Here is a 72,089-nt window from a genome sequence, read left to right on the forward strand (position 1 = left end):
TGGGAATCCTAGTCCATTTCCTTCTTTTGGAAATGTCAGTGCTCCGTATATGGCAACATTGTCTTTGCCTCGGTTAACCATCGGTTTGCTCGTATGGTTGTTTTCAACCTCAGTGGTCCCGAGCATCATGACTCCTGTTCCACTGTCTCCTTCATTTGAACCACGACATGTTGATTCTAAGGTTGAGCCTACGCCTTCTTCCCCTGTTTCTTCACCTTCATCTCCTCCTTTTCCTGGTGAAAGTTTCACATCTAGTAACCATGAGACTAAGAAGAAGAAGAAGAAGATTAAGAAGAAGAAGAAGTCCAATAAACATGAGGCCACCTATGTGGCTACTACTCCAAGTACATCTCAGGTTGGACCACCTTCTGCTCCTTCGCGGAAGGTTAAGTTTCCTTGTAAATTATGCAAGGGTGACCATCTTCTTTGTGATTTGCCTGGTATTCCTAGGATCTTAGACGTATGGTCTCATGATCTAGCTCATCCCTCATTGTCCTTTGAAGCTCATTATGATGCTACCCTATCAACTGGCAGTGGTAAGAAGAAAGGGAAGATTCGATTCCCCTATAGGATATGTGAAGGCGACCATCCCCTTCACCTTTGTCCACTCATGGATAAAGCTTCCACCGTTTTGGAAAGTTTTACAACTTCTTCACCCCAACTTCCCATTGGTTATCAGAGGCTCTCTTCAGACCCTCTCCCTATTGACAAAGAGATTGACTTAGATTCTTCTCTTGTCTGGCCTCCTCTTTCTGAACCTGGCTATGCTAAGTCTGTTCCAGACCAACCATTGTTCGGAGAGAGTGTCGACTTGGGTTCACCACCTGTTGATCACTTTGTTTCAGAAGAATGTCATGCTCATGTTCTTCTTGTCTCGTCAGATTCTCCTGAGTCTGAGAACGACCCTCCTATCCTCGCTGATCAAGGGGGTCCTCCTTCGGTTCTTGTAGAGCAAGGGGGCAATCATATGATTCCTCCACTAAGTAGTTCAGTCGTTTCCTTCGACTGGAGTCATTTGACTGCATTCTGCCTTCCATCCTATGTGCCTTTGCAGATTACAGTACATGCCTATGATAAGGCAGTACCTGGCACTATCTTGGATGAGGGTGCATCTGTCAGTATTATGCTTTCCACTACTTGGAAAGCTTTAGGCTCCCCACAGCTTGTGCCACTCACACAGAATCTGTTGGCGTTTGACGGAGGAACCAGTCAACCTTTAGGGATCCTCATGAAGCTTCCTATTACTTTGGGGGCCAAAACCATCTATATAGAAGTTATGGTTGTCCAAGGTGCTTTAGATTTCAATCTTCTCCTTGGTCGTGACTATTTTTATGCCATGGGGGCCCTTGTCTCTTCACTTTTCTGTGTAGTTTATTTTCCACATGACGGAAGAATGGTGACCATCGATCAGTTATTGTTATTTAGTCCCCCAGTGTCTCCTGTGTAGCCATCGTCCCCTATCGGTTCTTGCTCTCAAGCAGTGCATTCCTTGCAATAGGTCAATTATGTGGCTACTTGTTTTGTCTCCGCCTCTGCTGATGATCATGTAGATGGTATCGTACATCATGTACTAGGGGCATTGGAACCTGATCTGTCATTGGTGCATCATGACATGTATTCCTCCCAGAGTGTGTTTCTTCCATCCCACGAAGACCTCTTGGGAGCCATGTTCTCATATGGCCCATGAACAGGAGTCCGAGGATAGTTTTGATCTTGTGTCAACCTCATTTAAAAATGAAACAAGGAGTCTTGAGGAAATTTCTTGATCTTATGTCAACCTCGTTAAAAAATGAAACAAGGGTTATGAGGATAGTTCTTTTACCATGTCAACCTCATTAAAAAATGAAACAACTCCCTTTCCAAATCGAGTCTTTGATTAAGATCTCGTAATATCCAAGTCAATTCTTTCCAAGATCTTGAAAGTGAACCTTCATTCCATCAACCTCGTTGAATGCAATGAAGCTTGGGGGACATGCGAACTCATAACAAGCATAGTTTTTTGTTTCAAGCTTGTGTAAACATGAAACCGAATCCAAGCAGAGTTCTCCATGGTTCAAGATTGTGTAAAAATGAACCCATACCTGACTTACACCTCGTGATTGATGTTGTTATCTGCTAAATTCTGCTAGATGAGCCTTGGTTGTTTCATTCCATTGCCACCATCTCTTTGGTCAATCATGTGCTTTCACTTGGTTGTTTTTCCTTTCCTGAGGGACCGCAATGATGAGTGGTTTTATTAGCTAGCCTCTTGACCATTACATGTTTTGAGTAGTTCCACCATTGTTGGAACCAGTTGCTACCATTTATACCACTCATTCCTCTAGGACAAGTCGTCTTTAATGCTCTTTTCTGACTTAAAAAATGAAAAGATAGCTGAGTTGTTCCTTTTGAATCATTAAAAGAAATAAGAGGCAGTCAAATTTAAGCTCTTTTCTGACCGTGTAAAAATGAAAATATTGTCGAGATGCTATTGTTAATTGAATTGCTTGTGTGAGATTTGATTATGGTTTCAACATAGGTTTGAGTCCTGAATCTTAGATGTCATATTTCCTTTAATGATTGCAATTGAGTTTATTAGATGCATCATTTACTCTTGTATCCAAGGTCTATACTTCATTTTAAGAAACATTATTCTCTAGATTCATAGCATGCACATATTTTGTACACTCTTGGAATAAAAAGAATTTCCCAGATTGATGATTAATGTGGGGTAATTGGGAGTTTTATAAGACACCTTTTATCACCCAACAACTGCAAGGTAAGTATATTAAATCTTTAAACACTTGGATTAAGATGCTATTGTGTGAAAAGTGGGTTATGTGAATAAATTAATGTTTGGGACTACGTGAAGTGGAATGACCTACAGAAGCAGAAGTAGTGAGGAGTTGGAAAATAGTCCCTTAATTTCACCCTCGTGGGAAAGTGAGGAGGAGCTCACACAAGTTTCTCCGAGAAGCATAGTCAGTTTGATAAGACAGAGAATTCCACGTTTACTGCCCCCACCCACACCACCAACCATTTTGCCCCCCTCACCTCCATATCCACCCACTCCACCTCCACCACCACTGCAGTTCAGTATGGCGAGTGCGATCAAATTGGCAGTGTTCTGAGGAATAGGAAATGAAGATCCAGACCAATTCTGGTTTGTGGTAAGAGCAGTATGGGAATCACAGGGTGTCATGGATGATAATATCAAAAAGGCTACGTTAGTGAGTGCGCTACAGGATTGCACATTAACATGGTATATCAAGAATTATAATGACCACACGAACAGAGGAATTACAAAGATTCAGAATGTGTTGAACCTGGAATTTAGCAGGCCAAAATCAGAGACGCAATCAATCATTGGGTTTAAAGAGATCACGATGCTCCTGGGTGAGACCCCCTGGGATCTAGACCAACGACTGAAGAGTACGATATGCAAAGCCAATATGACGTTAATGGATGCACAACGTTGCACATGGTTTGTGGCCTCACTTATGCGACACTTAAGGACGACACTATCACAACAAAAAATTTCTACCCAAGTCAAAGAATTGGAGATGGCAATGAGATTGCATGAGACCCCTATACAAGACCCTGGGTTGGGAGTCTAACAAATCCATGTGCAACTCCAGAATCTGTGTTTGGAGATGCAAAGTTTAAAACAGGACATGATAGCTTAGATGGAGGTACGCGAGGAAGTATGGTGCATAAAATGCAAAGGCTAAGGGCACGACAAGGATCACTGCCCAGTGTTAGCGAACTACTTGGCAGGACGACGGCCAATGCTGTTAAGACTGGAGGCACAGGTAGGGCCGAGGGTGGTGTCTGCATTATGGTGCGTGATCTACCAGATAGGAGGAAAACACACCATGGATAATTGTCATCTGTTGCAGAAGTATACGCAGATGTCCCAACAATTGTTTTGTAATTTCTGCAGGTCGGTAGGCCATGACAAACGCACCCGCCAAAGCTATGAACTAATGATGGATCGAACTCCTACCTATAGGTTGTTGGCCAAATCACGAGCCCTCGACCCAAATGCAGGGATGGTGTGCACTAGGTTCTAGGGGCGCGGTCAGGGTTGAAGTGGAATGGGACTAGGAAGGGGTTGTGACTAGATAATTTGTTACAATTGTGGAGGGCCAGGGCATTATGCTTGTGATTGTATGAACCCGACTAGGATATCATGTTGGTACTATAATCAGTTTGATCATGAGGCAGAAGATTTCCCTTCACTGATAGCAAAGATGCATGAAAAGGGGGTACTCTAGCCCCCCCCTGACCCAGAATTTACAAATGATGAGGTCTGAACCATGCGAAGGAGACCCAAATGTAAACATGATGTTCAGGAGCGGTATGGCCATGGGAGATGATAAAGGGAAAGAACCAGAAGACAGCACGTGGGTTCACAAGGATCCTACAAAGGAACCCAAGTTTGATTTAGAATGCGTGAAGGAGACATTCATGGAAGCTAAGAAGAGCTTCACAGAGGCCTCCACTTCAGGTAGTAACGATCAACTAGAACTAGGGATGGATCCTTCAATGCTCACTACCTTTTTGGAGACATGCATGAAATTATTGCACAACAACAAGGCAGTCAAAGGGCTACAGGAACTTATAACTAGGTGCGCAGGGTCAGGAGAACCGCACGTGGTCTGGAAACTGGGAAAGCATGCATTGTGCACTGGAAGGGAGATGAGGTTGACTGTGAAAATAGGCGAGTATGAAATGGATTAGGTAATCCTGGATTTGGGTTCGGACATGAATGTACTACCAAAGAAAACAAGGGAACGCATGGGTAGACCCACATTACAATGGTCCCCTATTCAGTTACAAATGGCGAACCAACATAAGATTTTTTCCATGGGAATATTGCAATGGGTGACATTTGATATTGAAGGCGCGAGCGCATAGGCGGATTTTGAAGAGATAGAGATTGTCGATGATAGCAATCCCTATCCCACGCTACTAGGAATAGACTAGGCTACTGATATGAATTGAGTCATAAATCTGAAGAAGCACAAAATGACCTTTGAGAAAAAGTCACTACGCGTGGTAGTACCACTGGACCCAGCCGAGGGAACGTGATACACTGAACTGGTGCGCGACGATGATAGTGATGATGATCTCGACTGTATCTATAAGATAACTGCACAAGGAGAGGATTGGGTGAATTTGAGTGCAGATGGAAGGATTTTGTGGGAGCGTGAAAGCTCCTACACTTCGGATTCAGACGAAGAGATAGAGCGATGGCAAGATCGGCTGCACGAAGTAACAACACTGAACTGCAACATGATGATCAGATCATTGCGTTGCATAACAATAGAGGCAAACGAGTTGCCGACATATGATGGATTGCTAGCGGTGGATGAATTTCCAAGAAAATTCAAAAGTGTAGTACCAGAGCAACAACGGTTTGATGCGCTGAAGTGGGCACTATGTGTAACACCTGCATGATGGTGGGGTATGCATCAAGGAAATTTTGAAGACTGGCACGGATGCAGAAGGATGATGCGCCTGCGGTTTGGAAAACCCCAAGTACGACTAGTAGACAAATATGACGAATGAGATGATCCACACATGCACCTCGCGAAATGGACCAAGGTCTATGGGGAAGAGCCACAGCCTGAATGGGTGCACCTATTCTACCATACCCTGGACATCATACCCATGAATTGGTATACGGAAACGGAGCTACGTACAGGCGAATGGGATGTCTTGTGCGAGGGATTCTTGTTAACATTCACATTTGAAGATCGTTGGTCAGATACTGTGGACGATGTGCTACAAGAAGTGAAAGTCACGATCTTTAAAATACCACAGGAGCCAATGGAAGTACTTCAGCTAGAATGGGCGATACAGTTAAGTAGCGCACTGGAGTGTTATAACTTACATGGAGAGAAGGGTGATGAGGACCCACAGAACATTAACATTCCAGAAATAGAAGGCTCTCACGAGATTCGTGGACCATCACTTGAAGACCCCGACATCACCACGCTGCTAAAGACGAAGCAGGTCAACATTGGAATGAAGGCATAACCAAAATATGCAATGCTTGGGGACTATTGGGATGATGCCATAGTCAATAAGGTCACTGAGTTACTCCATGAATACCAAGACTTGTTCCCGACCAAAATTACGGACTTAAAAGGGATCGTGGGCGATTTAGGGACGATGAAGATCACCCTGAAACTTGATGCAAAGCCAGTTAAGAAGTGGCCCTACCGCTTGAACCCAAAGTATAAAGAAAAGGTCCACGATGAATTAGACAAAATGCTAGCAACCAGAATTATTGAACCAGTGGAAGAATCCGACTAGGTGAGTCTTATGGTGGTACAGGAGAAAAAACAGAAGGGTGAAATAAGAATATGAGTAGACCTCAGGAAGTTGAACGATGCATGTGTACACGATCTATTCCCAACACCATTCATAGATGAAGTACTAGAGAATGTTGGCAGTCAAGAAGCATACTCATTCAAAGATGGGTTCTCAGGGTACCATCAGATCAAGATCGCGTCAGAAGATATGAGTAAGATGACCTTCACAACAGAATGGGGATACTTTCAATATACCATAATGCTGTTTGGAATGAAGAATGTGCCAGCTATATTTTCGCGCATCGTGGTAGCCACGTTCAAAGAATACATCCACAAGTTTTTGGAGGTCTATCTAGATTATTGGACTATTTTTGGATTAGTTAAGCACCATGTAGCGAGCTTACATTTGATGCTGGATACTTACCACTGACACCAGATTGCACTGAACTTGAAGAAGTGAAAATTCCTCATTCCCTTTGGAAACTTGCTGGGACATGTGGTCTACAAACAAGGACTGTTGGTGGACCTTGTGAAGATTGTTGTTATCCTCAATTTGGAAGCATCGCGAAGTGTTAAACAACTATGCACTACCTTGGGACACACTGGATACTATATGAAGTTCATCAAAACTTGTGCCTAGATAACCATGCCAATGGAAAAGCTATTGAAAAAAGATGTTACATATTTTTGGAATGATGATTGCATGAAGAGTTTGGATGTCCTGAAGGGGAAACTGGCCTTCGCACCAATCCTGGTATTCCCGAAATGGGACATGGAATTTCATGTACATATTGATGCATCATGTATTGCATTAGGAGTCGTAATCAGACAGGAAGGTGTAGAGGGTATAGATCACATGATTGCATTTGCAAGTCGAGGATTGTCCAAAGCCAAAAAGAACTACTCTACCACCGAACGAGAGGGGTTGGCAATGGTGTACACACTCCAAAAATACTGACACTATTTACTGGGAGGAAATTTCAAGATGTATACCAACCATTCCGCATTGAAATACTTGGTGAACAAGCCTGTGTTGGGGGGGCGCATATGTAGATGGATTTTATTGTTTCAAGGATATGATTTTGAGGTTATAGTCAAGACGGGATGCTTAAACGTAGTACTAGACCACTTGTCACAAATTGAGATGGGTGAGGAACCAAAAAATTTGGAGGAGGGACTACCTAATGCACAGCTCTTTGCACTACACGTCACGGATGGACACTTCGAAGATATAATCCATTTTCTAACAACGGTAATTGTGCTGAAGGAGTACTCAATCCAATAGAAGAAGGAATTGGTGGTGCGCATGGAGGACCTTTTTGTCATCGCGGGGCACCTCTGTAAGATGGGCAACGATGAGATATTGCGAAGATACGTACCTGAATTTGAACGAGGGTAGATCCTTGTGGAAGCACATGGTGGTGCTGCACGAGGACACTATGCATGACGCGCGACCATACAAAAGATTCTTTGTACAAGGTTGTGGTGGCCGACCCTACACCAGGATTCGAAAACGCACTGTAAGGCCTGCAATATATGTCAAAGGACAGGAAAACCATCACGGAGGAACGAAATGCCACTAAATCCCAAAATGACATATAGCCATTTGAGCAATGGGCGATCGACTTCGTGGGCCCAATCAAACCACAGAGAAAGATGGTTGTGCGATACATCATCACCACGATGGAATACCTGACACGATGTGCTGAAGCACAACCCATTAGGGACTGCATGGCCGCTACGGCTGCAAAGTTTTTGTTTGAAAACGTGTTGACATGATTTGGCTATCCGAAAATCTTAAAGAGCGAACGTGGAACACATTCCTTGAATGAAACCATCAGCACACCCACAAAAGAGTTCCAAGTGTATCATCAAAAAAGTATACCATACCACCCACAGGCCAATGGAATAGTAGAAGCATTTAATAAAATACTGGAGACTACGCTAACTAAAGTATGCAACGCGCAGCGGAACGACTGGGACCTATGCGTACCCACTGTTTTATGGGCATACGGACAACGTGCAAGAAATTGACAGGACAAACACCATTCCGATTGGTCTATGGTATGGAAGCAGTCATGCTGATGGAATACATCGTCCCTAGTCTATGAATAGTAGCACTGATAGGCATGATAGATCGCGAAGCTTTGGAAGAAAGGCTCACGCAATTAGAAGAACTCAAGGAAGAACGATTTTTGGCTAGATTTCACCAGTAGGTACAAAAGCAACATGAAAAATCCTGGCACGACCGCCATATCAAGTTGCGCGCCTTCAAGGTAAACAACTTGTGCTACTGTATGATAGCAAGTTTGAAAAATTTCCAAGAAATTTCAGAATGCACTGGCTACGACCATATCTGGTAAAAGAGGTCACCGACAGAGGTGTGGTCCAGCTAGTCAAACTCAATGGAGAACCCTTTCCAGGAAAAGTCAATGGCAGTCACTTGAAACCCTACATGGGTGGGCCAACTCTTTGACTAACCAGCCGAAGCACAGTCTTCGCAGCCTGAGGAGCAGAACAAGGGCGCGGGACTATAAAAACAAGCACCAGAAGCGGGTAGCGAAGAATGGACATGAGTCACACGCAGATGATTCAGAAGTAGGAATGCAGCAGGTCCATCAAACAATAGAACAGTGCACCATGGACCTCCACGAAGCGCAGGATTGATTGGAAGGGCTCTGTGCCAAGATCACTGCACCAGTAGAGTGACTTAGATGAGTCATGATGATTGTGTTGGGGGCCTGTTGGGCATGCAATCTCCCCACTGTAGGTTTTGGGGCTCAAAGCCCAAGTTTTGGTCAAAGATGTTGTAAAACTCCGTGAATTGTAGGCGCAGAGCATGAAGTGTACAATTGAGTCATAGGGTTGTCCGCCCTAAACATTGTATTGTAAACTAGTGTAAAGTCGGCCTACCCATGGTCCGCGGACCATGGGATTGTATAAATAGAGTGAAGCTCTAAGTTGTAAAGATAGTTAAGAAGAGAGAGTGGCGAAGGAATGGTTCAAGCTTATAGTAGAATTCCAAGTGTCTTGGGTTGTAGTAGTAGGAAGAGGCTCTGCAGCTGAGTGCACAGAGGCCCAGTAGAGTCCACAACTAAGGGGGTAGACCCCTACAACTGAGTGTGCAGGGTGGATTTGAGTTTGTAATCAGGATAGAAAGATAATAAATAGAATTTTACCCTAAATCTGTGCATCTAGTCTTGAATCGTTATTCTATTGTTATGTATTACTTTTATTCTTTTTATTTACTACACGCAATTGAGTAAATTCTTGTATGGTTTAGACTACTTATATATGAAAATAATCTAAGTAATCAGCTAACAATGCATAATTAGGAAATACTTGGGTAAATAACAAGGATCATGCTACAAATAGGACTGCACAAAGATAGCATCACAAGCCCCGAGGTGCCCACTAGTGCACGTAGCACAGTGAGTGCGAAGGTTGGACCGCGTACCAATCCCAACATATCAGACATCCCTAGGGTGCAAAAACCTAGTTTTAGAACCCTCCCATACTACTTCGGGTGAGACCTTAGTCCGCGCTCCAAGGAATATTGCTGAAAGGGCCAGTAGTACTGGGATTTGCTTGGCTAAATCACCTATGAACCTAGGTCAGACCCCACTAAGCCAACATGATCACTCATTAAGATTTTCAAATAGCCAAATTGGATCAACACATTTTCAAACAAAAAAATTGCAACTGTAGCGGCCATGCAATATTTTATTGGTTGCGCCTCCGCCCATCGTGTCAGGTACTCCGTTATGGTGATAATGTAGCATGTGCCCATCTTTCCTTGAGGTTTGATTGGTCCCACAAAGTCAAGTGCCCATTTCTCGAACGATTGCAGTGTCATTTGCGGATTCAACGGCATCTCGTCCCTTCATGAGGGTTTTCCGGTCCTTTGACATACATCACAGGCCTTACATTATGTTTTTGAATCCTGGTGAAGTGTTGGCCACCATAACCCTATGTTGGGCATGGAATCCCCCCATAGTAGGTTTTGGCACTAAAAGCCTAGGTTTTGGTCAAAGATGGTGTAGAACTCCGCGAATTGCAGGCATAGAGCACGAAGTGTACAATTGAGTCATAGGGTTGTCCGCCCTAAGCATTGTATTGTAAATTAGTGTAAAGTCGGCTTACCCATGGTCTGTGGACCATGGGATTGTATAAATAGAGTGAGGCTCTAAGATGTAAAGTCAGTCAGGAATAGAGAGAGTAGTGAAGGAATGGTTGAATCTTAGAGCAGAAGTCTAAGTGTCTTGGGTGGTAATAGTAGGAAGAGGCTCTGCAGCTGAGTGCGCAGAGGCCTAATAGAGTCTGCAGCTAAGTGCGCGGATCCTTGTAGCTGAGTGTGCAAGGTGGAGTCGAGTCTGTAATTAGGAACATGAAGCTAATAAAGAGAAGTTTATCTTAATTCTGTGTAATTGTTGTGCTTATCTTCTTTATGTTTATATTCGTTTATGTATCATGTGCACTGATATAAATGATGATTACGCTGTAATAGCCATAAATCTCACACACACGAGTTAAGTAATTGGTTAATAATCAAGGAAATCGGGTATTATACGGGTTGCGCCCTGAGTAGGGCTACACAGAAGCTGCACCATAGGTCGTGAAGGGATCATAAGTGCACACAGCGACAGGTCAGACCGCGGACCTCCAGAAGCCCATCAGACATCCCAAGGGTGCGGAAACCTAGTTCTAGAACCCTCCCATACTACTTCGGGTGAGACCTCAATCCACACTCCATGAACTATTGTCGAAAGGGCCAGTAGTACTGAGATTTTCTTTGCTAAATCACCTCTGAAATTGGGTCAGGCCCCACTAAGCCAACAAATGGTTTCGTTGTCGGGAAAAGGATATGCATAAAGGATGTCTGATTTCGTGCCACTGGAACCCTACAAAGAAAGAAATTGAAGAGTGGTTGGACAAGAAGATTCACGAGTTCGCGGCATAGGAAAAAATAAATCTGCGAGTATCTAAGGAGCAGTGGTTGGATTGCTACTTGTACACTAAAATCCACAAAATATTCTTTGCATCTTTTCCATCTAAGCTGTATGAGTGGATCACAAAATTGGTAGACAGCCAGGGAAGGTGTAGGCTCAACAAACCAATAGCGTGGACTCTGAAACTAGTGTGCACACTAGAAGCCTCGGAAGAGAAGATAGCATGAGTTGTGGACCACTGGCTCGACCAAATAATAGGAGGATTTATCACTGAGTTTGCGGTAGACATGACTGTCAGCTACAGTGAGGCAGAGTGACATTTTCTCAAGGGACCACAAGGTAAGTATATTAAGTCTTTGAATACTTGGATTAAGATTCTATTGTGTGAAAAGCGGGTTATGCGAATAAATTAATGTTTGGGATTACGTGGAGCAGAAAGATCTACAGAAGCGGAAGTGGCGAAGAGTTAGAAAACAGTCCCCTAATTTCACCCTCGCAGGAGAGCAAGGACAAGCTGACAAAGGTTTCCCCAAGAAGCGCGATCAATTTGATAAGGCAGTGAATTCCACGTTTACCACCTCCACCCACACCGCCACCTGCTTCACCCCCCTCACCTCCATCTCCACCCACTCCACCTCCACCACCTCCACAATTTAGTATGGCGAGTGCGATCAAACTACCAGTATTCAGAGGAGTAGGGAATGAAGATCCAGACCAATTCTAGTTTGTAGTAAGAGTAGTATGGGAAGAACAGGGCATCATGGATGATAATATGAAAAAGGATACTCTGGCGAGTGTGTTGTAGGATTGCACATTAACGTGGTATATCAAGGATTCTAATGACCACCCAAACGTAGTAATTACAGAGATCCAGAATGTGTTGAATAGGGAATTTAGCAGGCCAAAATCAGAGATGCAGTCAATCATCGGGTTTAAAGAGATTGCAATGCTCCTAGGCGAGACCCTTGGGATCTGGACCAAAGGCTGAAGAGTACTATCCATGAAGCAAATATGACGTTAATGAATACACAGCATCGTGCATGGTTTGTGGCCTCGCTTATGCCACACTTAAGGATGACGTTGTCACAACAAAAACTTTCCACCCAGGCTGAAGCGTTGGAGATGGCAATGAGGTTGCATGAGACCCCTATACAAGACCCTGGATTGGGAGTCCAACAGATCCACGTGCAGCTACAGAATCTATGTCTGGAAATGCAGAGTTTGAAATAGGATAGGGCACCTCAGCCAGAGGCATGCGAGGAAGTATGGTGCATAAAATGCAAAGGCCAGGGCCATGACAAAGATCATTGTCCAGTGTTCATGAACTACTTGGGAGGACGAGGGAAAATGCCATTAAGACTGGAGGCACAGTCGGGGCTGAGCATGACGTCTGCATTATGGTGCACGATCTGCTAGATAAGATGGAAACATACCATGGATAATTGTCATCTGTTGTAGAAGTATACATAGACGTCCAAATAGTTGTTTTGTAATTTCTGCAGGTCGGTAGGCCATGATGAACGCACCTGTTGAGGCTATGAACTGATGATGGACTAGACTCCTGCCTACAGGGTGTAGGCTGAAACACGAGCCCTCGACCCAAATGCAGGGTTGGCACGTGCTGGGTTTCAGGGGCACAGTTGGAGTTGAGGTGGAATGAGACTAGGAAGGGGTCGCGGCCAGATAATTTGCTACAATTACGAAGGGCTAGGGCATTATGCCCACGATTGTACAAACCTGACTAGGATATCATGTTGGTATTATAGTTAGTTTGATCATGATGCAGAAGATTTCCCTTTGCTGATATCAAAGATGCATGAAAAGGGGGCACTTCAGCCCCCTCCGATCCAGAATTTACAGATGATGAGGTCTGAACCACGTGAAGAAGACCCAAATGTGAACATGATGCTCAGGAGTGGTACGACGATAGGAGATGATAAAGGGAAGCAGCTAGAAGAAAGCATGTCAGTTCGCAAGGCTCCTATAAAGGAACTTGAATTTGATTTAGAACACGCGCAGGAGACATTCCTAGAAGCCAAGAAGAGCTTCACGGAGGCCTACGCTTCAGGTAGCAAGGATCAACTAGAACCAGGGATGGATCCTTCCATGCTCACTCCCTTTCTGGAGACATGCATGAAATTGCTATATGACAGCAAGGCAATCAAAGAGCTATAGGAACTAATCACTAGGTGCGCAGGGTCAGGAGAACCGCACGTGATTCGAAAAATTGGAAAGCATGCCTTGCACACAGGAAGGGAGATGAGGTTGACTGCACAAATAGTCGAGTATGAAATGGATCAAGTAATCCTGGATCTGGGTTCGGACATGAATGTAATACCAAAGAAAACATGGGAACGCATGGGTAGACCCGTGTTGCAATGGTCCCCTATTCAGCTACGAATGGTGAGCCAACAGAAGATTTTTCCCATGGGACGATTGCAAGGAGTGACAGTCGATATGGAAGGCGCGAGCGCGCAGGCGGATTTTGAAGTGATAGAGATTGTCGATGATAGCAATCCCTATCCCGCGCTACCAGGAATAGACTAGGCTACCGATATGAAAGGAGTTATAAATCTGAAGAAGTGCAAAATGACCTTTGAGAAAAAGTCACTACGCGTAGTAGTACCATTGGACCCAGCTGAGGGAACGTGGTACATTGAATCGATGCACGACGATGATAGTGATGATGATATCAACTGTATTTATAAGATAACTACACAAGGAGAGGATTGGGTGAATCTGATTGCAGATGGAAGGATTTCGTGGGAGTGTGAAAGCTCTTGCACTTCGGATTTAGACAAAGAGATAGAGCGATGGTAGAATTCACTGCACGAAGTAACAACGCTAAACTGCAACATGATGATCAGATCATTGCATTGTGTAAAAACAAAGGCAAGTGAGCTGCTGACATATGATGGATTGTCAGTGGTCGATGAATTTCTGAGAAAATTTGAAAATGCAGTACCAGAGTAGCAGTGGTTCGATGCACTGAAGTGGGCACTGTGTGCAACACCTGCACGATGGTGGCATACACATCAAGGAACTTTTGGAGACTGGCGCGGATGCAGAAGGATGATGCACCTATGTTTTGGAAAACCCCAACTTCAAATGAAAACCAATCGGCTGGGGTGGAACAACTTATTCTCCCACCTTTCCCGATGGGTACATGCATATGATGTACACTCCACACAAGCAGACAGCCTAGAAAATTGAAACAAACCACAGCAGCAGGAAGGGCAACGCATGTTACCAATTCTCCATGATGAGGCATTCAATAGCGTGCGCGGAGTACTGAAGAAGGTTTACTAGACGAAACAAACTGATTGGGACCTGTGCATACCAGTGGTTCGATGGACTTGTAGGCCCATGTGCAAAAACCTGAGCGCAGAGATGATTCCAAAGGTGCGAACCAGAGTAGAACCCAAGATTTCTGAAGGGAATACCAAGAAGAATCCACACATACTAGGTCCCGTAGTTACGACAACGCGCGAAGACCAGAATGAAGGAATTACACAACCGCGAGGATGACCATATAAGGATTCAAGAAGCCATTCAACGGGGGAACCTTAGACTTCACGAACTCGAAGAAGATCGAGTACGATTAAGGAAGAAAAGAATGTTGATGGACGCTGAGATCAAAAGACTAGAAAATAGGGTCACACAAGCATGTCTCGTCGATAAACCAAGGATGACAAGGCAACATATGGATGGGTATACCACTACATTGGAAGAGTGTCACTGAGAATTTATGATTCTATTACCATGGCTGAGACCACACCTTACCAAACCCAGTAACAAGGGAAGCACACCATATAAGATAAAGCACGTGGCGCCAGCTGTCGTGAGGGCAAGTGAAGAGTGTCCACGTGCTATGCTGGAAGGCGAGTTGTAGTCTCACATAGGTGGGGCGACTACCTGACTAATCGTAGGGAGCACAGTCTCAGCGCTCCAGATAGTTGAAAGAGAGCGCGAGACTCTAAATGAGTCTATTTGGGAACTGCGTAGTGAGGGAGGTGCACGCAAAATCATCATGGTACAAGGTTCGCGTCTACGCACGAGGGGCTGTGCTGCCACGCGGGTAGGCTAGGAAGTAACCGTTGACATCACTATTCATGAAGAGATGTCCAATTTAAGGCAAAAGGGAGTAGGCGGCGAACAATTAAGACCCGAATTAAGAGCTAGATTTGGGATGATCTGCCGCCAAGGGTGCATCAATGACTCAGAAATGGGGGGAATGACTGAATTCAAATTCAAAAGACACTATAAAACTCTAAGAACTAACCATGAGACAACACTTGGTTGTTTGATATTTGAGAAGATGTAGTGTTTTGAGCACCGAGCAACCTTACCGTCTTTGAGTACACAATAGAACATATCACGTGCAGACACGATGACTACTACCATGCTAGGTGTGAAATTTGCCGAAGCTACTACTGAGGAGCTCGGAGATGCGACAGTTGCACCAAAAGTTCCAAAATCACCATGGACACCGCGGCCAAAGAAAGATAAATAGACTATGGGACCAGTCCGCATGTCCCCAAGAAACCTATAGTTCGACAAGATATCAATGAAAGAGAAAGGCAAAGCTGTCACTGTTGAATCAGATGAATAGGAGGAGGAATTACAGGCAAGGAAAATTTTAAGGATGGAAAATTTTCTTGAAGTTTAAAACATTGGCGAATCTCACTAATCCCTAATATGCAAATTATAAATGTTTATTGATATATTTGTAAAATTAATCAAATTTATAATTATTTTATATATAGTCTCTATATAATGTTGGCGATTTTTAAGGTAAAATAATTTTATATTCTAAAATTTGGGCGAATTGTCTTTTATAAAATTGGAAATTGGCGAATCTTTTTTGTGGAAAAATCATGGAAAATTAGCCCACTGGGCGAACATTAGCCCTTAAAATTTTCCATGATTACAGGCTATAATTGATCAAATAGAGGCACAAGACGACGTGGAGGAGGAATTCCCACCAATTCCTTCTGTTGCAAAGTTACCCACGTATGTCCCTACATGGAAGGGAAAAGTTAGGGCAGCCAAAGACCTAGAGACCATGAAGAGTGTGCTCTAGACCTCGCTCCTCCTTGAAGGAATTACTTTTGAAGGCCCACCCCTAGGCCAGGTGCCTACCCTGAAATTCGAAGATTGGGACCTCGTGGACAGTGAGAAGGTCCTGCACCTACCGATAGAAAGCTTGATGAAACAGAAGTTGGAAGGGCCAGTAATAATGTTGGAGCCGTGAAAATGGCTGCGCGAGGTGGAGAAGGCCAAGTTACTTTATATACGATGGATACCCCACTTTCACTGCGCGTCGATCACCATTTTCATCATCATGAAGCTACTGTGCCTGGTGCATGATGGGTATTTATTGCTGGAGGAGCCTATTCCCATCACGGCAGAGCGTATTCACAAGATTTCTTAGCTTCCCTTTAAGGGAAGGAACCCCATGGAGATAGCTGGTAAAAGAAGTGATTTGGCTCTCGCAGAAGCCATGAAAACTAAATACAAGCTGGAAAACAAGAAGCGTGGCTATGCAATTGCGAGTATCAAGGAAAAAGGCTTGCATGTAGCCACCCAACTCTTGGCCAACAAATTAATGAAAAAGTTCCGTGCCGATGAAGTACTAGCGCCTGTGGTTGCGCTGGCCGAACAGTGCGTGGAGGGGGTCCAGTTCAATTGGGCTGAGTTCCTATGTGAGGAATTTTTTATGAACTGCAAGGAGGCCCAAGAGTAGGGTAAGAACTTCCACTATGTGTGGTTGCTCTTATCCATCTTGTTGGTGGTAGGAAAACTACTGGAAGATAGCCAGTTCCCGCGTATCAACTAGGACCTACCTGAGGCAACGAAGTACACTTCACTCTAGGCCACTAAGGACACGAAGCGGATTCACACAATCAAGGTTTTTTGGGTGCTAATGGAGGCGAGCATTTGGATGTGGATCAATAAAAGACATGGTTGTATTCGACAGTGTACACCACTCTATAGAGATTTGTAGAGTTTAAAGTGGATATGCACAACATTCATGTTCGGGCGTGGAAGGTTCTAGCAAAGGAATGGACAAAGCTCCCATTTATTACTACTAACGATGCCATCTTCACAGCGTTGGAAACATGGCCTCTAGAGTGGCGCACCCTGGACTTGGCAGGAATGGAAAGGGCCACAACTCAAAAAAGGAAGAAGGACACCAAGATGCGCATCATGTAACTGGATGAAAAGAGGCAATAGGAAAAAGTAGCAGAAGAGGCAGCCGCACATCAGAAGCTAGCTGATCCAGTAGCAACAGTAGCAGATACAACAACAGTGCCCACAGAAGAGGCTAAGGAGGGCCATGACATGTCCACAGGATAGAGGTCTGAGGACATAGACCTGTCTGAAGAGCGCATGAACCCAGAAACCACTTTGCAATAGTTGAAACGGTCGTGCATCCCTGAGAAACCGGTCCCCAAAAAGAAGGTTAAGGAATCAAAGACATCTGTCGATCTGATCATGCTTACAGAAGGTGATCTTTTTGACATTAGAAAAATAGTTCACGATGTCACTAAGGATGTGCTACAAGAGGTGATGATGGAGCAGAACACTATGTTGGGGGCATTAAGAGTGAAAGTACAGGAACTACAGGTGCAACCCCCTTAGACAGGAATGATGGCCCCATATGTCACCACAAGTACATCAGAGGCGGAACAGATATTGTGTGCTAAATGACCAACACCTTTGTACTCCCTAAGGGCACGTTAACCATAACGAATGAAGTTGACCGAGCTATGGTAGGCAGGATTAAGGGACTAAGCTTAAATTTGGCTTCTCTTTTGCGAGAAACCTAGTATCAATTGCAGGATGGGATCACAACCAAGCTCCGTGCAAGCGAAGGCTGTGCGCTATAGGTATTGAGCAAACAAAAGATCAATATGGAATAGCTCAACTGACAGCATGATGAACTGGTTGCACAAACTTGAAGACTGGAGCAGGTAGTAGACAATGTGCGTAGAAATGTCCCGGAATTGGCCGTCCCGACAGATCTACCAGTAGTAGAGCAGATCCACTGATTGACGACCTGATTCTGCGAGGCAAAGGAGGAAGCAACGAGGGTACAGCTGGACCTCAATCTTCAGATTGCTGAACTTTGATTAAAGGCGCAACCCTCTACACCCTTGAAAGTTAGGGAATAGTGCACTGGTGCTATTTAGAAAGGGCTAGAGGAAATAGGACAGGCAGTACAGAACTGCACTACTATGTTGGAAGAATCCTTCGTGGTCCTTACTTCATTAGAGGAGGACACCAACATACAACGCTTGGAAGCAGAGGCATGGGAGCTTCAAGTATAGTATGATAGTGTGCATGGAACAACACAGATAGTTGTCATGACCCAACGGCTTTCAAAGCTACATCGGGAAAAGGTGTTGAAGGAACAGGTGGATGCCGCGCGGAAGAAAGAGGCAGTCCTTAAAGCGCGTATCCAGCCTTGGATTGATGAGTCCTTCCTCATCACGATAGACATCAAAGGAAAGCTCGCACAGATGAAGGTGATGCATGCCTTAAGACAGGGAGTTTCCCCTGACAGTGAAACTTCGGCCAAGAGAGTGGAGCAGATCCAGCAGATGGTAGATCAGTGCGTCGCAGACCTTAGGGAAGTGAAGGAATGGTTGAAGGGCTCCATGCCAAGATCACCACACCAGTAGAGTGACTTGGGACAAGTCACAATGATTGTCTTGGGGGCCTGTTGGGCATGGAATCCCCCTACAGCAGGTTTTGGGGATCAAAGCCCAGGTTTTGGTCAAAGATGGTGTAGAACTCCACGAATTGTAAAACTGAGTCATAGGGTTGTCCGCCCTAAGAATTGTATTGTAAATTAGTGTAAAGTCAGCCTACCCATGGTCTACTAACCATGGGATTGTATAAATAGAGTGAGGCTCTAAGATGTAAAGTTAGTCAGGAATAGAGAGAGTAGTGAAGGAATAGTTGAAGCTTAGAGTAGAAGTCTAAGTGTCTTGGGTGGTAATAATAGGAAGAGGCTTTGCAATTGAGTATGAAGAGGCCTAGTAGAGTCCGTAGGTGTGCTAACCCTTGTAGCTGAGTGCATAGGGTGGAGTCCAGTCTGTAATCGAGAATAGGAAGCTAATAAAGAGAAGTTTATCTTAATTGTTGTGTAATTGTTGTGCTTATCTTCTTTATGTTTATATTCATTTATGTATCGCGTGCACTGATATAAATGATGATTATGTTGTAATAACCTTTAATCTCACACACATGAGTTAAGTAATTGGTTAATAAGCAAGGAACTTGGGTATTATACGGGTCGCACCCTGAGTAGGGCTGCGTGGAAGCCGCACCTGCAGACCTCCAGAATCCCATCAGACATCCCAAGGGTGCAGAAACCTAGTTCTAACACCCTCCCATACTAATTTGGGTGAGACCTCAGTCTGCGCTCCGCGGACTGTTGCCGAAAGGGCCAACAGTACCGAGATTTTCTTGGCTAAATAACCTCTGAACTTGGGTCAGGCCCAACTAAGCCAACACCCTACGTGAAGAATCTTTTGTGCAGTCATGTGTCCTATATAGTGTCCTCCTACAGCGCCCCCATGTGCTTCCGCAAGGATCTGACTTCATTCAAATTCAGGTACATATCTTCGCAATATCTCATCATTTCCAATTTTATATAGGTGCCCCTTGATGACAGAAAAATTCGACACACACACCACCGATTTATTCTTCTATTGGACAGAGTATTCCTTTGGTGTGGTCCATGTGGTCAAAAAGGGGATTATATCTTTGAAGTGTCTGTCCATGATGCGCACAACAAAATGTTGAGCGTCAGGTAGTCCCTCCTCCAAATTAGTGGGTTCCTCGCCCGTCTCAATGCGCGACAAGTGATCTGGTCCTGTGTTTAGTCATCTTGGCTTTACTACGACCTCAAAATCATATTCCTGGAAAAATAAGAGCCACCTTCATATGTTCCCCTCCAACACAAGCTTATTGACCAGATATTTCAATGCGGAATGGTCGGTATACATCTTGAAATGTCCTACGAGCAAATAGTGCCAATATTTTTGGAGTGCCTACACCATCGCCAACCGTTCATGCTCGATGGTGGAATAGTTCTTATCCACTTTGAACATCGTCCAGCTTGCAAACATGATAAGGTGATCCAAGCCTTCCCCACCATCTTGTGTGAGAACTGCTCCTAGCGCGGTACACGAGGCATCATCATGGACATCAAACTCCACATCCCATTTTGGGAAGACTAGGATTGGGCGGAGGTCAATTTCCTCTTCAGGACATCCAAACTTTTCATGCAATCATCATTCCAGAAAAATGTAACATCCTTTTATAATAGTTTTTCCATTGTCACGGTGGCTTGGGCATAGCTTTTGATGAACTTTTTGTAGTACCCAGTGTGTCCCAAGGTAGAGCACAACTTTTAAACACTTCAAGGTGCTTCTAAATTTAGAATAATGACAATCTTCGTAGAGTCCACCATTAGTCCCTATTTGCAGACCACATGTCCCAACAGGTTTCCAAAGGGAACGAGGAATGTGCACTTCTTAATGTTTAGCACAATATGGTGTCATCGACAAATATCCGACATCAAGCATAAACTTGCTACATGGTGATTAACTTAACCGAAGATAGTCTAATCATATAGATAGACCTCCAAACATGGCTGGCACGTTCTTCAATCCAAATGGCATAACAGTGTATTGAAAGCATCCCCATTCTGTTGCAAAGGTCAATTTTCTCTTGTCTTCAGGTGCGATCTTGATCTGATGGTACCATGAGAACCCATTCGTGAATGAGTATGCTTCGTAGCCACCAACATTTTCCAATACTTCTTTTGTGAATGATGTCTGGAATGGGTCATGTACACAGGTGTCATTTAGCTTCCTAAGGTCCACGCATCTTCTTATTTCACCCTTCTGCTTTTTCTCCTGCACTACCATAGGACTCACCCAGTTGGATTCTTCCACTGGCTCAATAATTCCAGCTGCGAGCATTTTGTCTAATTCTACGTGAAATTTTTCCTTATATTTCGGATTCCAGCAGTAAGGCCTCTACTTAACCGACTTCACGTCAGGTTTTAGGGTGATCTTCATCATCCCTAAGTCGTCAACGATCCCTTTTAAATCCGTAATTTTGGTCAGGAATAAGTCTTGGTATTCACGGAGTAACTCAATGACCTTATCCACCATGGTATCATCCCAATAGTTTCCAAGTGTTGCATACTTTGGTTCCGCCTCCATTCTAATGTTTACCTGATTCATTTTTAGTGGCGTGGTGATGTCAGGATCCTCAATCAGTGGTCCTCGAACCTCGCGACAGCCTTCCATTTCTGGAATGTTAATATTTCATGGGTCCTCATCATCCTCCTCAACATTTACATTGTAACACTCTAGCGTGTAGCTCAGCTATGTCGCCCATTCCGGTTGAAACACTTCTACTGGCTCCTGGGATATTTTGAAGATAGCTGCTTTTACCGCTTGTAGCCCATCATCAACTGTATCCCAGCAATGATCTTCCAATGTGAAAGTTAATAGAAATCCCTCGTGCAAGATATCCCATTCGCTTGTACCATGTCGGAGCTCCGTCTAGGTATACCAATTCATGGGTATGACATCCATGGTATGATAGAACAAATGCACCCATTCAGGCTGTGGCTCTTCCTCGTAGACCTTGGTCCATTTCACGAGGTGTGTACGTGGATCATCCCATCCGTCATACTTGTCTGCTAGCCGCATCTGCAGTTTCCAAAATCATAGGTGCATCATCCTTTTGCATCCGCACTAGTCCTAAAAGCTTCTCTAATGCATACCCCACCACCTTGCGGGCACAGCCCCGAGTGCCCATTTCAGAGCATCGAACCACTGCTGTTCTGGCACTACGCTTGCAAATTTGTTCAAGAATTCATCCACCGCTGTCAACCTATCATACATAGGTAGATCCCTTAGCTCTGTTGTTACGTAGCACAGTGATCTTACCATCATGTTGCAATTGAGCATGGTTACCTCGTGCAACTGATTCTTCCATCGTTTTGTTCCCTCATCTGAATCTGATGTGCAGGAGCTTTTACGCTCCCACGAAATCCTGCCATCTGTTGTAGGATTAACCTAATCCTGTTCCCGAGTGGCTATCTTGTAGATACAGTCTAGCTCATTGTCGCTCTCATCGTCACGCACTGGCTCTTTGTAGCGCGATCCTTCCATAGGGTCTAAAGGTACCAATAAAGGTAGTGACTTCTTCTCAAAAATCATTTTGCGCTTCTTTAGATTTATCACTCTATTCATATCAGTGGCCCAATCTATTCCCAGTAGCGTGGGATAGGGATTGCTATCATCGACAATCTCTATCACCTCAAAATCTGCAAGTGCACTCGCACCTTCGATGTCTACTATTATCCCCTGCAATCTTCCCATTGGTAGGATCTTCTGCTGGTTCACCATTCGTAATTGAATAGGGGACCATTGCAACGCAGGCCTAGCCATGCGCTCCCATGTCTGCTTTGGCAACACATTCGTGTCCGATCCTAGATCCAGAATTACTTGATCCATTTCATACTCCCCAATTTGCACAGTCAATCTCATTTCCCTTCCTGTTCGCAATGTGTGCTTTCCGAGCTTCCGGACTACGCGCAGTTCTCTCGGCCCAGCGCACCTAGTGATAAGCTCCCGCAGTCCCTTCACAACCTTGTTGTCACGCAACAGCTTCATACATGTCTCTAGAAAGGTAGTGATCATTGAAGGATCCATCGTTGGCTCTAGTTGATCCTTACTACCTGAAGTGGAGGCCTCCATGAAGCTCTTCTTATCTTCCATGAATGTCTCCTTCGTGCACTCCAAATCAAATTCAGGTTCCTTTATAGGAGCCTTGCAAACCCACGCACTTTCTTCAGGCTTCTTACATTTGTCATCTCTTATTGTGATATCGGTTTGGAGCATGTTTTACATTCAGGTCCTCTTCGCATGGCTTAGACCTCATCATTTGCAAATTCTGAGTCGGGCGAGGCTAGATTATCCATTTATCGTGTAGCCTCGTTATCAGTGTAGGGCAGTCCTCCATCTCATGATCAAACTGAGTAGAATATAAACATGATGCTCTCGTTGGATTTGTACAATCATAGGAATAATTCCCTGGCCCTCTACAATTGTAACAAATCAGTTGTCCGCAACTCGTTCTTGGTCCCCTTCCACCTCGACCTCATTTGCACCCCTGAAATCTAATGCGCGCTATCCCTGCACTTGCATCGAGGGCTCTCATTTTGGTCTACACTCTGTAGGCAAGAGTCTAATCCATCATCAACTCGTAACTTCTGTAGGTGCACTCATCATGGCCTATCGACCTGCAGAAATTATAGAACAATTATTGGGACATCTGCATATACTTCTGCAAGAGATGACAATTATCTGTAGCATGTTTTCCTCCTATCCGACAAATCGCACACCATAATGCAGGCACCACGCTCTGTCCTGCTTGTGCCTCTGGTCTTAATGGCATCAGCCCTCCTCTCGCCAAGTAGTTTGTGAAGACTAGACAATGGTCCTTGTCATGCCCCTGGCCTTTGCATTTTATGCACCATACCCCCTCGCGCACCTTTGGCCGAGTTGTCCTATCTTGTTTCAAACACTGCATTTCCAGACACAAATTTTGGAGTTGTGCATGGATTTGTTGGACTCCCAAGCTAGGATCTTGTATTGGGGTCTCATGCAGTATCATTGCAATCTCCAAAGCTTTGGCTTGGGTGGATAACTTCTGCTGTGATAGCGTCGTCCTTAAATGCGGCGTTAGTGACGCTAAAAACCATATGTGGTGTTTCCCATTTGTCAAGGTCATGTTGGCTTAGCGAATCATACTCTTCAATCTCTGATCTAGATCCCATTCGGTTTCACCTGGAAGCATTGGGATTTCCTTAAACCCGATGATCGATTGTGTCTCTGATTTTGGCCTGCTAAATTCTCGGTTTAGCGCGACCTAGATATCTACGATCCCCGCATTTGGATGGTCATTAGAATGCATAATGTACCATGTCAGTGCGCGATCTTGCAATGCACTTACCAGCATTGCCTTCTTTGTATTGTCATCCACGACTCCTTGTGCTTCCCATACAAATTTAACCACGAACCAAAATTGTTCTAGATCTTCATTCCCTATTCCTCTGAACACCAGCAATTTTATTGCGCTCACCATAATGAACTGTGGTGATGGAGGAGGTGGTATGGGCAGAGATGGAGGTGACGTTGGTGAAACCGGTGGTGGTGTAGGTGAAGGTAGTATGCGCAGAATTCACTGCCTTATCAGACTAATCGCCCTTCTCGGAGAAACTTTCGTGAGCTCTTCCTCACTTTCCTGCCAAGGTGAAATCAAGGGGCTATTTTCTATCTCTGTGCTACCTTCATTTCTATAGATCCTCCCACTTCGTCTAGCTGCAAACATAAATTTATTTTTATAATCCGCTTTTCACACTATACCATTTTAATCCAAGTGTTCAAAGATTTAATGTACTTACCTCGTGGTCCTTTAAGGAAGTGTCGTTCCGCCTCCCTATAGCTGACTGTCGTGTCTACCTTGAACTCAGTGATAAATCCTCCTATAATTCGATCAAGCCAATGGTCCACAAAGCACGTGATCATGTCTTTTGATGCTTCTAGTCTGTGCACCAATTCTGGAGTCCACACAATTGGTTTGTCGAGCCTACACATTCCCTGACTGTCTGCTAACTTCGCAATCCACTCATACAACTCAGAGGGGAAGGATGCAAAGAAAAATTTCATGGATTTCCATATATAAGTAGCACTCTAACCACTATTCTTTTGATACTCGCAGATTCTTGTTTTCCTGTGCTACGAACTCGTGAATCTATCTATCCAACTAACCTTCAATTTCTTTCTTCATTGGATTCCAGTGACACGACATCAGACATCCCTTATGCAGATCCTGGTCCCGGCAACGGAACCCTTTGTTGGCTTGTTGGGGCTTGACCCAGTTCAGAGGTGATTTAGCCAAACAAATCCCAATACTACTGGCCCTCTCGACAACAGTCCATGGAGCATGGATTGAGGTCTCACCCGAAGTAGTATGGGAGGGTGCTAGAACTAGGTTTTTGCACCTTGGAGATGTTTGATGGGTTCAAGTGGTCCGCGGTTTGACTCCGCGTGCATGTCGCTACGCGCACTTACTCGTCTCTCGCAACCTGAGGTGCTACCTTCACACAACCCTACTCGGGGGCCGAACAGTGTTATTACCCAAGTCCTTAATAGTAATCCAATATTAAGTGATTAATTTAACTTATTTGTATGCTTTCAATTATACTTAACAATATAAATCATTCATACTAGTGCGCGCAGTAAATAAACAGTATAACTGCAAATGATATCAAACATGTAATAACTCAGAATAGATGCACAGAATTGGTAACAAAACCTTTCTTTATTAATCTCTTCTCTAGTTACAGACTCAACTCTACTCTATGCACTCAGCTGCAGGGGTCTACACACTCAACTGCGGACTCTACTAGGCCTCCGTGCACTGAGCTGCAGAGCCTTTTCCTACTACTATGAATCAAGATACACTTAGATTCTTCTTCTATGCTTCTCTATCTCCTTCTATCCATTAGATTTTATTCTATGATCCATTTACAACTCAGAGCCTCACTCTATCTATACAATCCCATGGTCCGCGGACCATGGGTAGGCCGACATTACATTCAAACTTAGGATGGACAACCCTATGACTCTAACATACATTTCACACCCGAAATTCATGGAGCTTACAATAATATCACTCAAAACTTGGGCTTTGAGTCCCAAAACATGCTGTGGGGGGATTCCATGCCCAACACACACTTACTGCATTATTTTTAATTTCTTCTAGAGTTGGTGGATCTCTTTCCCTTAGTTGATAAGCCATCTCCAGATCAAAATCATTCGAGTAATGTTGAAGTGCCAAATCAAGTGGAGGTTTCATGTTATCTGGAATAGAATTGTAGATCTGATTAAACCTTATAGTGAACTCCTGAACTGTCTCGTTAGGATTCCTTTTCAATGTATTGTATTCCACCAAGATCTGCAATGGATTCTTATTTTCCCACCACCTAGCTAAGAACAACTCAGTTAAAATTTGAGGAGTATCAATAGAGCGTGCTACTAAACCAGGGAACCATTTTTTCACATCTCCAGAAAAACTATGGGCCATTAGTCTCATTTTAGCATCATCTTCATCAACCTCCTCTAAGCCAATGAAATTAGCCATCTTATCAATATGCTGTTGTGCAGTCACTCCCAGGTTGCCATCAAAAAGATGAAGTCTCTTGCCATAGGTCTAAGGTAAAGGTGCCAACTGACCAGGTAACACTAAGGGTGCAAACCTCACCATAACTCTCGAGGAATGATGAATGGGAACTGCAATGGATTGTGTTAGTTGAGATGAAGAGGGAGGAGGTGATATGGATGTTTTCGGAGGTGCTGTAGAGGGTATGGTAGAAGATAAGATTTCAAGTTGATACTGGATATATAACTTTTCAACATTGATTTGTAATTGATCAGCTAGGCTTTGAAGTTTCTCAAAATTAGACCAAACCTTGTGTTCAAGTTTTGAAGACTGAGAAGTAGTAGAAGGTTGGTTAAACAAAGACTTTGAGGAGGGAAGGTATGAATCGAACTTTATGGGATCAAAAACTTCTTCTGTAAGACAAGACTCAGATTTTGAATGAAATAGGGATAACTCAAATTTAATGTCAAAAGGAATATCCTCAATACTAAGTATTTGATTTGGCAAGGAAGTGGTCCTTTCCAATTTTGTGCTTTCAGTCTCGGGGAAAGGGACTTTAGATTTTCTTAAAAATATTTCAGGATTATCAACTAGAGAAGGAGGATTTGGGTCAGGGTTTGACCTGGTATATCTTTTCGGAACTAGTATCTTAACAAGATCACAGACTATATGAGGTAAGAGACCTAATAATTGGAGTTGAACAAAGATATCTTCAAAGGAAAGTATTCAATAGAGAAGTTTTAAATTGGTAATGATTTAGAGCTTACCAATGGAATAAAGTCTAATCGAACTTGTGCTCTAATTGTCTTCAACTAAATCGGCTGGATCAGGATGCATAATTTTGTCTTGTTTGTCTCCTTGAGGCCAGCTCTACAATCTCAACAGTGTAGTTATGAAATCAACCTTTATGAAGCTTAGTGCCATCATCCAAAGGACTAAACTCCAATGAGAACTAGTCGTACACCTGCAAAAGATAAACCTTTCGTTCCCCAGCAATGGCGCCAGTATGTTATCACTCCTTCGGATCACCAAGGCTGAGAAGGAGTCCACTGGAGATAACCACAGACCAACCTTTTGACTTGGTAGCTAGCCCTACCAAGCCAAAGAGGGATCTCTCCAAAGCATCAAAACCATGAGGGCTAGATAGATTATGGTTTTAGGTTAGATATAGTAGGGTTTTAGGCTAGATATTGTATGAGCATAACCTAACATTCTGAGGGAGCTCACCTTGCTGATGATGTGGACTTCGAATCCAGATGCCAATACCTGCTCCATTTTTCCCAAGAGCACCATCAAAGTCCATGGTCCAAAGGCCATGTTCCTCTCCCAAGGGTTGTACATCTTGTTTCTGTTTTGGGTCAATTTTCTAAACTTTCTCTTCAGAATGTTCCAAATTTTCTATTCTCTAATGGCTGATTCGAGTCTTTTTCTTCCTTGTCTGATAGCTGTTATGATGGACTTGGCAACCTTTCTTTCTCATGATTTGAAACTATCCTTATACAATTGAAAACATTTGGTACATCTTTAATTTCCACAAGATGACTATCTACATCATTTATTCCACTCATTATATAAAATAAATGACTCTAAATATGTATGTATAGCATTTATAGGATGATTATTGGGCTTCTCCTTGCTAGTTATCATGAATTTCATTTTGGTTTGTTGGTACAACTTCCTCAATTTCCCGAAAACCAAGATGGTGGCATAGGAGAAGTCTAATTGCAGTGTTCCTCTTAGTTTGTCTCCCCAGGATCTTGACAATAACATACCAAACCGTGGTGGTATATCAGCTACCATCACATCCATTAAAACATTCTTTGCCGGGATTTGGTCCAGGGATACTACCAAATCTTTGATTAGACCAAGACAACAAACCTTACCGGAATCAAAAGAGTACAAGTCATGGTATTCTTGAGTTATATCTAAACCCAAACTTTCCATGATGGCCTTGGGCATTATATTATGGGAGGCTCTGGAGTCAAGCATGGATTTATGAAGAATAAACTAATGGATTCTTAAACTCAGGTAAAATGGAGGAACATCACTATCTCTTGACTGACCATCTATGGCTGGAACAACAATTAATTCAGGTTGGTCATCTTCAATATTAAACATAACAGACATAGGATCAACTTTTAGCATTTTAACTATATCAGACTTATAATGGCTATTTTTGACAATATCAGTAAGAGGGATTGACACTTTTAACTTTGAAATTTCAACTTCTAAATTGAATGAGTTGGATTTGTCTACCTCTTTTTGGATGGTATCTCTTTTCTCAGGTAGATCTCTTGGTGTTTGATCCTTCTTCTGACTGTCAAGGTCTTTTCTCGGATTGCTTGTAGATGCTTTGTTTAATTTACTTTCGTTTGATGCTGCCACCTCTTTACCTTTTCTTTGGTTTCCTTGAGGATTTATTTTTGGTTGAGTATCCTTCTGCTGCGATGTTCTTTTCTGAATGGGAGTGATTGGGACATCTCTATTGTGTTGGTTGAGATGAAGAGGGACGAGGAGATATGTATGTTTTTGGAGGTTCTGTAGAGGGTATGGCAGAATATAAGCTTTCAAGTTGATACTGGATATAGAACTTTTCAAAAGTGATTTGTAATTGATCAGCTAAGCTTTGAAGTTTCTCAAAATTAGACCAAACCTCGTGTTCAAGTTTTGAAGATTGAGAAGCAACATAAGGTTGGTTAAACAATGACTTTAAGGAGGGCAAGTATTAATCGAACTTTATGGGATCAAAAACTTCTTCTATAAGACAAGAATCAGATTTTGAATGAAATAGGGATAGCTCGAATTTAATGTCAAAAGGAGTATCCTCAATACTAAGTATTTGACTTGGCAAGGAAGTGGTCTTTTCCAATTTTGTGCTTTCAGTCTTGGGGAAAGGGACTTTAGATTTTCTTAAAAATATTTTAAGATTATCAACTGGAGAAGGAGGATTTGGGTTATGGTTTGACCTAGTATATCTTTTCGGAGCCAATATCTTAACAGGGTCACAAACTATATGAGATAAAAGACCTAATACTTGGAGTTGAACAAATATATCTTCAAAGGAAAGTATTCAATAGATAAGTTTTAAATGGGTAATGATTGAGAGCTTACCAATGGAATAATGTCTGATCAAACTTGTGCTCTAATTGTCCTCGACTGAATCGACTTGATCAGGATGCATAATTTTGTCCTTTTTGTCTCCTTGAGTCCAACTCTACAATCTCAACACTGTAGTTATGAAATCAACCTTTATTAAGCTTACTCCCATCATCCAAAGGACCAAACTCCATTGAGAACTAGTCATACACCCAGGGAAGATAAACCTTTCGTTCCCTGACAATGGTGCCAGTATGTTATCACTTCTCCGGATCACCAAGGTTGAGAAGGAGTCCACCGAAGGTAACCACATACCAACCTTTTGACTTGGTAGCTAGCCCTACCAAGCCGAAGAGGGATCTCTCCAAAGCATCAAAGTCATGAGGGCTAGATAGATTAGGGTTTTAGGCTAGATATAGTAGCTCAGGGTTTGTTTGATTTGATTTGGTTGGGGTAGTCACTGTATGACTGAATTAGGTCTGAGAGTGAACTAGGTCAGGGCAAAAGAGAATCATAATTGTAGACATATGATAGGGAAAGGTAGGTAAGTTACCTTAACACTTGGTAGTATAGTGATGAGATGGTTTAGACTAGTGAGGTGCTAAAAATAACATGAAGATCATGAATTATTTTTAAACTAAAGAAATTAAACAAATTATGATGATTTTCCCAAAAAAGAGCATATGAGATGTATTCTACTTATCACACCTTGAAAATCAAACATATTTGGAATTGAACTGGATCATGGAAGATGAAAAAAATTCACACACATGTAACTGAACAAGAAACAATATCAAAATACCATGCCATAGGAATCCCACCAAAATAGCTACAACTCATCCAATATATTCCATGCCAAAGTCTGAAACACTAATACAATATCCAATGGAGTCCAACCCTTGAAAAGAGTGAAGAAAGTGAAGATATATACCTCAAAACAAACTCCTCCCAACCTCAGGGGTCGAATCCATGCAAGGAGGAGCAGTGCCACCAAAAGCTAAATTGATAGCTAGATTGTAGGGTGGTCAAAGTGACTCATCCTTCACTTTAGGAAACTGATTCATTACATCATAAAAGGAGCTTTCACCTAATGTATGTATCCTAGGTAACAATAAAAACATCATTATTACATTTATATCCATAAATTACATTGGTAAAACATGATTTGTCAAGGTGAAACTGTCAAGATTCAGAAAATTTACAAAACTGAGAAACTCAAAAAATTTGTGTCAAAAGCGCAATACCACTGTCCTAAGCACAACTCCAACTTCAGATCCACTTTTGAGGGGGTTCTTTGTGTCCAAATTGAGCCCAATATAGCTCATTAGAAATCATGTCCTGTCTAGTTTCTATATCTACCCTTAGTTTAAAAAATGGTCAATATTTGACCCTCCAAAAGTTGATTCTCCCAAGACTTGTCAAAAACGCAGCACCAACCTCCAAAACAGGGCAGAAACATGATTTTTCGGGTGTTTATTGACCTTTTGACTGCCCAGTTGACACAAAAAAACTTAGAAAAGTGGTTTTCCTGACTGTAATTGGCCTTTTGAATCCAATGGTGGTGGCCATTTTTCATTTATAGGTCCCTAGGAAAAGCGCAATGCCTAGGGCACTGCGCTTTTGGTAGTGTGACTGGTGCACAAATTGCCAAAAATGCACAAAACTTCAAAATTTCCCAAAATTGCTCAAAATTTCAAAAAATTTGGCCCAAGGAATGCTGATGATGTGTGTCAAGCCATTAGTGATTCCTCAAAAAGGATGTCAATTTTATCTTCCTCCCTTTTCTTGGTTAGGGTTTCAATTTTCTCCTTTACAGCTTTGAGTTTTTCCCTAGAAATCCTTTCTCTATAGGCATAGTGTTTTTCCACATTCTTCTAAATTTCATTATCCTTTTTGGCCTTGTATAGGAGATTTTCAAGATGGACATTTACCCTCTTGAGGCAATGCTCCTGGTTCTCATTGATCATTTTGAAAAACTGTTCATTTAGTGTGAGTTGATTAGCTAGTTAAGCCTCCTTTTGTTTTTCTAGCTGCAATGCTCTTTTTAGGACTCTATTCCTTGGCCTTCTTCTTGGCACCTATTCCTCCAACTTTTCACCATATTCTCTATATGCTTCATCAAGTAAAGCCTTATCCTTTTCAGCATCTTGCTTTGCCTTGATGAGCTGAATCTCCGTGAGCTCTTGTTTGGTCTCAAATTGCTTGTTTTCCTACTCATAGTATGAAATGATGTATTTTTCCCTCTGCAAGTTGACCTGGAGCTCCCCTATGAGTGCATATTTTTCTTTGATGGAAATTCTTGTGCTTTCACTGTCATCATGCTCACTTAGGTCAACTAAGTCAAAATCCTGCTCTGTCTCATGGAGGTCCTCATGTTGCTGTTGGATCTCTACCTCTATCATCTTCTCCTTGCCCTTCTATACCTGCTTTGCTGATGAAGAAGGCAAGTCCCCTCCCACAATCTATGGGGCAAACACCTGCCTGTGGCCTCTTTGATAAGTATGTGCCAATGTTCTCACATTTTTCCTCTTAGGCCTGATGACCTCAACTTTGCTAGGTGACCTTGAATGATCATGAAATGGTGGTGATGGCAGTGATAATTAGGATGGTTGATTAGATGGAGGAATAGTAGTGGGATGAGATGAAGGTGGTATGGCTTCAACATGATGATCAGTCGGATGAGATGAAGAAGGCATACTTTTAGCATGTGGAGTTGGTGGAGCAATGAAAATGTCATTGGCAATGAAATTGTCCCATGAAATATGCAACTGATCAAGGTGACGAAGGATAATGATCTTGATCAATGAGTCATGGAAATGACTATTAATCTGTTTGTCATAATCTCTTTTCTTCACAATGGATGCCATTTTATCTATTCTTTTGAACAGATAGTATGGGATATTGAGAAATTTGACCCTTGTGAAGTGCATAAGCAGTATGATATGGTAGGTATATAGCCCAGAGAACCTACATTCACAAGAGAAGTACTTCATGATGATTTCCATCATGGGGGCATACCTATTAAGAAGGTAGGTTAAAAGGAACACCCTCCTCCTTTCATTCCTGTACAGTGGTTTGATAAATGGTTCATAATACTAATCCTCCAAATCCTTTGATTTAAACCACCTCTCACCCATGTTTGCAATCCCTGTGGCAATGACAATGATAGAAGTAGACAAAGTGAAGGTCACTCCTGCTAGGGTTACTTAATTGTCTTTAAGGTGTGATGCAAAGAGTCTGGTCAAAACTGGATGACATTGAACTCTTTCAACCAATTTTCAAAAGTCAAGGCAACCCACATACTGAGAACATGATGCTGCCATTGGTGAAGCCATGAGTTCATTTATGCTAGTGGGCTCCAACCTTAGGATTCTACCTCCTTTGTGTGGCCTCCTCTATTCTTTGTCTTCTTCTTCTTGTGTGTCCTCTTCTTCCATATAATCTCTATCTTCCTCCATAGTGTTTGTTCAAGAGACCCTAGTGATAAGGTAGGTGAGAATGGGAAGTGGGAATAGGTCTACGGAATGGGGATAGGACTACAAAAATTTGGGGAGATGAGGTGGTGGGTTATGGAATTGCGGGAGGTGAAAATGTGAACGGAGTTGGAAATGAAAAATAATTTACAGGCATATGGTAGAGGTTTCCTATGGATTTTTAGAAACCTAGGTCTTAGGGTTTTGTAGGAAAAGTGTTTAGGGACTAAGGAAAGATAGTGTAAGGGTAGGGATGGTTTCAACAGTGATTTAGGTAGGTGTTGTAGGGTCCATGGGCAACAATTTTTAAGATAGGAATGAATTTAGGGTTTTGTCCCTTGCCTAGGGACTAATTTTTCTTAGGAATCAAACACTAAGAAGAAGTGTTGTTTGGAAGAGGAAATGAGTGGAAAATAGGGTTACTTACTTGGTAGAGGAGGAAAGCCCAGTCTTGTTGAGCTTTGAGAGGATTCAGAGGTGTTTTTGGCACTTTGGAGGCTTACTGGGCAAAAGCGCAGTGCCTAACCCAGAAGCACAACACCAGTTGTGATGTAGGAAAGTGTTCTCTCTCCGAACAGAGGCAACCCCTCTAGCCCTAGAGTGGGTCTAGTCACAAACAAGGACAGATCAACAATAGCTTCCCTTAAACAGGCATAGTTGGAGGCCTACCTCAACCGGTGGTCGATGGAGTTTCGTTGCGCTCCTCCAGCTTCTGCTTCCTTCTTCTCAATGAGTGATCAACCTGAAACAATGCAAAGGAAATACAACAATGCACGTTATCAGAAAACAACAATGATCTATTTACTCACAAAGTCAAGAAGTCATGAGCTATCAAGTAGATTACATACAAGACATAGGAAAACATCATTGATTATATTAATAATGAAATAAGAGCAAGCTTACAACTAAAGCCTTGACGTCACAAGCCTTCTCAGAGGAATCCAGCTAGCATGTTCCTCAAACATTCACTCTTTGAAAATGGATCTCCCAACATACAAGATCTCTCTAAGTCATAACTTTTACACAAAATTAATGGCACTTCACAATCTTCCATAAGCTATCAACAATCCCACACTTGTCACACTCACACCAACTATCTAGCAAACTCACAAACACTAACAACACCGCTCAACTAGCCAACTATCCAAAACTATCCAAACTAGCAGTGCATAGCAATGGTGAGAGTTTAAATAGGAGGAGTCTCCATGAAAGGTGGGAGAGTGAGATTATCCCCAAGGAAGGTAGCCCAATTGATGGAATTGCCATGCCAGAGAAAGGAGGGCGATACAAACTATGCCAACAACTAGGTCTGGAGTCATCCAAAAGGCTGACTATTGGAACAAATTCACCTAATCTGGATCATCATGGGGCCATAACTGAGCTTTAGCACTGACATCACTAGTGAGCAATGTAGCCAGTCAGATCATCGCTAAAGATGATAAGTAACCTCGCGCTAGAGCATGAAATCAGACCATCATGGGAATCAAATGTGCTTCCATGATGGCAGCGCAACTGGACTATTCATGAGTGCCCTTCACCATGCATATTAAGTCCACAGTCACGATGAGGCAGATAACTTAGGAAAAATGGGTCATTTGGCAGCACAAGAGAGCATTTTTTCAATATGAGCATGTTTGACTTGGACACATGACACAGTAGAAGGACTGGAGTGAAGGCAGTGACAAATTACTGTGTAATAGATGCCCCCTAAAGTATGAAGCCCGAGAGAGTGGGAGGGGTGAAATGCTTTACGAAACTGACTGAGCTGGAACACCATTTGGAAGAACGTGCATGAAAGTACAACTGATATCTCTGATAATGAAGTACGTGTAGTCTAGGCATGGGCGCAACCAACCAAAAGACATACAAATTAGGTCTGTGGTATGGACGTAGCCATCTAGCTAACAAGACCATGATAATAACAAAGGTATGGTCGCAGCCATCCATGAAGACTCATGTATGGTCACAGCCATCCATCAATGAGTCATGAAATCACGAACCAATCCACGCAACCCGAACATGTGTAATCTGAGTTCGGGGTCTTGAACCCAACCAACCATAGTACAAATTCTAACATGCAAATAGATGTGCTGAGGTCGAGCATGATAGAAAGTCGCTTGATTACCGGTCAATGATGAAAACCATTAACAAGCGCGAGAGAAACCACGAATAATGCTAATGGTTCTCAAGGCACTGTTTAGCAGAATCCACAAAGTGTGAAGAAGGAGCTGAAGTCAAACACTAGTGGAATCAACCAATCGACGACCAATGATGAAAGTCAACTGTCAGGTGTGAAGAACTTGCCATTGAGGCATGCAAGCTCTAAGGTACCAAAGGGGATCTCTAGATCAATCTCCTGGATAATGAGATGATGTCGACAGGAGACAACTTGTCACAGGAGGGCCATAATGTTTCCCCCATCAACGACACGAGATAAGGAACAAGTGGTAGATGGTGAAATAGAGTATCAGAGGAGGAGGTAAAGGTGTAAATTGTAGAAGGATTATACTCTTGAACATGTCAGCGACACGGCTTCAGAGGGTGGCAGCGTTTAGGTACCAAGGGATCAGAGGCACGATGGAGATCGCGTGAATTGGATGGAATGAGGCTAAATGGAAACCCAAACCCATGGAAGGCCAAATGATAATGTATGGATGTCCCAACCCGACAAGAAGCAAAAGTGTCGATGTTCAAGAGTGACTAGCTAACAATGATGATTTCCAAACTTTCCCCCCACCATTACTGGCGAGTACCCCTATTATTTTTGAAAACAAGATTGAAGGGGATAGCATATGCTTGTAACATAAGTTCGACCTGCAGGTCGAGTCCAACCTAGTAATAGTTTAACGATCCCTAGGGAGGAGAAGCTTGAGTCTCGTCATGGTGACGAGTCCGATGTCGTCAGGGTTTAACAAGCCTGACATAGGTAAAACTCGGAGTCTTTGTCCTATTTAGAGAGTTTGAAAAAGACAAAAAATAAAACTCCAGGGGGGTCCTTTTTCGTAGATTTGTGTCTCTCGAGCCCGAAAAAGTATCAAACGATACTCAAAAGAACTGCTCGACCATTACGATCGAGGAATACTTTTCATGATTAGTGACCTTGACCTGAAAAAGTAGAAAAGTGATCGAAATCACGTCGCTTCATAACCAGTAATGAACCCGGAGAGCATAGTAGAAATAACTCATCTCTTCTTAGCTGATTCAATCTAATTCATACTCAATCTCTACAAAGCAATCCAAATGGAAATGATATCAATCTGAGTGTTCGATAGTAATAACCAAACACTCATAGTTGATTAAATCAATATAATTCACTATATAAATAATTGAATCCGGAATAGGCATGAATCGAATCCAATGACAGTGTTGTAAAACATGTAAAGGAAATACTACTTCAATACAGGAAAGCGGTAATTAGTGAATAAGATAAACTCACAGAAAATAGGAAAATTATCAAACCAATCAAACTTGCTAGAATCCGAAATATATAACACAAGGAAGAAGTTTAATCCACCAGAGGTTGCGCCCTTAGCCACCAGCGAACACTGCTGAGCTACTTCAGAGAATACAAATGAATAGCAACTTCAATTATATATTAATCATTGAACTTTAGTAGCATTACAATATGATCGCGTTCTCCAATAGCACGAGTCTGTAAATTAAATTTACAATTTGAAATAACAGAGATCCATCCCCTTTCTTCCTACAATCGTTTTCTTTTATAGTCAGAAAGGGGTAAAAGATAAATGCGATCTCTCAGGATCTCCTTAACCTGAGGGATTCGCAACTGATTGCTATCTTCAAACACCTTTCCTATTTCACACTAATCCTCCTGATTCGTCCTCCGCCCTGTCGGCAATTGACACATTCCATCCTTTGTTTGTCGGTTTATGCTGTTCCATCATTAGGGAACAACAACTATTACTTTTGTCATTTTTCTACATAAAGAGGATTAAAAGTTAGTTATGATAGCTAAACCTTAACTACGAGTATTTCATCCATTTCTTATCATAATCCATCAATATATTAGCATATTAAGATATGAAAAAGATAAGAAACGAGGAAGAAGGTGATGAAATCAATAGTAAATACCTACCCATTTCGTAACTCAACATACTCCCCTGCTTACCCTACTTCATGTCCTCATGAAAAGTAAGTAATTCTGATGTAGTGTAGTTAAAGAGTAGGCTAGAGAAGGAGCATCAAAAATTGGTCTAAAACCATGATGTTGAGCCAGGAGCACAAAGGCGGGCCCTTCCTTCCCTTCAGGCAATTCGTAGATATCCTGATAACCTTTAGGAGGATACCAGATGATGGGGCTATGAAATCGACATCCTAACCAATAAGGCCCTTCTCTCAAAATAATCTTGCTATAGGTGACAAAACAGGCCGCAGCTGCTTTAAAATTTCTTTAATTAAATGGCTCCCTATCCTGCACACTACTAGTGGAGACCATCCACGTGAGCTTGGATACAACTAGAGAGCTTTCGTGAATGGAGTGGAAATATGATACTCCATTCTGTACAATCTCTTTATGAATGGGCCCCAAAATTTTAATCACCCCTTCCTTTGTCATTAGACTCTTATGGTTGGCAAGCATTTGCAAAGGGTGCTTGGGTTCACTTCTTACCCAAGGATCTAATCCATGTTCCTATCTTTGGAATGTGTTATAAGCTTTAAACCATTTAAGTTGGTTAACTACAAACAAGATAAAGGCCTGGAATTGAACATCTCCCACAAAAGGGTTAGGGTTCTTTTCCACCTCATTCTCTAATACAAAATTGTGCAGGTAAAATTCACAAAGAAGCCTTTGAACCTTTACACCATGTTGTTTGCAGCAATTTATAAAATCTTCAATTGTTCTTAATTCAATTGGTTTTCCAGCTCTCACAGCTTTAATTTTCAACAATAGGTATCGTTCTAACAAAAACAAGGCATAATTGGTGGCGAGAGACCTGCATGCCAAGACATCTGTATATAGTGAGCAGATGGTGTCTGTCCAACCTATGACCCTGTCTAGTTTGAGCTTGATCTTTTCTATTTTTTCTTCTACCTTTCTGCATCTATCAAAAGTCTCGCTTTCTCTTGCATTCATTTCCCGAATCTGTCTCTATAGCTCTTGATATTTCTGTTGGGAAATGGTTTCTTGTTCAAGCCATTCTAACATGAGCCGAGCTTGTGCTAATTCTTCTTGAAGATTCAGTATAATGGGGTCATTGTGTGTCGTGATGTCCTTGGCTTGTATGCTTGTCTAAGTGCTTATGCTATGAGAAGGGATGTCTTTTGTCTAAATTTATTTATTATGGGAGGTCCAAACCTCCATCTGAGTAGCCATGCTATAAGAGGGTACATCCTCTGTCTGAGTAGCTATGTCTACTAAAATTGCATGTTGTTCCTCTTGGGTGATGACTGTTTGAGTAGTTATAAGCTCAGTTTGAGTTCCTGTAGCCTTACCTTCATATAACTCTATTTGTACGACCACATTTACTATATTTGGAGTATTGTCCAGAACCTTTCCTGTTGTGATTTCTTTTATTTTTCTTCTCAGCCTCCTGACCGTTTTGTGAAGCTTCTGTTGTTCTTTTCTTAGCTTCTTCAATTTGGCTCTATACCTTTTCAGAGGAGTAACTGGTCTGTTGGTAGTTTCCTTAATAGCTTCTGTTTGTAAAGAGCCTGGTTGTTCATCCTGGCTCTGTTCCAATAAGACCATGTCTCCAGATTGATTGTCAGCTTCCCGAATAATCCCTGTCTCTGCTTCTTCTTCTTGGCCTATGTTTTCTGTGTTTAGGCCTACCTAGCTGTTTTCCACTTGGAGCATGTCACCAAATTGGTTCTCTACTTCCTAAATGGCCTCTGCATCTGCTTCCGCTTCGTAGCTTGCATCTTTTGAGGGAGATGGAATTCTTGTATAGACAAAATTCCCAGGAGATTTGGTTTCTCCTAAGTTAAGATTGAGTAGTCCTTCAGGCTACATGTATACATTCATGTTGGCCAGGACTTGGGCCATCTCGAAATCGTGCAACAAATCACCTTGGGGACTCATATTTGGTGTTGAGGGAAGTCCCAATTCATTTCTTTGTTCATCTCCAGAATGCCATGTTCCTTCCTCAGGTTCTAATTCAGGGTTATCTTGTCCTTCTCACTCTCGCTGCAAGTATTGTTCACTTACTGGGCTGGATAATTCTATGGGTTGACTAACACTGCCTTGATGATTTTCAGACATTCCCTGTTTTGACCTCAACTTTGTGGATCATCTGCACGTGTGTGGTATGCTTCCTAAAAGGGCAGTCCTCTTTCTATTTGGAATAGGGTTAGGTGCTGGTAGGGCTATACCTCCTTCAAGGGCTAATATTAGATCATCCTAGGTTGATTGTTACTGGGCAAGGTTATATCTAACTATTAACATGATCAGACAATGGTGACTAACTACTGTTTCTATGTGTTGGGACCATCTTAACCTCTCCACAGTGTCATGTAGTAATGAATTCAATAGTGCAGGAAAATTAACAGAGCATTAATTTGTTTTAAAACTGCTAAAAGTTTGAGTTGTCACGCCTTACGACATCTTTACACCCATCGCAGGTAATATAGTTCTGGAAAATTCGTGCCAATTCTCCCCATGGCTCTCTAAGAGAAGATGTCTGAATTCCTTTGCCCTTCTTGATTAGCTCCTGTCCTTCGTCCCTAAAAGCCTCAATAGCTTCATGTAGCTTCAATTGCTTGCCAACCCTTACTGGTCCTTCTGCCGGCAACCCAGACACTTCTGCTATCACAACATCTGATACAGTGATTTGTCTACCTCTTACCATGGATTGTCCATTCTGTAGATTCCATAAAAATTCAATGGCGATTTCCTCATTAGGGGGTTGAAATCTCATAAAATATATTATCCATCCTACATGAGCTAGAATTTCCCTGGCTTCATTAGAGACAACCAGTGTTAAAGGTTCTCGACGCACTGTTCTTCCTCCCATGATGCTTGAATTCTGCAATCGATTAGTGTAGTAGAGATAGCATAGCAACGAATAGAACCGAGTGATGGAACATCAAATGGTTGTAATGGCTCTATCAGGTGATACTTTATAAGCATAAATACTGTTATCGAGGACTGTTATAATGCCACATGGTCTATGATCATGGGATGTACTATTGTTCTACAAAATCAAATGAAAATATTAGAGCACATGGACAAGTATACTGGAGGTCCTCGCCCCCCTTCGAAATAATAGGTCGCCTACGACCGAATGAATGAAAGGATAATGCGCTGGTGGTGAAGTACAGGGGTGATGGATTGGGTAATGAAAGTGGCAAGGTATGCATATTAATGAAAGGATCATAAAGGATATTGGAGTAATGAAAACAAGACATGTAACGAGAATTATCAATAAGTGATAAGATGCCGTGAGGTGATGCGATAAAGAAAAAGGACAGCATATGCAGGAAATAATACTTTATCACCGTTATTCCACTTAAAACTGTTGTGATTGATTAAAAAGATTAACTCATGCATAAAGGTTCAAGGTAAGTTAGGGACATAATATCTCCATAGAAAAGATAAAAACATAAGAAGAGGGCATTATAATAATTATTGATGTAAAATAAAACTTCAATACCATCAGCAGAGCTTCTGTTGCCCGCAGGCATCCATAGCTGTGATAGAATTGCTTTCTAACCCTTGGGAACCATGGTCCTTTATATATAATTGGCGAAGTGCATTATGATGTCCATAGCAGAGACCAATGTGCTGGCATGGTAACCAGATGAACACATTGCCATTCACTGGGAAGTAGCGAGAGTGGTTAGGTTGAATCGTGATGAGACCTCCTATTCGAAGGACTTTATTTCTTGATACATCCAATGGATCATATCCCTGGTGTGGTGGCCATAGTGGGAATGCCACTTCACTCCTTCCTAATGATCATGGTAGGCTGGCTCGTAATGAGACCCCCTATCCTCCATCTGTGGAAAAAAATCATAAAATTGTTAGTGAATATATATAAATCATAAAATTGTTAGTGAATATATATATATATATATATATATATATATATATATATATTTACACTCCCCATTTTATATATAGAGGGTGCTCAGCACTCCTTAAGAGTAGGGATGGCAGAAAAAGTTTAAACATATCAATAGAAAAAAATATACTCATAATCTTATTGACAATAAATAGAGAGAATTATATGGGATAGGAGAGAACCAGCATGGTACAAATAATCAATCAGTTTGATTTATAGTGGAAATGAGGTCAGTGAAGTGATATAGATAATTGTGTCCTTTATTTCTCATTCAACACAATGCAATCTTGTTAAAGATGATAATATTCAAGATATTTTCCTGTTCTAGTAGACTCCATACTTCTTGTCTTTAAATATGTATTGTGCTTTTATGCCATAAAGAGGATCATAAAGAGTGAATTGGGATGGTCTAGGGATGATCATGCAAGGAAGAGAAAAAGGGTGTTCTAAAAAATACTCACAAGGTGTTGTTCCCTGAAAGGAACAACAAAATAAAACCCACACAAAAAGTGTTGTTCCTTATAGGGAACAACAATTGTTCCTTGAAGGGAACAACAAAGAAAAATATGCAAAAAAAGTGTTGTTCCTTATAGGGAAAAATAGTTGTTCCCTGTAGGGAACACCAAAGCAAAATACACGTAGAAAAGTGTTGTTCCCTATAGGGAACAGTAGCTGTTCCCTGTAGGGAACAGTAAAGAAAACAAACAAAAAAAGGTGTTGTTCCCTACAATACACACGAAAATTGGTGTTCGCTATAGGGAATAGTAGTTGTTCCCTGTAGGGAACAACAGTTGTTCCTTGTAGGGAACAACAAAGAAAAATGCATGCAAAAAGTATTGTTCCAAAGAGGGAACAATAGTTGTTCCCTATAGGGAACAACAAAGAAAAATACACATGAGAAGTGTAATTCCCTATAGGGAACAACAGTTATTCCCTATAGGGAACAACAAAGGAAAATATAAACGCAAAAGTGTTGTTCCTTATAGAGAATAGCAGTTGTTCCCTGTAGGGAACAACAAAGAAAAATACTCACGAAAAAGTGTTGTTCCCTAGAGAGAATAGCAGTTGTTCCTTGTAGGGAACAAGAAAGGAAAATGTACACGAAAAATTGATGTTCCCTAAGGGGAACAACAGCTGTTCCCTGTAGGGAATAGCAAAGTAAAATACACACGAAAAGGTGTTGTTCCCTAGAGGGAACAGTAGTTGTTCCCTATAGGGAACAACAAAGGAAAATAGGAAAAAAACTAATAAACAATCTACTATTCTATGCAAATCCAATCAAATGGAAAGAAAATAGAAAAGCAATTTTATGTACATGTCTCAAAAAAATAAAATCTTCACTAGACTAGTGCTGTCGAAGAGTTGCCCTCTTCAGCGAGAATTTGTATCGTAGAATCTTCACGTATCTATTGGCAGAAGGATTCCCTTGTAAGAAGTTTGTGGTAGAGGCGTACTTGATGTCCATTTGCTTTAAAACAATAGCCAGACCCATCAATGGTGGCTAATGTAAGGGTGCCATTATTGTGAACCTCTTGTATCTTGTAGGGACCTAACCATCTAGTCTGGAGTTTGCCCGGGAAATCCTGGAACCTAGAATCATATAGAAGTGCCCAATCACCTTCATGGAATATCTTTTTCTTGATAAGGGCATCATGCTATTTTTCACTTTTTTGTTGGATCAGTGCAGTATGCTAAAGAGTTGATAGTCGTATTTCATCCAATTCATTAATTTGATGTAGTATGTTAACCTGTGCTTCATTCAGATCCAGGCCTACTTCTTGGGCTATCCTCAATGTCTGAATTTCAAATTCTATTGTGAAGATAGGTTCTTTGCCAAACACTAGCTAATATGGGGAGTATCATGTGGTATTCTTCCAAGTCATGTGATATGCCCACAGGGATTCTGGCAATCGGGTAGCCCAGTTATGTCTATGCGAGGTGACTGTCTTTGTTAGTATGGCCTCGATTACTTTGTTGGTACTGTGATGCAGGAAAGTGTTCCCTCTGCAGACAGAGGCAACCACTCTAGCCCTAGAGTGGGTCTAGTCACAAACAAGGATAGATCAACAATAGTTTTCCTTAAACAATCATAGTTGGAGGCCTACCTCAACCTATGGTCGATGGAGTTCTGTTGCACTGCTCCATCTTCTGCTTCCTTCTCCTAACGAGTGATCAACCTAAAACAAAGCAAAGGAAATACAGAAAAGAACATAACCGGAAAAAAGAAATGAACTATTTACTCACAAAGTCAACAAGTCATGAGCTATCAAGTAAATTACATACAAGACATAGGAAAACATCATTGATTGTATTAATAATGAAATAAGAGTAAGCTTACAACCAAAGTCTTGACGTCACAAGCCTTCTTAGAGGGATCCAGCCAGCATGTCCCTCAAGCATTCACTCTTTGAAGATGGACCTCCCAACATACAAGTCTCTCTCACTCATAAGTTTTACACAAGATTAAGGGAACTTTACAACCTTCCACAAGCTATCAACAATCCCACAATTGTCACACTCACACTAGCTATCTAGCAAACTCACAAACACTAACAACATTGTTCAACTAGCTAACTATCAAAAACTATCCAAACTAGCAGTGCATAGCAATGGTGAGAGTTTAAATAGGAGAAGGAGTCTCCATGAAAGGTGGAAGGGTGAGCTTATCTCCAAGGAAGGTAGCACAAATGACGGAACAACCACACTAGAGGAGGAAAGGTGACACAAACTATGCCAACAACCAGGTCTGGAGTCATCTAGAAGGCCGACTGTTGGAACAAACTCGCCCAATCTGGATCATCGCGGGGGTATAACTGAGCTTTAGCGCTGACATCACTAGTGAGCAATGTAGCCAGTCAAATCATTGCTAAAGATAACAAGTGACCTCATGCTGGAGCATGAAATCAGACCATCGTGGGAATCATATGTACTTCTGCACTGGCAGTGCATCTGGACTGTTCACGAGCGCCTTTCAGCGTGTATATTTAGTCCATAGTCGTGATGAGGCAGATAACTTAGGAAAAATGGGTCTATTGACAGCACAAGAGAGCATTTGTTCAATATGAGCATGTTTGACTTGGACACATGACATAGTAGAAGGACTGGAGTGAAGACAATGGCAAATTACTATGTAACAGGTACTTTCTACCTGGCTGTTTTCCTGCGAGTGGTATGGAGATGTGATTATGTGTAAAATGTGATGATTTTTTAATGTAGAGTAATCTTATGGCCTACAAATTCTGGCCCTCCATCCGTAATTATTTCTTTGAGCAAGCCATAGCGCACGAAAATTTGGAAAAGAAAATGGATTACTTTGTCCTCAGTTGCCCTTGGTAATGCTTCTGCCCCCACCCATTTTGTCACATATTCCATTGCAACCAATATATATGTCTTTTGATTAGATGATGGGTTTATTGGGCCAATGAAATCTAACGCCAAGCGTTCAAAAGGTTCGATGACTAACTGTGGATGCAGGGGCATCTCATTAGACTGGCCAGGGTAGCCCATTCTTTGGCAGCTATCGCATGCCTAGACAAATTTCTTGGCGTCCTTAAAAATTGTGGGCTAATAATATCCCATCTGTAAGACTTTATGTCCAGTCCTGTGGTCTACAAAGTGTCCACCGCGAGGTCCATCATGGCAGGCTTTTAGGATATCATAGATTTTGTCTTCTCTAACACACCTGTGGATATGCATATCGGCTCTTGTGTGAAGGACATATCCTCCAATCCAGGAGAACCGAGTGTTGCGTTGCACTATTAATTTTGTTTCTCTGGGTTTCAGGTGCTTGGGTAATTTTCCCACTGCTAGGTAATTCACAACATCTGCATACCATAGTGTTTTCACAGTTACAACAAATAGGTGCTCATCAGGGAACTAGTCTTCTACTACCACTGTGTCATCTATTTTTGGCACACATGAGAGGAAGTCTGCCACCAGATTTTCCTTTCCTAGTCGATCCTTGAATGTTATGTCAAATTCCTGTAAAAGGATTAAACATCGTGTCACTTTTCCATTCGTAATAGTTTTATTAGCTAAATATTTGATAGCAGAGTTATCAGTATACAAAACCACAAGGTATCCTATTATATAGTGTCTGAATTTGTTAATAGCATAGATTATAGCTAGAAACTCTTTCTTGGTCACGGTGTAATTCAACTTAGCAAGAGTTAAATTTTTGCTAATGTAGTATATCGCATAAGGTTTCTTATCTTCCTCTTGGCCGAGAACTGATCCAATGGCCGTATCTGATGCATCGAATGAAATCTGAAATGGTAAATCCCAGTTTGAGCCCCATAACACTGGGGATGTTGATACTAGTCGTTTTAATTATTCGAAGGCAATGTCACATTTTTCAGTCCATATAAAATCGATATTTCCTGTCAAAGCATATAATGGTGCAGCAATTTGGGAGAAGTTCTTTATAAATATTCCATAATATCCAGAAAATCCCAAAAAACTACGTACCTCAGTTTGAGTGCAGGGGGTAGGTATTAAGAGGATTATCTGAATTTTTGCTGGATCTACCTGGATTCCAGCTGCTGAGATGTAATGACCCAAGATGAGGCCTTCGGTCATCATCACGTGGCATTTCTCATCGCTTAAGAAGAGCCTAGTAGTAATGCATCTTTGTAGGACTTTCTCCAGTGTCTGTAATGCCAGCTTGAAGTCATCTCCATAGGGTGTAAAATCGTCCATGTACACCTCGAGTCCCTCATTTATCAAGTCTACAAAAATGCTAAGTATGGCTCTCTGGAATGTGGCAGGTGCATTGCATAGTCCGAAAGGTAATACCCTGTAAGCAAACGTCCCCCAGGGGCAGGTGAAGGTAGTCTTATCTTGGTCTTCAGGGGAAATTTGGATTTGGTTGTAGCCACTAAAGCCATCTAGGAAAGAGAAGAATTTTTTACCTGCCAATGTGTCTAGAACCTGGTCGATGAACAAGAGGGGAAAATGATCTTTTTGCGTTGCTTTATTAAGCTCTCTGTAATCGACACATATACGCCACTTCCCATTCTTTTTAGGAACCAAAACTAATGGAGAAACCCATTTTCTATCATATATAGGATAGATGAAATTTACATCTAACTGTTTCTGTAGTGCATCTTTAACAACATCCTTTAGGTGAGTGTTTAATCTTCATTGAGGTTGTCAAATGGGTCTTGCATCTTTATCAGTATAGATGTGGTGCATACATAATTGGGGGTCAATCCCTTTCATATCCAGGTAATCCCAAGTGAAAGCCTCTTTATTTTTTCTAAGGAGTTCAATAAGCCTCTGCTGCTAGTCATTAGTCAGGTTTTTGTTAATGTTTAGGACTTTCCCTGGCTCAATTTCAATGGATTTGCTGTTATAAATAGTTGTTGTTGGTATTGTTTGGTCATTGACATCTTTTAAGGGATCTTCTTCAATTTCGTTATCTAGGGCTACTTCAATCATGTGACATTTTAGATTAGATACGATAGCTAGGTGGTTAATGTAAGTGTTAATAATGTCATCTTCTATTTGATTCTTAAATTCGAGAGTGTCTGCTACAGTTAGTGGTGATCAAATATTTTCAGTTAAATATGTTACAGGTTGTTTCCTAGTTTTTATTATAGTTAGGCTTGGTTGAGCTGGAGGATATAAAGCTAGGTTCTTCACATTACTTCCTCTTGCTATAGTCATACTGCCTGTTCGATAACTTATATAAGCATCTGCGGTCGCTAGCCAAGGTCTTCCTAATATTAGAGGATGTCCATCTAGCCAGTTTCTAGGATTAATAATCAGGAAATCTTCTAGGTATTCCCAAGAATCTATAGACACCATTACATCCTGTAATGTCCCTTTTGGTTTGACAACTGATCAGTTAGCAAGTTCCAGCAAGGTCATAGTCAGATCTAAGGCTGTTATGCCAAGTATTTGATAGGTTGTTTTTGTGAGAATATTAATGGTTGCCCCTAGATCGACTAATGCATTGGTAAAGGAACATCCATTTATTTGCATTGTAACTATAGGGTTTCCTAGGTCCTCATATTTCACTGGTGTTTCTCTGCCTGATAATAAATCAGACAAAGTTCCAACTACGTGGACAGTTGGTGTTGCTTTTATTTTCCTCGTAGGCTTTTTGGTACACAATTCCTTAATGGTTTTTGCATAGATTGGAATGTCCTGAATAGCCTGGAGGAGGGGTGTTTTTACACAAATATTTTTTAATTCTCCCAAGAGATCGAAATCGGGATATTCGATTGGGCAAGGTATAATCAATCTTTCTAGGAATGGTGGAGAAGGGGTAATAGTTTGATCGTGGCTTTTCTGTTTAACTGTATTCTCCATTTGAGGTGTTTGTTCTACAGGTAGTGGTTCTTCTATTTGTATATTTTTATCCTCCTCTGACTCAATTATTCATCTAGACCTCAATTTGAGTTCATTACACTCTCTCAACTCAGTTTCTGGATCCATCCCTTCAATAATTTGTACCGACTGGACTGGTCTATTGTTAGGATTTAGGTTGGGCTGGGCTGGGAGTTGTGGTCGTAAATTAGGTTGAGGATTCTTTTGCAACGTGTAAGGTGCTGGTAGCATAGGTTGAGGAAAGGGGATTGTTCCTGCTGGCTGGTTTGTAGGTTTTTTCCAGCTTGGCTACCAGTTTTGATTTTTTGAAGTGGAGGGTGGCCATTGAGATGGATATGGGTTGTTCTGCAAGAATGGCAAAAATTAAGAGGAATTTTGCCAACTATTGTTTGGACTTGATTGATTGGACCAAGGTGGCATAGAAAATGCTTGTGGTGACCAATTAGGAAAAGGTGGCTGGTTCTGCCATGTAGCTCTTGTGTATTGCTAAGAATTATATTATGAGGGTTGAAAGAATGAAGGTGGGTTTGTAGGCATACCTGTTTGTCGTGCTTGCCATTGGCGATGTTGATTTAATAGGTAGACTGGTTCTGTTTCTTCCTCTGCCTCTTTGAAGACCGCTTTTATTCCTAAGAGCAATGGGCAATTTTCTGTGGCATGTTCTTTAGTGCATATGGCACAGGTCTGTACCATATCCAGTGGACATTCTTTATGACTATGTTTCTTCCTGCATCGAGCGAAAAAAGTGCCAGGTTCTATTATGCTTCATCCTACTTCTGCTTGGCTTGCATGATGTGTAATTTTGTTGTCAACGTTCCTAGGATATCCATTTTGAAATCTTCCAGTAGGTTGCCGATTTCAGTATGAGTAATGATTCCGCCAGAGATTTTCCTATCCCTGGTGATCATATCGTGTTCAGCTGGTTTTAGTCTTGTACTACCCCTTAAGAACCTGATAAACAAATTAATAATGTTAGCATATTCTTCTTGATATATATCACCTTTACCCATAATATTTAATGTCTCTATCCACTAGTCTTTCATCCCCTTAATCGGCATGGTTTTTAGCACATTATCAGGTAGAGGCAAAGTTGTGTAGGGAGACCTTTGGAGGTTATATTGGAAACAATCCACATACTCTTCCAAATTTTCACTAAGTCTAGTTACCATTTGGAATATCTCATCTTTTAGTTCCCTAGATTTGCAATAATCCTGATATTTTTTAAGGAAAGTAGTTTTCATTTGGTCCCAATCATTTATGGTTCCCCCAACTAGTCCCATAAACCAATGCAGGGCTGCTCCCTTTAATGTGGAGGGAAACAGCTTCAGTTTCTAGGGATTGGTGGTGTAATCATAACCTTGACATAGGACATCAAATTCAAATAGGAATGCATCCAAATCTTCTAAAGTGAGTCCATGAAAGGTGGGAATATTTTCTAGCGGGATAGCTTTCATGGGGGCGTTGACAGTTGTGTCAACAACAAGATACTGTAATGTAGAGGTCTAGGGTGCTTTTGGATTATTGGCCATTTGACCAAAGATATGCTAGTACCCTTCCAGGATTTTTGGAGCTAGAGAATTATCCCTTGGTTGTATAGAAGAGGTGGGAATGATCCTAACAACACTCCCTTGATCTAGGACATTGGGTGTCCTCTGTTCAATTACTACCTTAGGGGATCTTGGTTCCTCTGTTTCCCCTGTTTCTCCTCCTCCTTCATGAATGTTACAAGAATTCCCTTCTTGTGAGGGAATTGGTCGCAAATTTTCAATGTCTTGAAAACTCTACTCAGTCCCTTCAGTTTTACTATGGACCTCAGCATAGGCTACAAATGGTGAGCCTGTGGCCCGAAGGGAGACAGTAGCTTTTCTGGAAGCAATGGTTTTGGGACCTACTGATGGCTAAGATTCAACTTTTCTTAGGATGTCGTCAATAAAAGTTGATCATCCAAGGGTCACCGGTCCCTTAGATTTTTCAGGTTTGGGATGTGGAATTGTATTGTTTTATGGTCTTTTCTTCTTAGTCATTCATGCAAAAATTCAAATGTTTACTTCTACCTTAAGTTCCTAACAATTCTACTGGAAAGCGGGTAGGGGAGTAGGCATTTTACTTGCTCCGTACGCAGGTTCTTACCTTTCGTTTTTAATACCCAATTCTCTCTCAACAGATAAACATCAAACACCTAATTCACTTTTCTGTAATTGTGCTAAAAAGCAAGCACTTTACTTGCTCGTTATGTAGGTTCTTACCTTTCGTTTTCAATACCCAATTCTTTCCCAACAACAATTATCAGATATACATCACTCTTTGTAAAATGGCAACACTCTCGCCAGCAATGGCACCAAAATTTTGGGTGATAAAAGGTGTCTTCTAAAACTCCCAATTACCCCACATTAATCATCAATCCGGGCAAGTCTTTTTATTCCAAGAGTGTACACAATATGTGCATGCTATGAATCCAGAGAGTAATGTTTCTTAAAAGGAAGTATAGACCTTTGATACAAGAGTAAACAGATGCATCTAATAAACTCAAATTGCAATCATTAAAGGCAATATGACATCTAAGATTCAAGACTCAAACCTCTGCTGAAACCATAATCAAATCTCACACAAGCAATTCAATTAACAATAGCATCAGCCAAGAGCATAGTAGCAATAACTCATCTCTTCTTAGATGATTCAATCTAAATCATACTCAATCTCTACAAAGCAATCCAAATGGAAATGATATCAATCTGAGAGTTCGATAGCAATAACCAAATGCTTACAGTTGATTAAATCAATACGATTCACTATCTAAATAATTGAATATGGAATAAGCGTAAATCGAATCCAATGATAGTGTTGTAAAACATGTAAAGGAAATACACTACTTCAATACAGGAAAGCGATAATTAGCGAATAAGATAAACTCACAAAAAAACAAGAAAATTATCAAACCAATCAAACTTGCGAGAATCTAAAATATATAACACAAGGAAGTAGTTTAATCCACCAGAGACCGGACCCTTAGCCACCAGCGAACACTACTGAGCTACTTCATAAAATATGAATGAACAACAACTTCAATTATATGTTAATCATTGAACTTTAGTAGCATTACAATATGATCGCATTCTCCAATAGCACGAGTCTGTAAATTAAATTTACAATTTGAAATAATAGAGATCCATCCCCTTTCTTCCTACAATCATTTTCTTTTATAGTCAGAAAGGGGTAAAAGATAAAGATTCGCAACTGATTGCTATCTTTAGACACCTTTCCTATTTCACGTTGATCCTCTTGATTCGTCCTCCACCCTGTCTGCAACCGACGCGTTCCATCCTTCGTTTGTTGGTTTATGCTATTCCATCATTAGGGAACAACAACTGTTTCTTTCGTCATTTTTCTACATAAAGAGGAGTAAAAGTTAGTTATGATAGCTAAATCTTAACTACAAGTATTTCATCTATTTCTTATCATAATCCATCAATATATTAGCGTATTAAGATATGAAAAAGACAAGAAACGAGGAAAAAGGTGATGAAATCAATAGTAAATACATACCCATTTTGTAACTCAACAACGGTCCCTTAAGAAAACATCACTCTGCCTCGCTGTAGCTGACGGTCATGTCTACCACGAACTTAGTGATAAATCCTCCTATTATTCGGTCGAACCAGTGGTCCACAGCTCGTGCTATATTATCTTCTGAGGCTTCTAGTCTGCACACTAGTTCTAGAGTCCACACTATTAGTTTGTTGAGCCTACACCTTCCCTGGTTGTCTTCTAACTTTTCGAACCACTCATACAGCACATATGGGAAAGATGCAAAGGAAAATTCATGGATTTCAGTGTACAAGTAGTGATCCAACCACTATTTCTTAGATACTCGCGGATTTCTGTTTTCCTGCGCCGCGAACTCGTGAATCTTCTTGTCCAACCACTCTTCAATTTCTTTCTTTGTAGGATTCCAGTGGCGTGACATCAAACATCCTTTATGTAGATCCCAGTCTCGGTAACGGAACCATTTGTTGGCTTAGTGGGGTCTGACCTAGGTTCAGAGGTGATTTAGCCAAGCAAATCCTGGTACTACTGGCCCTTTCGGCAATAGTCCACGGAGCACGGACCGAGGTCTCACCCGAAGTAGTATGGGAGGGTACTAGAACCAGGTTTCTATAGCTTGGGGATGTCTGATATGTTGGAATTGGTACGTGGTCCAACCTTCACGCTCACTGTGCTACGTGCACCAATGGGCACCTCGCAGCCTGCGATGCTATCTTCGCGCAGTCCTACTTGCAGCGTGATCCTTATTATTTACCCAAGTCTTTCCTAATTATGCACTGTTAGCTGATTACATAGATTATTTTCATATATAAGTAGTTTGAACCATGCAAACATTTACTCAACTGTGCACAGTAAATAAACAGAGTAAAAGTAATACATAACAATAGAATAATGATTCAAGACTAGATGCACAAAATTAGGATAAAATTCTCTTTATTAGCTTTCTGTATTGATTACAAACTTGACTCTGCCATGCACACTCAGTTGTAGGAGTCCACACACTTAGCTGTGGACTCTACTAGGCCTTTGCGCACTTAGTTGCAAAGCCTCTTCCTACTACTACAACCCACGACACTTGGAATTCTACTCTAAGCTTGAACCATTCCTTCTCTACTCTCTCTTCTTAACTATCTTTACAACTTAGAGCCTCGCTCTATTTATACAATCCCATGCTCTGTGGACCATGGGTAGGATGACTTTACACTAGTTTACAATACAATGTTTAGGGCAGAAAACCCTATTACTCAATTGTACACTTTGCGCTTTGCACCCGCAATTCGTGGAGTTAACATCTTTGACCAAAACTTGGACTTTGAGCCCCAAAACCTGCTGTGGGGGGATTCCATGGCCAACAGATCATAGAACACATTTATTGAATAAAATTATCAGTGTGCTCATAGAAGAATTCCACGGGTATCATCAAAAAGGTACACCGTACCACCCACAAGCCAATGGGACTGTAGAAGCTTTCAACAAAATATTGGAGATTGCGATGACCAAAGTTTGCAACACGTAGTGAAATGATTGGAACCTATGCATACCTGCCATGCTATGGGATTACAAGAGAATGTGCAAGAAACTGATGGGACAAACACCTTTCTAGTTAGTTTATGGCATAGAAGCTACCATGCCGATGGAATATATCGTACCTAGTCTTCGAATAGCAATGCTCACAAGGATGACGGACTGTGAAGCTCTGGAGGAAAGGCTCGCACAATTGGAAGAACTTGAGGAAGAATGGTTTTTGGTTGGGTTTCATCAGTAGGTACAAAAATAGTGTTAAAAATCCTAGCATGACTGCCATATCAAGTTGCGCACTTTCAAGGTAAATGACTTTATGTTGCTATATGACAATAAGTTTGAAAAATTTCTAGGAAAATTCAGAATGCATTGGCTGGGACCATATGTGGTTAAAGAGGTCACAGATGGAGGCACGGTCCAACTAGTCAAACTAAATGGAGAACCCTTCCTAGGCAAAGTAAATGGCAACCACTTAAAGCCCTACACGGGGGGGTCGACTATCTAACTAGCAAGCCAAAGCACAGTCTTCACGCTCCAAGGAGACGGACAAAGGCGCGGTACTATAAACATATGCAGTAGATGTCGATACAGATGTAAGGAACCAATTTAGCCACAAAGGTCTCAAAACAGAGGACGCAACAGATTCAGCAAGCAGTAGCACAATGCACTGCGAACATCAGGACCGTTCGAGACCAGTTGGAGGGACTCCGCACCAAGATCGTCGCACCGACAGAGTGACTCGAGGACGAGTCACAATGTTTGTGTTGGGGGCCTGTTGGGCATGGAATACCCCTATAGCATGTTTTGGGGCTCAAAGCCCAAGTTTTGAGTGATATTATTGTAAAGCTCTATGAATTGTGGGTGCGAAATGTATGTTAGAGTCATAGGGTTGTCCACCCTAAGTTTGAATGTAATGTCAGCCTACCCATGGTTCGTGGACCATGGGATTGTATAAATAGAGCAAGGACCTAAGTTGTAAAGGGATCATAGGATATAATCTAATGGATATAAGGAGATAGGGAAGCATAGAAGAAGAATGTAAGTGTGTCTTGAGTCATAGTAGTAGGAAAAGGCTCTGCAGTTGAGTGTGCAAAGGCCTAGTAGAGTTCACAGTGGAGTGCGCAGACCCCTGCAGCTGAGTGCACAGGGTAGAGTTGAGTCTATAACCAGATAAGAGATTAATAAAGAAAGGTTTACCAATTTTTTGCATCTGTTCTGATTTATTACATGTTTGATATCATCTACAATTATACTGTTTATTTACTGTGCACAATTTTATGAATGATTTATATTGTTAAGTATAACTGAAAGCATACAAGTAAGCTATGTTAATCACTTAATATTGGATTACTAGTAAGGACTTGGGTAATAACATTGTTTGGCCCCTGAGTAGGGCTACACGAAGGCAGCACCTCAGGCTGTGAGAGATGGGTAAGTGCGTGTAGCGATGTGCGCGCAGAATCGAACCACGGACCACTTGAACCCATCAGACATCCCTAGGGTGCAGAAACCTAGTTCTAGCACCCTCCATAGTACTTCAGGTGAGACCTCAATCCGCTCTCCGCAAACTATTGTTGAAAGGGCCACTAGTACCAAGATTTGTTTGGCTAAATCACCTTTGAACCTGGGTCAGGCCCCAAGAAGCCAACAGTGTGAAAGTAGACTTGATGATTAAAAAGTCTTAGTTAAAACATGAGAAACCAGAAAAAAGAGTAACCATCAAAGAAGAACCTTCTTCTTCCACCAATATTAAACTAGATGCACTGATCAGGACCATGGAGAGAATGGTCGATTGGATGATAAATGTAGATAGACCTCAAGAGCCACAAGTTAGAAATCCTGACTTCAGAAACCAACAACAACCTCAGTACAAGATAAAATAAAGAGAGCAGAAAACTTTTGAAGCATCGACATCTCAGCAGCCAATTCAAACACCCTTGCAGTATAATTATGCTCAAGGAGAATTTGATGATTAAGTAGACCTGATTGTTGAGGAAAATCACTTCTTTAGGGAAGATTACCATCCCATTTTCTTGACTAAAAATGAGAAGTCGAGGAGATAGAGGATCCTAAGGATGAAGAATATATACTGGCAAATGACAATGCTTTTGAAACTCAATTTCATTATTATCAAAATGGATACTTGAATGCACTCAACTATGAGTAGAAGAAATATTCCTTGAGAAATAGAGATGTCCCAATCACTCCCATTCAGAAAAGAACATCGCAGCAGAAGGATACTCAACCAAAAATAAATCCTCAGGGAAATCAAAGCAAAGGTAAAGAGATGGCAACATCAAACCAAAGCAAAGTAAACAAAGCATCTACAAGTAGTCCAAGAAAAGACCCTGACAGTCAAAAGAAGGATCAAACACCAAGAGATCTGCCTGAGAAAAGAGATACCATCCAAAAAGAGGTAGACAAATCCAGCTCATTCAATTTAGAAGTTGAAATTTCAAAGTTGAAAGTGTCAATCCCTCTTACTGATCTTGTCAAAAATAGCCATTCTAAGTCTGATATATTTAAAATGATAAAATTTGATCCTATGTCTATTATGGTTTATATTGAATATGACCAACCTGAATTAATTGTTGGTCCAACCATAGATGGTCAGTCAGGAGATATTGATATTCCTCCATTTTACCGGAGTTTAAGAATACATCAGTTTATTCTTCATAACTCCATGCTTGACTCCAAAGCCTCCCATAATATAATGCCCAAGGTCATCATGGAAAGTTTGGCTCTATATATAACTCGAGAATACCATGACTTGTACTCTTTTTATTCCGGTAAGGTCTGTTTTCTTGGTCTAATCAAATATTTGGTCGTATCCCTAGACCAAATCTCGACAAAGAATGTTTTAATGGATGTGGTGGTAGTTGATATACCACCACGGTTTGGTATGTTATTGTCAAGTTCCTGGCAAGAGAAACTAAGAGGAACACTACAGTTAGACTTCTCCTATGCTACCATCCTAGTTTTTGGGCAATTGAGGAAGTTGTACTGAGAAACCAAAATGAAATTCATGTTAACTAGCAAGGAGAAGCCCAATAATCATCCTATAAATGATATACATACAGATTTAGAGTCATTTATTTTATATAATGAGAGTGGAATGAATGATGTAGATAGTCATCTTGTGGAAATTAAAGATGTACCAGAGGTTTTCAATTGTATAAGGATAGTTTCAAATCATGAGAAAGGAAGGTTGCCAAGTTCATCAGAACAACCATCGGACAAGGCAGAAAAAGGCTCAAATTAGCCATCAGAGAAGGTAATAGAAAATTCAGAACATTCTGAAGAGAAAGTTTAGAAAATTTACCCAAAATAGAAACAAGATGTACAACCCTTGGAAGAGGAACATGGCCTTTGGACCATGGACTTTGATGGTGCTCTTGGGAAAAATGGAGCAGGTATTGGCATCTGGATTCGATGTCCACATCATCAGCAAGGTGAGCTCCCTCAAAATGTTAGATTATTGTCATACAATGAGGCGGAGTATGAAGCACTGATCACAGGTTTAAAGATCTTGAAAAGGTTAGGTGCACGAAACATTTCAGTGTATGGTGATTCAAAACTTGTGATCAAGCAAATTAAAGGTGAATATCAAGCTCACCATCCATGAATAAAACAATATAGAAATGAGGTTTTAGATATTTTTAGGATGTTTCCTAAATATACACTTTCAGTTGTACCAAGGAGTCAGAATCTTATGGCAGATTCATTAGCTACAGCTGCAAGCAATTTCAAAATCCCCATTTATTCAAACAAGAAATTTGAGATTCATGTGAAGCATTGGCCCTCCATTTCTAACAACCAGCGATATTGGAAGGTATTCTAGGATGACAAACAGGTGAATAACTTTCTTCATAGTGAAGGAGAGTTTGAAAATTGTTCCATGGATGAATTTTATGACAAGGATGATCAAGTCATTGAGGCAACCCACGTTGATATATTACAGCTGAAGGACAACAATATTCCGAAAGGTCTTGTACCTTTGGAAGATGTGTTTGATCAGGATGATGTAGCAAGGAATCCTACATTGGTTCCTATAGAGAAAGGTGTTGAAGACGTAAACATCAGAACAATATAAAAACCAAAAATGATCAAGTTGTCCAAAACATTGTCGCCCGAGGTAAAACAAAAATACATTCATTTATTGTCTAAATTTTCTGATGTTTTCGCTTGGGATTATGCAAACTTAAAGGAGTATGACAAGAAAATAATTCAGCACACCATCCCAATCAAGCCTGATCAAAAGCCCTTCAGACAAAAGCTAAGAAGGATCAACCCAAGGCTGCTGCCATCCATAGAGAAAGAAGTTAACAGACTTTACAAGGCGAGCATCATTGTTCCTATCAGATTTTCCGATTAGATATCAAATCTAGTCTCGATGAGAAAGAATATCAGAGAGATTACGATTTGCGTAGACATCAGAAATTTAAATAAAGTATCTCTGAAAGATAATTATCCGCTTCCCAAAATGGACCATATCCTTTAGAGAGTTGTTGGTGCTCCCTGGCTATCACTCTTGGATGGCTACTCCAGTTACAATCAAGTTTTAGTGCCTGAAGATGATCAGGACAAAACAACATTCACCATGCCTTGGGGCACATGAAAAATGCCATTTGGTCTCAAAAATGCAAGGGCCACCTTTTAGCGTGTCATGGACATAGCCTTTTCAGATGAAAAAGATGTTTTCTTGGTTGTATACTTAGATGATGTAACCGTATTTTCACATTCAGATGATGAACATTTGAGTCATTTAAGAGTCATTTTTTAGAAGTGTAGAAAGTTCTAGATCTCTCCCAATCCAAAGAAAAGTTTATTTTCTATGGAGGAAGGCAAACTCCTCGGCCACATCATTTCAAAGCACGACATCTGGATTGACCCTTCATGAGTAGAAGCCATTCAACAAATTGAATTCCCTTGTAGTAAGAAAGAAATCCAAGAATTCAATGGTAAGACGAATTTCTTACACAGATTTATTCCTAATTTGGTTGAACATCTTAGAGAAATGACCAATATGTTGAAAAAGGATAATGAGGTGAAGTGGTCTGAAGAAGACCACAAGTCCTTTCATGTAGTAAAGCTTGACTTAGCCACTTTCCCTATTTTAATCAGCCCTGATTACACCAATGATTTTATTATATTTTCATTTTCTTCTGACCATACCATGGCAACAGTGCTAATGGAAAAAAGGGATAAAACCAAGCTTCCAATAGCATTTTCCAGTCGCAATATCATGGATTCAACCCTTGAGAACAACATCATTGTGAAACATGCCTTATCTTTGGTAAATGCGATCAAAGAATTCAGAGTTTACATTTTACATTCACATACTCTTGCTTATGTGCCTAATGCAGTGGTAAAAGAAGTTCTTGTGCAGAATGACTTGGAAGGTAGGAGAGGTAGATGGATATCAACATTAATAGAATATGATATTGAGATCAATCCTACCAATTTGATCAAGGGTCAAGGCTTAGCCAATGATGAGCACCAATATTGCAGCAACTCTTGGGATACCATCTTTACTTTATCAACCCGGGGTTCGTACAAACTTGGAGGTGACAGTGCTGTATACACAAGTAAAAGTGATGGTTCTTCCTTTTGTCATTATTCAGCTGGTGAGAGACCACTAGGGTTTGCAAGCCAGACTTCTATGGACTCAGAAGAAGCTTGGTTCCTTGATGAAAGAAATAGAAATCTACTCTAAGAGAGAGTTGATATACTGCAATAATGAAACAGACTGAAATTCAATGCTATGGCACACCATTTCCTAATTAACTATTAAGAGCTATGTTTTGTGATGATGCTAAATTAACATGAAAAAAATGCTACTATCCCCAGCATGGAAGTTAAAAAAATCAAACAAAACTGTTATGCATGTAAATGACTATAAGAAATCTATTTTGTCTTTTTTATACTTTTCATCAAAAATCAAGTGTGCAAACTAATATCTTTTGGTGATGTGGCAGGTGGTTTAGGGATGTTGATGGATGGCTGGAAGGTTCAGGATATGGTTGGAAGGTTTGGGGGACCCTTGGGTGACCTTGGGAGGCTTCCTAGAAGTTTTCCCTCAATTCGGCCTCAAAACAGGCCACTACAGGAAAACCTACAGGATGTATTAGAAACCTATAGGATTCCCTGTATTTCTACAGGATGCAGCCGTGAGCGAAACAATGGGTGTTAGACATGATGGAAAGCTTAGGAAAGGTGTTTTATGGGTGGAATGGAGTGATAAGAGGCCTAGGATCACTCAAAAACCAAAACCAAGTTTAGGAGATGGTTGGATTCGCTCAAAATGCTTGAGGAAATTTATATGTAAAATGTTGAAATTGGTGAAGGTTTTGATGAAAACAAGGAATGCCTATGGGTGGATGAAGTTGGAAGGTGGTTGATGGCTATGAGATTTTTGTCTACTTCTGAAGTACCTGATCTACATCAAACATGTGTAGTTTCCAAAAATTCATGTAAACAAGAAGAATTCTCATGAACTAGAAAAGAAAAGTTTAATGAACTAACTATCTACCTTATGCATGAAGAAATTGTTGAATAACACGGAATCATGGATGAGTTCTAATGAAAGAATGGAGATAGAAGAAGTGGAAATGAAATCCTACTTTGCAAAAATGATCAAATGCTAGTTTAAGTACAACAACCTCTAAATATCATGAGAGAAATGGAAATCTGTATTTGTAGGCTACATAAGGGTCTTTTCCTAAAATCATGATCCTAGAAGGAAGAAGTGAGGCCAAGTCACCAATTGACATATTTTTGATGCTTCTTTTATCCCTTCTAACCTGCTACTGAGGTAAGGCACAGATGGAAGAAAACTAATAAAAAATTAATCAAATATACACTACTTGCAATGAAAGACTTCTAAAGACAGTTTAACCATGAACCTATGAAACTAAGCTAAGCATAAAGATACAAGAAGAGGAGCCTTTATTTCTAGGGTTGGTCCCTAACCCAAGAGCTTCAGCCATCTGAGTTAACTCAGTACTGAATCAAGAAAAAACTCATTCTTATTATGAAAATAGGAAATTACATCAAAGAGTCTTCCACAAGTTTGGAGCTCGAAAATAGCTAGAGTTTTACAACAAAAATTCAAATCCTAATGAGGCTCTAGGCCTCTCTACTTATACCACTGAATTCTCCAACGACTTCCTTAAATTTAGGGAGGCTCAGCTCCCAAACTGAAGATGAACTACTCTTTGTCTATCACTTGCTTGATTTCCTTCTAATCTCCATGGCTTGGCTGCTTGCACTCCGAGCTGGTGGGATTAATGAAGGAATATTAGAATGGGGAAGGAGTAAATGAGGAGGATTTACCTCCTACAATATCTCTTCCTTATCCCATTCGAGTTTCAAACCTCAGTCTTTGCCAAAATTCCTTGATTTTCTCTTCCAAACCTGCATTCAATGCATATTCTTCCACTAGGCATAATATCTCACTTTGGCTCATCTCGTTAAACAAAATATAATCAAAACATGTAATAAGTTGTGAGAAAAGTTGGTTTGACTAAGCTAGGAGGTGAATTAAGGCCCATATAATTACCTAATGATGAGGCTCATCATCACCCCCTACTGAAAGTGTTGCTCATCCTTTGAGCAACTCAATCAATATCCATGTCCATCATAGCTCTAGTGGCCTCCTTGACATTGCATGCCTCTATTGTGGTTTCCTCCTCTTGTTCATAGAAACCTGCTTTCTTTTCTACCTCCTCCCACTGCCTCTTTTCTTATTTTTCCTTCCTTCCTTCTAGCATTGTTGGCTTGTTGGTGCCTGACCCAGGTTCGGAGTTAATTAGCCAAACAAATCCCTGTACTACTGTCCCTTTTGGCAACAGTTTGCGGAGCGCGGACTAAGGTCTCACCCAAAGTAGTATGAGAGGGTGCTAGAACCAAGTTTCTGCACCCTTCAGAGGTCTGAGAGGTTTGACTAGTCAATTGTTTGTTCCTATGCATAGGTTGCTTCACGCTCTTTCCCGTTCCTCGCAGTCTGATATACTGCCTTCTCGCAACCCTAACCAGGGGATTTGAAGCTCTCGCGCCACACTCTGTGCTATTACCGGAGATCTTACTTATCTTCCAGTACTAGCTAATTACCTTCGCCTACTTGAATGTCTTAAGTTATAATTAGTTATACAAAACATTCATACAAGTTCGTGCAGTAAATAAACAATATACTTGAAAATTATATCCAATCATGCATTAAACTAGGAAAAGATACACATAAATATAGTAAAACTTCTCGTTATTGATTCTCCCAACGGTTACAGACTCGACCTACCCTGCGCAGTCAACTATAGGGGTCTACGCACTAAGCTACGGACTACAAGGCCTCTGCGCACTCAGCTGTAGAAACTTCTTCTACTTTATGACCCACAGACACACTTTACACTTCGACTCAATCACTTAGATTTTTCATCTTCTTCTATTCTTTCCTCTATTCGTTATCTTATACACTTAGAGCCTCTCTCTATTTATACAATCCCATGGTCCATGAACCATGGGTAGGTCTATCCAACCAACATTATATTACAAAAACTAGGGTCGACAACCCTGTGACTCTATTATAATTTTGCGCCCCGCTACCACAATTCGCGAAGATTTTACAAGAAGATTCGGTCAAAACTTGGGCTTTAAGCCCCAAAACATGCCTTGGGGGGATTCCATGCCCAATAGGCCCCCAACACAAACATCGTGACTCACCCTTGAGTCAATCTATCGGTGCAGACATCTTTGAGTGGAATCCTTCCAACTCTACTCAAACTGCGGCAAGGTTGGCAGCCCACTGAGTTGCTGCTTGTTGGATCTGCTACATGCGTTGTTTCGAGACCGTTGTTTCGAAAGTGCTTCTCTACATCAGTGTCTATATCCCCTTCATGTATGCGAGCTTGCCTTCAATTTCTATTGTGATGGTGAAGGCCTCATCGATCCAAGGCTGAACGCGCACCTTCAGGACTACTTCCTTATGCCTTGCCACGTCCACCTGTTCTTTCAGTGTTTTGTCCTATTGCATCCACACTAGCCTCTGAGTGAGGGCAACTATCTGCATAGTTCCTTTGATACTGTCATACTATTGTTGGAGTTGTCGCACCTCTTTCTCTAAGCCTTAGATGTTGGGATCCTCCTGCAGAATTGTGAGGACCTCAAATTATTCTTCCAACATGTTGGTACAGTCTCACATTGCACTGCCAATTTCATCCAGTCCCATTGTGATAGCGCTAGCGTGCTGTTCTCTAACTTAGGAGTGGTGGATGGCTGCACCTTTATCCACAACTCAGTGATCTGAAGGTTCAGCTCCAACTGAACCTTTGTCATCTCCTCCCTCGCCTCATGTACCCCTACTGCTAACCTGTGGGTGTATGCCTCTGCTAGTATGTCTACTGGGATAGCCAGCTCCAGCATGCTTTGGCAAGCTTCATCTACTACCTGTACCAACTTTCGATTTTGCAACACCACTTCATCGCACTAGAAGCTAAATTGTTCCATATTGATTTTTTGCTCGCTGAGGACTTGTAGTGCGTGACTCTCCCTAGCTTGCAATTTTGCAGTTATCCCATCCTGCAAAACATATAAGGTCTCTCGCGAGAGTGCAACCATATTAATACTGAGATATTAAGTTATGGTATGTTCTATGCTTATAACAGTTTACTTCTTTTTCTTATTATATTCCACAGATTAGCAACCACATGTACATAAAGTAAAGTGCAGATAGAACATTAAACGATCGACAGAAAACAAGCCAAGACAAGAGACACAAGATGTGGCGGCTAGCCAGGGACAAACCCCACAATGTGTGGGGAAACCCTTTGATCAAATCTTCTTTTATCTTCAATAATTTAGTAGAGAGAAATAGTACAATAAATCAGATTCATATCAGCAGTAGCAAACCCTAGATCAACAGCATCAACATTAGCGGCTTCATCATCAAACTAGGGCAGACGATATCTCACAAGCCCATTGTCGGATTGACTTCATTCCACCACCAAGAGTTGCAGCTTCTAGAGGAGGTTTAGATGAACCTACAATGAAATTTAGATGAGGAGATCTTCTAGGCCACATAGGTCAATCTTTACTTCTACAGTTGCAGCTTCAGTTTCAGTAGTTTCTGGCTTCAAACTAGGGCAGTCGATATCTTGCAAACCGTTTGTCGGATTTACTTCATTCCACCACCAAAAGTTGCGGCCTTCAGAGGATATCTAGATGGACCTACAACATAGTTCCAAAGAGGAGATCTTCTAGGCCACATAGGTCAATATTTTCTTCTGCAGTTGCAGCTTCAGGTTCAACAGCTTCCGGCTTCACATGTGTGAGAGAAAGACCCATTTCTGCGTAGTAGAGAAGAGACTCATTTCTGCACAGTAGAGAGAGAGAGATTTGATGAGAAGAGTGAGTGCCAATGAGGAAAAGTCCTCTTATATTTATACACAACATTGGTGTTTGAATAGATGCGACTGTTGGGCTTCTGAGCCTATATGAGTTGTAGGTCGGCTTGATAATAATTCCATAAACAAAATAAATTCATATCTCCATGAATACTTATCGAAATCGGATGATAGTTATATAAATCCTACACCTCTCGACGAGAGGAATCTAATAAAAATATTATCATCCATGAATAATATGACCCACATGAAGTTTTTCCCTGGTTGCCAATTTTAACATGCCCTCTCAACCAGGGAGAACTTCATCTGCAATCTATCTATCGGTCGTTACTATTCATCCATCAAATGCACTACCCTGTACAACCTGACCCTTGCCCTACTCTACTCTATTCTGCCTATTCTGATTTGTCTTGTTCTGCCCAGTACTAATTGGTACTGTTTTTCTATGTTCTGCTCTACTCTTGCATTGTTCAGTTCTGCTCTGCTTTTTTCCGAATTATGAAGAAGAAGAAATGATTGAGGATGTATCATACTGACTCAAAGTCAGTCTTAGAGTATGTACCACTGGTCCCAGACCAGTCAACCAACCCGAAGTCAGCATCATAGTGAGTACAAATCCACTGGTCCTAGACCAGTATCATCCTCCACTAACTCAAAGTCAGTCTCAGAGTGCATACCATTGGTCCCAAATTAGTCTCAGTGACCCGAAGTCAGCTTCATAGTAAGTACCACTCCTACCACTAGTCCCAGACTAGTATCGTAGTCTCAGAGAGTGTACCACTAGTCCCAGACTAGTCTCAACCAACGCAAAGTCAGCGTCATAGTATGTACCACTCTCACTGGTCCCATACTAGTACTGCACTAACACAAAGTCAGTCTCAGAGTATGTACCACTGGTCCCAGACCAGTACTGCACTAACACGAAGTCAGTCTCAGAGTATGTACCACTAGTCCCAGACCAGTCTTAACCGACCCAAAGTCAGCATCATAGTATGTACCACTCTCATTGGTCCTAGACTAGTACTGCACTGACATAAAGTCAGCCTTGGAGCATGTACCACTGGTCGCAGCCAGTCTCAACTGACCCGAAGTTAGCGTCATAGTATGGTACAACTCGTACCACTCGTCCCAGACCAGTATCATTGATCCCAGATCAATGGAGGTCCATCGGTACTACTATGGTCCCTAACTTCATTTCCCTGCTCATTGATCAGATGAGAGGTACTTCCCATGAGTCCCAGACTGCATGGGTAGGATGCCTCGACAAGAGAACTAATCAATCCTATCCCCACAGGAGAACACATCAATCCTGCTACAATTGCCATGGAGAACACATCAATCCAAGCCTCACAGGAGAACACATCAATCCTGCTACAATCGCCATGGAGAACACATCAGTCTAGGCCTCACAGGACAACACATCAATCCTGCTACAATTGCCATGGAGAACACATCAATCCAGTCCTCACAGGAGAATTAATCATCCTGCTACATAGGAGAGCGAATCATCCTATTCCACAAGAGAGAGAATCATCTTGTCCCACAAGAGAGTGAATCATCTTGTTCTAGTGCGCACCACTAGGGGAGGGTGAGTCACCCTGTGGTCGTATGTTGCTCCAGTAACAACTGCAAGCCCTCAGAGCTCCCAGAGCTCAATGTATGGAACATGTAGGACCCTTGTACAAGGGTTTCTTAATGACTCCAAGTCATTTGGGAAAATCACAGATTAGATCTTTCCTCAGGGCTTTGACAAGGTGTATCGACCTGTACATCATCTTAATGCGATGGAGCCTCCTTTCTCATCGTCTTACCATATCCCAGATGATGTCTATCTACTGGAGAAATCGATGAATACAGGATTCCCAATAATCGAATCCCACCTCTGGTTGTTACAGAGAATCACAGTGGTATCAAATGTAAATCCAAACAACTCCTGAAGAGCTTTCACAACCAGACTGCCTCATAGGAGGCCATGCTAGCAGCAATATATTCTGCTTCGATGGTGCTCAAAGCCACCGAATTCTTCTTCCTTCTCATCCAGGATATCGAAGCAGATCCCAAGGTGAAACAGTACCTAGAAGTGCTCTTATGGTCCACCACACTGCCTGCTCAATCAGCATAAGTATATCCAAGTAGTCTCACATCTCTGGCAGTGTATCTTAACCCATTAGTAATTATGCCATGGAGATATCTCAGAAGATTCTTGGCATCAATCTAGTGAGGCTCAACCAAATATGAGCTCACAATGCTAACTGCAAAACATATGTTCGAACGAAGGTTCACCAAGAACATCAATGCGAATGAGTTTATGAAACTCAGAGGCATTTCCGAAATCTGGTCCGACATCACTACCATATAACTTCTAAGAGTTAAGATCCTCGAGGTAGTCACAGGCTTGAAGTCCATCATGCCAAATCGTTTTAGAATCTTCACCACATATTTTCCTTGAGATAGGAAAATTTCCTTTGGCTTCTACCACACTTCAAGTCCTTGGTTCTTCATTTCAAATTCAGAAGCCAACTCCCTCTTACATTTGTGAATGAGAGGGTATGCACCTGTTAGAAATAGGTCATCCACGTATAGCACTAGTCTGAAAGGTTTGTCATCTTCAACCTTAAAGTAAAGGTTAGGATCAGCTTCACTCCTAGTGAATCCCAGCTTCATCAAGTAGCTATCAATCCTCTCATACCATGCTCGGGGTTCTTGCTTCAGCCCATAGAGAGCCTTCTTCAACCTGCATACATGAGATTTTCAATCATAAATCTCAAATCCTTCGGGTTGCTCCTCATAGACCTCTTCTTTAATCGAACCATGAAAGAACACAGTCTTGACATCCATTTAATGTAGGTTCCATCTTTGTGAAACCACAAGCGCTATGATCGAGCGGATGGTCATATATTTGGCAACAGGTGCAAATATCTCATCATACTCTATACCTTCCTTCTGGGAGAAACCACGGCCAACAAAACAAGCCTTATACTTTTCCATACTTCCATCTGCTACATCCTTTATCTTGTAAATCCATTCGAAAGTAACAAATGTCTTGTCTTGGGGTCTGGGAACTACTTCCCAGACATCATTCTTCATAATAGACTCATATTCTTCGGTCATAGCATCATTCCATACTTGATGCTTGACGACATCTGAGAATGATGAAGGCTCATTTTTTATGATCGTGATTATGATGGTCAGGTATCCCTGATACCTATTAGGTTTCTTACTTTGACGGATGGTTCCTCGAGGTGCAACATGTCCTTCAGCATCATCAAGTATCCCCCTAAGCCATGAAGGCCTCTTCTTAGAAGAGGAAGGCTCAGGTCGATAAATAGCATCCATGGGTTCCTCCACACCAGGCATTGTTACATAATCTACCCATAGAGACAACTTCCACAATCGTACGGTTCTTCCTTTCCGCCACACCATTCTGCTCAGGAGTATGTGGTGTAGTAGTCTCCCTCTGAATGCTAGCCTTAGGTATGCTGGAGTGAACCAACTGTAATATATCAGAGGTCTTGCTTTGACTTGAGGGGAGTGGTCCAGAGCTTTCCTTCGGCACATCCTAGATATACACCTTCTTTCTCTACTCGAAATTCAGGCATCCCTGTCACCATTTGTCTTACATTGAGTAGAGCTTTATAATGAAGGTGGGCAAACCTCTGATGCCAAATTTCAGACTAGAGAGATGTGTCATAAGACATGACACCTAGCAGACTTCCATTGACTTGATATAATGAATCAACATGAAAACCAAGAGTAAAGGCATCTTTAACATTATTTTTTCGTACATTGTTGAAGGTTACCTTGTAGCCTTTGTCTTCCATTGCCGAGATGGACATCAGGTTCTTTTGGAGGTTAGGTGCATTTAATACATCCTGGAATTTCTAGCCTTCTTGAATGCTTGTCCTCTTCCTTGATTCCCAGCTCTCCTCTTACCTTTGCTATTGAATTTTTCATTCCTTTGATTGCCATTAGAGGGATTTTTTATCATTGTCCCAATGTGAGTCCTTTCTATTAGGGCAATCCCTTGCATAGTGACCTAGTTTATTGCAAATGTAACATCGTTCTTTTATTCCACCCTTAGGTCCAGCCTTTCCTTTTGATTTAGTCCTGGAACTATTTCTTTTCTTAGCATGAGAAGAAAAGGCAGCAGGAGGACCTTTAAGCATGGGCATTTCTTGCTCTTCTACCCTTGTTTATTCTTGAATGCATCTAGCCATTAATTTCTCAAAACCAGGAATTACATTATTATTCAAAAGAGTAGTCCTGAACATGTACCATTTAGATGTTAATCCTCCAAGAGTCGTGAGTGCCATTCCCCTGTCAGTGATATCCTCCCCAATAGATAGGAGATCGTTCCTGATTTCGATGATCCTTAAGAAGTATGCTTGCATACTCTCATCTTTACCCTTCTTAATTTCCTTAAGCTTATTTCTAAGAAACAAAACTTGATTTGCATCATTTACTTTAAATAAACTCACCAGTCTATCGTAGAATTCCTCGGAGGTGTCCAGTTTAGAGATGTAGGCCACCAATTGCTTGTCACTAAAGTCCCGGATGATCTTCTTTGCTTTAACTTCCCCGTTCTTCCATTTGTTCCTAGTAGTAAGAGGTGAATTTGATGGAGGCTCAACAATATTGCCTCTCACATGATCCAACACTCCTTGATCCACAAGGGTTAGATCGATAGACATCTTCCATCCGTGATAGTCAGCTTTCTCATGGAGCTTGTCTTCAGCAGGAAAGAGTGTTGAGGACCCCATAGTTCTTTTAGGACAGCCTTGCCAATCTATTCTTCGGTGATTTCTCTTGCTCTTGCTTGGGCTTTATCTTCACCTCAGCTTTGATCCCATGTTAAGTTATGGTATGTTCTATGCTTATAACAGTTTACTTCTTTTTCTTATTATATTCCACAGATTAGCAATCACATGTACATAAAGTAAAGTGCAGATAGAACATTAAACGATCCATAGAAAACAAGACAAGACAAGAGACACAAGATGTGGTGGCTAGCTAGGGACAAACCCCACAATGTGTGGGGAAACCCTTTGATCAAATATTCTTTTATCTTCAATAATTTAGCAGAGAGAAACAATACAATAAATCTGATTCATATCAGCAGTAGCAAACCCTAGATCAGTAGCATCAGCATTAGCGACTTCATCATCAAATAGGGCAGACGATATCTCACAAACCGACCGTCGGATTGACTTCATTCCACCACCAAGAGTTGTGGCTTCCATAGGAGGTTCAGATGAACCTACAGCACAGTTCAGATGAGGAGATCTTCTAGGCCACGCAAGTCAATCTTTACTTCTGCAGTTGCAGCATCAGTTTCAGTAGTTTCCGGCTTCAAACTAGGGCAGTCGATATCTTGCAAACCGTTTGTCGGATTGACTTCATTCCACCACCAAAAGTTGTGGATTTCAGAGGAGATCTAGATGGACCTACAGTGTAGTTCCAAGGAGGAGATCTTCTAGGCCACACAGGTCAATCTTTGCTTCTGTAGTTGCAGCTTCAGGTTGAACAGCTTCCGGCTTCACATGTGTGAGAGAGAGACCCAGTTGTGCGCAGTAGAGAAGAGACTCATTTCTGTGTAGTAGAGAGAGAGAGATGTGATGAGAAGAGTGAGTGGAAATGAGGAAAATTCCTCTTATATTTATACAGAACATTGGTGTTTGAATAGATGCGACTATTGGGCTTCTGAGCCTACATGAGTTATAGGTCGGCTTGATAATAATTCCATAATCAAAATAAATCCATATCTCCATGAATACTTATCGGAATCGGATGATATTTATATCAATCCTACACCTCTCGATGAGAGGAATCTAATAAAAATATTATCAGCCATGAATAAGATGACCCACATGAAGTTTTTCCTTGGTTGCCAATTTTAACACGAGACCCTTCAACGCGCTAGCCGTAGGCCTGTCGGCCTCCATTTTTGTCACTAGTGCCCCTTTTGGCAGCACTATGGTATTCGTCACCTGAGCACGCAACATCTATTCTGCTACCATTGTTCCAACTGTGAGGCTAGTAGAAAGGGTACCAGCCGGAGTAGGGCACACTTACAACTCCTGCAGCTGCGCTATGAGGGCCCCCAACATAATTTGGTTCTCATGCATGAAAGTTTGAAGGGCCTCGGAGGTGACATCACACACTATCTTGCCGATGTCGTTTAAATCACCTTCAGTTAGGGTGATCGGGTCAATGGACAACTTCAATTCCTTGACCTTCTTACGCAACCCTGTCTGCTCGGTTGGGTGCTGGCGCTTCAACTGTTTTTACGTGGTTTGTGGGTTCGCACCTCCCTCTTCTTCCTATGCTTCCTACCCATGCGAAGGAGACGTTTGGCCCTTGCACACCTTCCTGGCTACCTCCTCTGCTTCTGCTACTGTTGTGGCCTTTCCCTGCTTAGTTTTTGTCTGTGCAGTGTCCCGAGCCATCCGTGCTTCAGTTGTCGTTGCCTCCTTCCTTCTTTTTTCCGCCAACCGTGTGATGTGTGGTTTGGCCTCATCTTTCTTCCTCTGTGCTGCCGACTTCTCTATCTCCATGATGTCTGGAGCACGCCACTCCAACAGCTATGTATCTAGTACATTAAAGATGATGTCGTCCGTGGCTACAAAGGGTAGCTTTCTCCATTGTTTGGTCGGGTCCTTGCGCGCTGTGATGTAAATGCTATGGATGTCTGCTTTAAATTCCGCAAAACTCTGAAGGCTATTGTAGACAGTGGGCGACAACCGCGGCTTGTGATTGATCCCCATTTTAAGGTTCATCTCCATGAACAACCACAATATTTTACTGTCGAGGATCCTAGTGGCATCCTTTGTGGCACAGAGCGAAGCATACTTCGCAGCCTCCGATAGATCTCTTTCAATTGTGGGGAATTTGTTAGAAAATTATATTTTACAGAGCAATGGAACACATAAAATATTGCAGAAATATAAACACAGAAAATGCACAAAACAAGAGAGACACAGATATACGTGGTTCACCCAATTTGGGCTATGTCCACCTCGAACAGCCAGTCCTTCCTTTCTATTATCCAGCAAAATGAAGAGATACAACCTACAGCAAATCCGCTATAATATCCTCTGTTTTCTCTCACAATCTCAGCTCTCTGTTTCTCGCTCACACACAGAATACACATCTATCACACAGCCTCAAATACAATGCCCTCATACAAAGAAAGGGATTGCCTTCTAGGGCAAAAAACCCTAAATTAAACATAAGTTCTACCGTCAGATCATCCGCCTAATGAACGGCCTAGATTGACTAGAAATTACTATACTTTTACAAGGCAATTTTACATTTATTTTTGGCTTCGGGGGCGCTGCCCCCGAGCCCCCGCCGGGGGACCGCTGGCCCCCGGACCCCCCAGCTGGGGGGGGATGGGCCCCCCCGGACCCCCGCGGGGGGGACAAGTCCCCCCGCACCCCCCCCGCGTGGAGGGGTGTACAAAACTTCCTGGGGTATACATCCGACTGAAACAAAGACCTCTGAACAATCATGCTCCACACACAACAGAATTGACTATCCTCTGGTAATTCTCATACCATGAGCACTATGGATAGCAGAAGCCATGCATAGTGGAACACTTTGCCCTATTCCTGAGCTTCACGAAAATTCTCCTAAAATTCCTTGCAGAGGAACTCGGAATAGTTAAACTGGACCCCCTCCACGCACTTCTCAGCCAGTGCAACCACCGCCGTGAGTACCTCATCTGCACGACACTTGTGCATAACCTTACCAGCCAGTATTTGGGTGGCCACTTTCACTGCTTTGTCATTGATGCTGGATATGGCATAGCCCCTTTTCTTCTTTGCCAACTTGTACTTCTTCTTCATGGCCTTCGCGATGGCCAAGTCACTACTCTTTCCTTCTGAGATATCCGTGGGGTCCTCTCCTTTGCATGGAAGCTAGGAAATGTGGTAAATCAAGTCTGCTGTGATGGGGATGGGATCCTCCAGCCACAAACACCCATCATGCATGTTACCAGGAAAACTAGTGTCTATGCAGAGCTGCTAGTCCCACTAAGGCTGGTAGCTACCTTAGAAACAAACAAACTAAAAACTACTTTCGTTTTCCTTTACGAGAAATAGATAAGAGGGGAATAAGGAGACCAACCTCTGTCTTGCGCTTGGTTCTTGCTCGATTCCTCTCCCTTTTGATAGATCTTTGCTACTCGCTTCCTTGTCTACCCAGCTTTACAGAGCACCTGGAGAATCAAAGCAACATAATACTATCCAAGAACATAGATCTATTATCATAAACAATATAGGACCAGATATATATTGACCACACAAATGCATAAATCATCAATCATACAAGAATGTGGAGGAAAACTTGAATAGCTTTATTGATAATCAAGAAATAGAAAAGAGGATTACAACCAATTGTTCTGACCCAGCATCATCCTCTCAGCAAGAAAGCCCTTCTTCACTTCATGAAAAGCTTAGATCACCCAACACTATGATATTGCACCAAGAAACCAACAGCACTTCCTTACAAGATACAAAATTCCAGCCTCTGGATCTCTAGGATGAGGGATCCATATATAGATGTTTGCAAGGGGAATGAGTCATCTTTTGAGATTTGATTAGTGTCCTTTCTCTGATAGTTCTTGATTCCACTTGGAGATTGATGAGCTCTTACTCATCCCTGGTCGAATGCAGAGAGGCAAGTGTCACAGGAGAAGTTTCTGGAAGATTCCATGCTCCTCCACCTTGCGGATTGACCTTGCCATTTGTCCACTCTCACCCATCGCACCCCATAGAAGGGCTTTTCAACATGCATCGCACCTACTGTGTGTATTCAGGTGGGATGCAATGCACTTTGACCATGGGGCAGGTGAAATGGTCCAGTTTTGACCAGTTCTGAGTAGCTTTTCATGGAGAACTTCTGGGAGATGATGTAATTAGTTGACCTTGTTCTTTTAGAGGTTGGAACAACACCTTTAGGGACTTAGGAGCCCTTATTTTATGGACATTTATGATTGGGGTTGCAATGCCCAAAAATGTCTATAACAGTTGCCCCCTAAAGCATGAGGTCGTTAATCTTTTGATGTCGGGTGAAATGCTTTATCATGAGGATCCGAAGTTTTTTTTCAAGCTGGAAGGCTACCTGTAATAAGATATAACACAATACATTATCTTCATAATATTTTCATGATATAGCTAAGGCGGGC

This window comes from Pinus tabuliformis, chromosome 6 (genome assembly GCF_031772625.1).
Source record: "Pinus tabuliformis cultivar Carrire ecotype Pingquan chromosome 6, CPIR1, whole genome shotgun sequence".
Taxonomy (NCBI): domain Eukaryota; kingdom Viridiplantae; phylum Streptophyta; class Pinopsida; order Pinales; family Pinaceae; genus Pinus; species Pinus tabuliformis.